This window comes from Lygodium microphyllum, chromosome 29, assembly GCF_053477565.2.
Source record: "Lygodium microphyllum isolate KBCC chromosome 29, Lygodium_microphyllum_v1.1.10, whole genome shotgun sequence".
Lineage (NCBI taxonomy): Eukaryota > Viridiplantae > Streptophyta > Polypodiopsida > Schizaeales > Lygodiaceae > Lygodium > Lygodium microphyllum.
In genome coordinates, this window is record NC_141163.1 from 72374496 (window position 1) to 72446584 (window position 72089).

Genomic DNA, 72089 nt, shown 5'->3' on the forward strand with positions numbered 1-72089 from the left:
ATCCTATCTCCTTATTATTATTATTATTATTATTATTATTATTATTATTCTCTCTCTCTCTCTCTCTCTCTCTCTCTCTCTCTCTCACGCGCGCACACACACACACACACACAAAATTTGATTGCAACAATTGGTGCACTAAAAATTTTTGAGCCCTTAATAAAGGCTTTTATAAGCCTTAGTTCTAAGGCTAATGCTGATGATATTGGGCATCCCCTCCTCAAAATTGTCTCGTTTTTATCCATTGCAAGGTTCATCGCGTGGTGCAGCATGGTGACTTGCAATTTTATCATTGAGCATGGCAATTATGATTTTGAAGGTGAATGCAAGTCGCACAATTGGGGGGAGAGGTGTCAGATCACAATGATGATGAGGCGGTTGGTGGTGATGAGCTCAAGGTCATTTGGTTTGATGGCAGCATGACCAATTGGTAGTTCACTTATTTTCTTTTCCTTTTGTGTTTTTGAAAGGTTAAGGTTAATACCTTTATTGATTTTTCCTTCACTTAAATCCCTTTCACACATAAGGATTATCAAAGGCCAGGACACACCTAGGATATTACATCCTCTTTCCCTAGAGGAATTGAGATGCACTTATCTCGAAGTTAGGGAATAAGTTGGATTGTAGGACTTGTAGTTAGGGCCCATCATGCTTTTGCTGCACTACTCTAACTACATGTAACATTGAAAGTTTAAAGCAATGTAATGATTACAAGGACAAGGTTAAATAGCCATTGCAAGGTAGTTCTTATTACATGTGTAGGGCTTATTATATCTCACGAAGATATTTCTAAGATTTCTAATCATCTTCAAGATTTCACTGGGCTCTAGTCCTTCATCACGAAAGAAACTAGGGATGTTGCTTATATAAGATATCTTCATCTATCCAAGTGGCATCCTCTTCAAGATAGTCTTTCCACTGGTGGATGAGATATTCCCTAAGGGGTGTGTATTCTTTTACATCAAGTATTTTGTCAAGTTTAAGCTCAAGGATTCCTTATAACTTGTTGATCATCAAGAATATGATTAGGATTGGGTAGATGAGTAGGCTAACATGAAATAGATTGTGAACTTTCAAGTATTTAGGAAGGTGTAACTTGTAAGCATTGAGTCCTCGACACTTAAGAATCTTTTATGGCCCACAATATCTTAGGCTTAGCTTTTTTAATTGCCTTAAGGATAGAGAACTCTTTCTAGGACAAACATAAACAAAAACCATGTCTCCTTCCTTGAAGATCTATTCTTGGCTTCCTAGATCAACATATGCTTTTTGCTAATTCTTGGCAACTTGGATATCTTGTGTGATAGCCTTAACTTGTTTATACATCTCTTCCAACATCTTCTTGGAAGCTTCTACATTTAGAGTAGGGTCAGAAAAGTTTAGTGGAGTTAGGCATTCTTATCCATACAAAGCTTAAAATGGGGTCTTCTAGACGCTTTGATGATAACATGCATTGTAGACAAACTCAACCAAAGGTAGGTGTTGTATCCACTGCTTAGGTTCTCGGTAGCAATAGTAAGCTCTAGTGCATCTTTGATGACTTGGCTAAGTCATTTGGTTTACCCATTGTTTTTGTGGATGATAGGCGGTGTTGATGGCTTCAAATAAGCTCTTCCAGAAAGTCCCTGCGCGCCGCCAGTCCCTGCGCGCGCTCTGCACCTGCGCGTGCTGACGCTGCTCTTGCAGGCGCCACCTCCTGAACGTGCAGCTGTCCGCCACCAGGTTCGCCAGTCTGTTCCTGTGCGCAGACATTGCCTCGGGATCCGTGCCCGTCGTCAGTCAGCTGCAATCATTCTGCAGAGGTAAAATTTTGCATTTTTTAATTCAAACACAGGAGTTCGTGCAGAAGCAAAGTCAGTTTTCTGCCTTGGGACACGTGCTTGTGTCTGTGACAGACACATTGAATGCACATTCTGGGGTATTTGTGACAGAAATTTTGGCAGAAATTTTGGGGATTTTGATATAACAGTGTTGCTGAGCACTGTTTGCACCTTGGGAAGCGTGCATTAAAAGACAGTTTTTTGACAGAGTACGCCCTTGCACATTAATTGCAGAAGTGTGTTTGCTGCAATTTTTGGAAATTTGCAGATTTCCAGTCCTTACTGCTTTGACATTGCTCATTTGTCTTTGGAAAATTGTCATCATGGCAAATCAGGGAGGTGATGTCTTTACATATGTATCCAGGAAGACAGATTGGACGGAAAGAGAATCACAATCACTGATGATCCTTTTAGGCGATCCATGTAGTCTCAAGGTCTCCTTCATAGAGATTCTTGCAATATCTAAAGCCTTGTAGTTGGTTTTAATTGGCATAAGATGGGCAACCTTAGTTTGCATATCCACAATCACTAGGATTGAATTGTATCCTCCTTAGACACAAGGTTATCTAACTACAAATCAATGCTAATAAATTCCCACTTCATTTGCGAGATGTCAAGTAGTTGGAGCTTTCTTGGCATCTTAACATGTTCAACCTTTACCCATTAGTAGCTCAAGCATTTAGTGACATATTTAAGTACATCTCCTTTGAGCTTTTCCCAATGGAAGCTTCTTCTTATAGTGTCAAGAGTCTTCACATAACCTCGATGCCCTAAGAAAGGGGAATCATGGGCTTCCCAAAGTATTTTCTTATTGAGAACTTGACTCCTCGGGATGCATAGTCTTCTCTTGAAGTAGGCAACTCCTCCCTATGTAGATAAGTTTAGATACTTGAAATTGTGCTTAGGGTTTATCTCCTTGGATAGGACCTCTTTTATCATATGTTGATACCTTGGATCCTTACCTACTTCTTCTTTGGCCATTCCTATGATTAGATTACTAGGCATTGACATCATTGCCATTAGCAACCTTTCCTTAGAGGATTCCTACGAGATAAGGGCATTGAGAAATACTTTGTAGCTTAGGGCATCCACAATGGCATTCTCCTTACCTGGCTTGTACTTGACCTCAAAGTCATACTCTTGCAAGACTTCTATCCATCGTCATTACCTCATGTTTAGGTCTGGCTAAGTGAAGATCCATTTGAGACTCTTATGGTTGGTGACTAAGATAAACTTGCTGCCAATAAAATAGTGTCTCCATAATTTGAGAGCATGAATTATAACAAGTAGCTCCAGTTCATGGGTAGTGTAATTCTCCTTGTGAGTTTTCAACTTCCTAGAATAATAGGCTATCGGATTTTCCTTCGTGCATGAGTATACATCCTAATGCAAAAAAGCTTATATCAATGACTTTAAATTCTTAGCTCAAGTCACGTAGTTTCAAGATAGGATTTTTGATCAAGCTTTGTTTAAGCTTCTCAAAGTTAGATTATTCAATGGGAGTCTACATGATAGCAACTTGCCTCTTGAGTAAATTAGTGAAGGGTACAAAAATCAAGGCATAGTCCTTAATAAAAATATTGTACCATCGAATTAAGCCCAATAAAGATTCAATAATCAATGTTGGGGATCCCCATTCTTGCACATATTTAACCTTAGCAAGATATACTGCAATCTCTTCGTAAGAGACTATATATCCAAGATACTCAGTCTGCCTCTTGAAGAAGGCACATTTCTTCTTCTCTTAGCATAAAGCTTGTGTGTCCTCATTGTTTCAAGGACAATTTAGAGTTGTCGCTCATGATCCTTAGCTTTGTTTGAGTAGGTCAAGATATCATCGAAGAAGACAAGGACAAAGTCGTCAAGATAAGGCTGAAAGATGTCTTGCATTAGGATATTAAAGATTGCAAGTGCATTGGTTAATCCAAAAGACATCACGATGAATTCGTAATAGTTGTACCTTGTATTAAATGCAATTTTTAGAATGTCTTATTATTTGTTCCTTATCTGATAATAACATGATATTAGATCATTTTTTGAGAATATCTTTGCACCTTGAAGATGGTCAAGTAATTCATCTATCCTTGGAATTGGATACTTGTTGTTGATCGTCACCTAGTTTAGGCCACGGTAGTCGATGCAAAGATGGAGGGTTCTATAATTCTTTTGGAATAGCATCGAGGCTCCCCAAGGGTAATTACTTGGCCTAATATATCATTGGTCTAAAAGTTACTTGAGTTGTTCTTTCAACTCAATGGCTTTAGAAATTGATATACGATAGGGTTGCTTTGCTACTAGAGTAGCTCTTGGTGTTAGCTTAATCTCATGATCAAACTCTCTTGGCGAGGGAAGTTCTATCAGCTTGAGGGAACACATCTGCATATTCCTTTAACCAGGGTGGTTATTCTTTAGCTTCATTTCCTTAAACTTATTAAGTTTGATTAGGTAGATAGACAATCCTTTTCTTAGCCCATTCACTATTTGAGAAGCTTTTGCTAGTTGGATTCTTGGGTTTTTGGCTTCTCCTTGAGTAGTTACTAACTTCCTTTTTTATCTAGAAACGTGATTTGACCTTTCCCACAATGAATATGAGCATCATTGGGGATTAGCCAATATATCCCTAGCAAACACTTGTAAACTCCTAGATTCATAACTCTGAACTACATGTTGGAAAGATTGACCCCTAAGTTAGATTCCACTCTCCTTGTTTATTGAGTAGAAATTACCTCCTTCCCATTTGCTAATTCTACTAATAACTTAAATGCGGGTACATTGTATTTTTCTAGTCTTTTTACACACTTCAAAGACAAATGAGTGGGTGCTTTCGCAATTAATCAAATATTAAAGGCTTTACCTTGATTGGTCGTGGGGATCTAGGTCACTGAGAACTAGTGATCAGGGTCCTTATTGAGAACAGCATGTATTGTTGCATGTTCACTTCTAAAGTGGGATCTTCACCTTTGTCTACTTCTTTGTCCTTTCCCTTGAAGGTTACCTTAGTAACCTTTTTTTTTCTGTTAAACTTGCTCAATCTTGGCTACGAATTGTCCTTGGGGGATTGTTTAGCCTAATTTTGGGCATTGTCTTTTGAAGTGGCCGAGTTCGTTGTAATGGAAATACCTTGGTGCCTCCTTATTTGTCGACCACAAGGTGCAAAGTTTCCAACTGTGCTTATATTGGCATTCTTCCTTTGATTAGTTTGGTATTGTCCTTGGATCCTTTTGACATATCCACATGGTTCTTTGTATGGAGGATTCTATCCCCAAAATCTGACACTCTTGGATGTTGTTTGAAGCTCTTGGACAATGGGCCTTACTCAAATTAATGTGTCTTGTAAGTCAGACGGGGCACATTGCTTTGAGATGAGTATCCAATGGATGGTCTAGTCCATGGGAAAACTTTGATACTGCTAGGTGATGTTCATGGTGGGTGGGGCATACTTCAAAAAGGGATACAAAACTAGAATAGTAAGCTTCCAAGCTCAATCCATATTGCTTCAAATAAGGAATTTATTCATCTTTAATGTGCGGTATGCCGGTGGGAGGTATCATCCGCATATATCTTCCTTTAGCTTTTCGCCAGTGTTGGTTGCTTCCAAAACCCCTTGGTCCTTGCACCATTGCTTCCACCAAAGTCAGACTTCACCTATCAACTTTACCTTAGCTATCATTGCTTGATTAGAAGGAGTAGAGTGTGTGAAGCAATGAAATAATCCTCCATGGATTTTATCCAATTTTCTGCTTCAGACTCAACATCCTTTCCTTTGCCATCAAACTCAATTAGTTTAATTTGCTTGAGAAAGAATTTATTCTCTTGTTTTTTAGCCAGAGTAAGCATAGGTGGTGTAATACCCTGGGTTTATTAACATTTGCAAGATTAGATATACATTTTATGTTTAAATTTACAACATAAGTCTAATATGAAAGTACACGTTCTTGCAAAGAATTCAAGACTCTTTTATTATTTACGATTATAATAGTGCTAACCAAATTTCATTATTACATCAAATAGGGATAATTGAGATCAAGCTAGGAAGATTTTTGAGTTACAATAGTCTAATTGTGAAATTCAAATACATCCATAATTTTTAGGTTGGAGGCTTATCAAATATATGTAAAACTTTGTATTTTTGGGGGATATTTGGAAAAACATCTTTACAATAATTATTGTAGCATGAGCGTCCTAAAATGACATCGTGCTTGGCTAGGAGAATGGGGAGCACTTGCTTGTAAAGGTAATGGTTTTGGTGAATTCGTTCTCCACCTATGTTGAGGATGGGATTTAAGTGTGATTCTTCAAATATGAATAGCTTCACTAACTTAAGATCTTCCATCCACTTGATTCTTTTGAGGTTGTTTTGAAGACGGGTAACTCAATTGGCATTGATGAAGCAATAGACTTTGTTTCACATCCACTAATGCTCCTGATATAATGGTGAAGGGTTATACATATGCTCTAAGATTCTCACAAAGTAATCTTGCCAATCAAAATCAAGGGAATGCATTGCAGAGGTAAACATTGCTCAGAACACCAAGAATGTTTTACCAATCTTCAGTATTTTGAAAGAGATTTCATTGATTTGTTAGAGGGTGAATCATAATTGCATTGAACTGTCCCTTAACCAAGGTTGCAAACAAATCTTTCTAAGAATTCATTCAGTTTTCTTCTTTGATAACATGTGTGATATGCTCACTTAGAGACATCCTCAATGGCATGATTTAGTGGTCCATTGAGATGATTTCCTAGGTGACACTGCTCGATACTCTTCCAAATAACACAAGGTCTATTGCCTAGACTCTCTTGAGTCCACTTTACAATGGAAGATCTTAGCCCTTCCTATGAGAATTGACCTGAATTTTGGGTTTGAAGTACACTAAGGTCACCTATTTAGATTAGGTCTTCAAGCATCTAATTGTGCTAGATTGGTTATTGCACTTGGTTCAAGGAGAGTGAGAAATGAGGGGGAGTATGGTTATGTCGACCCCTCAGCCCATAGGGCAAATTCTCACTCTATTTCCCTAAAATGATATGGAGTCAAGGTTCTAATTGATTATATGTGTCATGTTCCCTATATTATAACATGTCAAAATGTAAAGAAGCTCTCAGCTTACAGAGACCACCCTACCTTAGGGCAGATTTGTCAATAATCTCACCCTCCCACTTCCCTTGGTTGGATAGTTCTAGTTATTTACTTATCTAATATATTTATATTATACAAATAAAATCAACTTCCTTAATTAATCCTTTTAGTCATGGTGTTCACTTACATAACAACCTAAATCACAACTAGAAGCAATAAAAACAATCATTTGAAATACAACTTCTTTATTTAATTATAGAATTTTATACAAGCATTCATATTTCACCCATTTAGAAGAATGATACAAAGGCCTTTATTTTACTAAGATTTTTGTCTCTAATTAGTACCGAGGCCCTCAAGAAGTCCATTCTTAGTCACACAGGGGTTTGGACGATTTTTAGTAGCCTAAGAGTTTACTAGTGAGAGCCCCCATAGCACCCTCAACTCCTTTGCCAAGGATCCCCATATGGAACAACCTCTCACCATCGGGGTCAGTCCGAACAAAAACCAATCCCCCTTAGTGAAGAGATCTATAGCTAGCCTTGGGGGAGGTCTAGTGCACTTTTCTCTTATCCTGTTGTAATATTGGTATATTAGGGTTTTAACCAATTCAATCAAACTTCCTAAGTGCATCAAATAAATTTTATGCACCATTTGCAAGTACAAGCATTTCATTTTCAATCAAATTGTTAACATGATAGGGAGGCAATCACAGTAAGATTTTAACCTAGTGGCGATTCTTTCCAACTCAGTCTTGTCCCCTTCTTGGATTTTTCTTAGGTTCCCTTTGGAATCTCGATTCTAATTAGTCTTCTTCGTTGAATCTTTCTTTAGTTTTTATTAAAAAATTTAATTTATTTTGATATTTGCTCGCAATTTTTTTAAACCTAAACCTTTGTTGAAGGCTGGTCAATTGACCTTATTATGAGTCTTGACTATTTTTCTAGACTTTATGCATTAGGAGATGGTTAAGATTTTTCTTAACTTGTGGAAGCTAGGTTGAAAACCTTAGAATCTTGATTTTTACCTTGGAAGCTACACGAGTCAACAAAACAAGTATTTTCCTTAGGAATTTTAGGCTTTTATTTTCTCGAAAGATAATTATGTCGACTTTTTAGTTGCTTCATGAACTAGGGTTCATACTTCACTTTGTCATGTTGGCGCAGCGAGTCGATTTGAATATCCTAGACTTTTAATGGCTATGTACACAATTCTATAATTTTTAATGGATATGTACACAATTTAATAACTTTGACTTAATTAATAATAGTAAGATTTTCTCTATTAAAGAGGATTCTTCTACTCAACAAATTCAATGATCTCTTTTTAACTATCTTAATTCACTTTTTTCCATATTTATATAATTCATAAATGCTTAAAAAATATTATTGATGCAATTACTTGATTCATAATTCTTACTAAAATTTGATGTGGATTTTTCTAATGATTCTTCTTGAATTTAAAAATTGATTTATTTGATACACTTTATTTATATGTAGCTAGAGTAATAGTTTAATTTAATGCATTGTGATGTCGTGAAATTGATCATACCTTTCAAAAATTAAAATCTAAATTAATAGTTTCAATTTATTCCAACATTCCTTTCTCATTGAATTCTCAAATTTACCTATTTGTTATGCTATATATTTCTCATTGAATATTAGAAGATGCTTTATTTATGTTCCTGATTCTCGTAATAAACAAACATTAACTGACGAAGGGACCTAGGTTCTCATTGCGTGCAATGGTGTGTTGTCCATGCTTGGGACCACATTTGTAATTCTTGCACTCCCTACTTCAGAGTCTCGTATCTTCAGGGCTATTGCAAATAAGGTTCTCATAGCCTTCTGAGTCTTCTTGTTCTTATTCTCTCTCTCTCTCTCTCTCTCTCTCTCAATTTGATTGCAACAACTTGCACACCAAAAAAAAAACCTATTGACCCCTTAGCAAATGCTTTTATAAGCCTTAGTTCCAAGACTAATGATGACGATATTGGCCATCACCTACTCGAAGTTGTCTCCTTCTTGTTAATTACAAGATTTGTCATGTGGTGTATGGTGACTTCCGATATTATCATTGAGCATGGTAGTGATGATTCCGAAGGCAAGTGCTAGTCACACAATCTAGGGGGGGTTGATCGTGAGATGACAACGATGTGGTTGGTGGTGATGAGCTTGAGGTTGTTTGGTTTGGTGGTGAAATGACCAATTGGTAGTTTGTTTATTTTTTTATAGTTTGGAAAAGGTTAAGATTAATACCTTTATTGAATTTTCATTCACTTAAATCTCTTTCACATGCGGGGATTATCGAAGGTCGAGATGCACGTGGGACATTAGATCTTCTCAACCCCAATGATACTCAAATTATCATGAACTAAGAGTTGAGTGCACATTTGATTTCCATCAAGAAGAGGCAACCCCCAAATTATGCCCTATTAGATTTTATGGCCAGACAGTCTAAATACAGGTTCTGCTACCACAACAAATAGTACTAGGGCAAGAGGGCATCGTTGCCTCACTGATCTCTTAAGTTAAAAACCATGGGATGTAAATCCATTGATTCTCATTTGGCAATTGGACTAGTGAATAAAGTGGCCACCATATGGACAAATCCCACCCCAAATTCGAGCTTGGGCATAACTGCTAATAGAAAATCCCAACAGAGCTAGTCATATGCTTTGTCCAGATCCATATTAAGTAGTGCGAATTTACCTTTGCACTCCACCGTCTCTTCCATTGCTACCGCCAAGTTTAGGATTGCATCTTGGATCTTGTGGCACCAGAAAAAGCCATATTGGGATTTGTGAAGCACTCAATTGAGAACAAATTTGATTCTTAGAGCTACAACCTTGGCAATGATCTCGTATATTGAGTTGGGCATAGTTAAGGGCAGAGGCACAAAGAGAGAGAGAGAGAGAGAGAGAGAGAGAGAGAGAGAGAGAGAGAGAGAGAGAGAGAGAGAGAGAGAGAGAGAACACATTCATAGATTATTATATTTTTATTATATTTGTAGTATTTCATATTATATAGTATTATATTTTTATTTTATTAAAAAATGATCAGTATGTACAATATTCATAATATTATTATTACATAATATGTTAATGATAGCATTATCAAGATAGTAATTAAAAATAACAATATGATAATAAAAATGTAATATGATGTATACATTTATAACATACATGTAAATAAATATATTCTTTCTCTCTCTCTCTCTCTCTCTCTTTATACTCACATGTATGTTTGTCTGTATATATGCATGCATGCATACATATATACATTCATAAATACTTATACATGACACAAAAGCTTTAGGGTCTCCCATTACCAACTACACTAACTTGGTATAAAAGATGTAAAAAGACACTTTTTTTCATCATTGTGCTATAATCTTCTTTCTCTTCTCTCTCTTCTTTAGATCCTTTATTTTGATAGTCTCTTGGCACCATACCCTTGGGGTGGGATAACAATTCTCTATTCTAGATGTGTAGCAAAAAGGTAGAGCTAAGAGCATGAGTTGTCAAATTCAAAATTTAGACATTGATATGAAAAAGAAAAGAAAAGAAAAATTACATTGGGAGGAAACATATGAAGAGTTAGAGACTTTGAACAATTTAAAAGACAATAAATATGCAAAACTAGTAAGAGAGGAATATAAAAACACAATTAGATTAGATGACAAATGCATGGAAGGTGAAAAGTGCTTAACAATGTGGAATAACTCCAAAACTATTGGCCATGCATACCACATACGATTGATTTCTTTGTAACTCAAACCCCCCATAAACCCTCTTACCACATGAAACATGCATTAGAACATAAAGTGCGATAACTATTATTGACATCGGTGCTTCAAACCTTGGGAGGACATGCTTAAAGTGTCGGGAAAACATTGATGCAAAATGCAAAAAAAATCTAAGTGCGAATAACCTAGTGCATTGAGAAAGAGAACTCACTTGGATGAAATAGACGCAATGGTAGACCGTTAGAACTTTAGATTTCACTTTAGTGGCCCCTTTACGTGAACTTTGAAGCAGGCCCTTGTGACGACATCACCTCCTAGGTCGTGTACAAATACTACAAATGTTTCATTGCCTTGAACCGAAGAGCGAGGGAAAAACTATAAAAGTTACCGTCGAGTTCGTATATTCTTCTCAACTCAAGCTTCCTCGCGTCTGCCATCAGCAAAATGTAAGTAATTCGCATTCCTCCGCGCCCTCCCTCTTCCATTCATTGTTGCTCTTCTTCTTGCTGGTTTGCCTATTGAGATTACATTTTCTTGTGTGTGTTTAATTTCTCTGTTTGGCTTGATTTGTGGAAGTTTTCAGCTCCAGTTCTTCATGAAATGCATGTGTCCCTTTGAGGATCATTGCATCATTACCACATCATTTGTTTTCAGTTGTATTTGGATCAGTGTTCACGGTTAACCTAGGGGCGTGTCAAGTGAATCGGGGGGGGCGGGGGGGAGAGGAAGTCTAGGAGAAGGTTTTAAAATTCAAACCGATAGTTAATTTCAGTTATGTGATCGTGAAATGCCATTCTGAGCCTTGGAAAAAATTCACATCATTTGAAGCTGAAGGGTTTTTTTGTGGGTTCTTGGAATGTTTGTGGAGAACACTCGGAATGTTTGTGGGAAGTACTCACAGTTTTGCATGCAAAAGCCTAAATTATGTGATTTTCAGGATATATTTTGGATCAGATGCGTCTCACACTAGTTGATGTTGGCAGTTTTATGCACTAGGTGCCCAGCTTAATAACAACATAGGTCACAAATACTATAACGATTGGGAAGCCAATATTAGTTTCCAGCAACATATTATATGATAAATCTGCTTCAACTTCCCCTTTTACCTGCAAAGGTACTTCAAGATAAGTCTGCTTGAGCTGCAAGGATGAATTTTCCTTTCCCTCAACCCGTTTTCTTGTCACAAGGGTTTAACCCTTCTTCACATGTACGTGCGTGCACACACATACACACAGAGGTATGATTGTGGTATGCTGTTTTCTATGTATGTAGACTCTTGTGGCTTTCCAGCATACACAGAACATCTTGGATGGGTTATATTTGAGTGGCTACATAATATTCAGATGTAATCATTATCCAGAATGACAAAAAAATTTCACCCAGGAAGTACTCCAAATAGTACCAATTGATAGCCTGCAATTTCAGCTTGATAACAAACTTTAGTAAAACATATGCATCAGCACATGTTTCTCTGTGCTCTTAATATTTCCAGGTTTTCATAGGAGTATTGTTTTATTATATGCATTGAATTACAAACTGAACATCCATGCAGGGAGGAAACTCAGGATAATACACTGCGGATTTTAGTGGCGACGGACTGCCATCTTGGCTTTATGGAGAAAGATGAAATAAGACAACATGATTCATTTAATGCCTTTGATGAGATTTGCTCAATAGCTGATCAGCATCAGGTTTGTCTAGGTAGATGATCCTTGAGTTTGTCATGAACCTATTGCATACATCAGAATTCTCATGGTTTCTTTTACCCTCCATGTTTGGAGAGCATTCCATGTTTGTACAGGGTGCACATGTAGCTAATACAGGGCATGCAGTAAAGCTCTTTTGATTCTCCCTTTTCTGTTTTCCTTTGTTATGGCTCATTTACTATAATCATGTTACATCCTTACTTTCTTGTTTACACCAATGAGAAAGCTAGAAACACTTTTTATAGATGGATTTCTAGCTAAAAGAAGTTGAAACATTGAATTGAAAAAGTGGGTTTCCCAAAAATTGTGTGGCAAGGGAAATGTCAGGGTATGTTATTTGGAGGCTTTTGTTGCTCCCCCTCTTCTCAAGTGCTAGGGAGATGTTTCTTACACCCACTATCTTTATTGAGGAGGCCCTTGAGCTGGGACTGCATTTCATTTCATTGAATTCGAGGCAGCATGTGCAGCTATTAGAAGTTAAGAGCATTCTGGATAACAGTTGTCTTACAGTGATTTTTTGGGATTTGTCACTTGCTTAATTCTCCTCATAATTTATTAGAAACGAGGCTTGCAGGTCTTGCAATTAACCTTATCTTGGAGAGGGCTAAGTGATGCTGAGCCCAAAATGTGAAATGTGCAAAGGATTTGAGACCAATGACTTTGCTACTAGTTTTGTACAAATTTGTTACTTAGATGACGACATATAGAGGCTTGGCTCTATTTCTCTTTGAGGGACTATAATAATATTGATGTATAAGGACTACGAATCGTGGATAATGTTTGAAATTGACCGTATGCTACATGTAATACTTCTTTTCTAGTTTGATGTGGACTATACATATAACCCATCGGGATCATTTGGAAAAAGTTGTGGAGGTTGTAGGGTTTGTGCTTTAGTGGATGGGGGGGGAGAGATGAAGGAGGGAGGGTTTGAGGAAATGCTAGGGTTTTTGGAGAAAGGATTGCGAGTGACAATTCAGCAACTAACAAAATGATCTCAAACAATAGGGTTGAAAGAGAAAAAAAAGTATACAAGAACTTGAAGAACAAATTGATAGTCTAATTAATCTAGTGCAACCAGTGAGCTCCATGAAGCAAAAGGCTGTTCGACATTGTATCTCAAGGCTGAAGTCTTTAGATTGTACGGTTGTGTTGGCCATTGGGCCTAAATCCATGAATGGTGATCACACAATGAATGTGCACAAGGGGCCTTGAGTCCTATAAATTGGACTTAGGAGCCGTAACCCTAAAGTGCCCCTAGTGGAGCATTAGGTCATTCTATGACCCAAGGCTATGACCAATGTTGCTGGTGCCCACCCAAATATCCAAGGATGTGACAATAGGGAATCCACTATGAGAATCAAAGAGTACAATGGTTGAGTGCCAAGGCTCTTCAACACTGTATCTTAATGTTGAAGCCGTCTGATTGTACAGTTGTGCTGGCCATTGGGCCTAACGTCCAATGGTGATCACACAATGAATATGCACAATGGGCCTCGAGTCTTATAAATAGGACTCAGCAGCTGTAAACCTAAAGTGCCCCTAGTGGAGCACTAGGTCACTTTATGACCCAAGGCTATCACCAATGTTGTTGGTGCCCATTTGAATTTCCAAGGAAGTAACAATAGGGAATCCACTATGAGAATCAAAGAGTACAACGGTTGATTGCCAGTTCATACACTCCATAAGATCCCTCTCTTCACACTAAGAATCTAGAAGTAAAAACATATAAATGGCCACAATGCCCAGACCAAGAATTTGCAAGTACAAGTATGGTTAGATGTTGTGTGCAAGCTTGCAAGGCCTACAAAACCTTGTTGTAGTTGCATTTTGATGTTTTGGACTTGGTGCGATTGTTGGCTAGTCTTCTTCATTGTAGCACGGTGTGTGACTCTCTGATGATCAAAAGGAGTAAACCCTATTAGTAATTACAACATAAACAATAAAGTTAGCAATTTAAATAATCACAAATGGGAACTAGGGTGCTCCTACTAAGTAGAAAGACATCAAGTGGCTCCAAAGATTGGTGCCTCTTTTGTTATTTGTTTAGATTGCTGAGAATGGCTTAAAATGGGTACAACTTACTGAAAGTTCAATGGTTTCTCACATTGTGGTTGATCATTGTAGGCTTCATGGCTTTGGCACCTTGAGAGAAGGTCTTGATCAAACTCTAGATCAATTAGAAACTCATTTGATGACTTCGGCCTACTAAACTTAAGAAAAGGGCCTCAACACTTTGCACCCCAATCCAATGCGCATTCGTTCCTTTGGCTGCCTTGATGTGACCTGTTGACTCCTTGGTCAGTCTCTCTTGCAAACAAGGTTGGTGCTTATGACAGATATACCGTGATTGACTTTTTGTGTTAAAAGCATTGTAATGTTGAGATCTAAGAGAAACAAGGGTGATCTCAGCCCCTTGGAGTTGGAATAATCGATCCAGGAGAGAAAAACATGAAAATCGACAGTGGAGAAGGCTAGTTTCATTGCTCCAAAACTGCCATATTGATTCCCAATGGCACAAGAATGTGAAACGTGAATGAACTCTTAACATTTTCATTAAACTTCACATAAAATTTCCAATTAAATTACTTTAACTTAGGTAACCCTAGCTTTGGGCATGGTGAGAATTGCATTGGTAGTGAAAGATATGGGCGCTAGGCATGCAATAGACGAAGTCTAGACCATGTGGCACAAGTACAAACCAAGAAATGAGTCTAGAACTTACAAGATATTGGTTTTCTAAGGTTAAATGTAAACTTTCAAATATTATTTTTAAAACCTAATTTGCAAGCAGTAGGACCTCAAAACTTAAGTTTGGGCAGTCATTTAAGTTTTTTTAAGTTTTTAAGTGTGGATGAGCGTATTGGAAAGTTAGGGGCAATTTCAACTTTTGAATAGTAAGTAAAGATGTGAGAACAAGTTTAGAAAGACTTTTCTTGCCACCATTGCTCAACATTGTAGACTAGTACCTCCTTTAGCAGACTTACCATCTTGGATCACCCCAGGATAGATATCCTTGCCTTGAGGAGAGTACAACATTTCTAGTGATGCCTATTGATCAGGTTGGGATCATATAGATCAATTAGAGGGTCATTGAGAGATCACTTCGTACATGATAGCGGTCTATACTTGTAGTTCTTATGATTGTAAGCATTATGTTGTTTTCATTGTTGTTCTCAAGTCAAGACAACATGGGTCATCTTCCTTTCTTCTCCTATCTTGGCATTCCATCTCTATCTTGCCAAAAGTGGTCTACCATGATCTTGGAGTGGTAACTCCCCAAGATCCAATTGCCAGCACTGTCAAAGAAGCTTGCACAAAAGCATCACTCCAACACCATCCCAAATATGAGTATAGAAACATACCTTGCCAGACTTGTCACCTACAAAAGATGTCCCTTGTGTACACCCTTCTCACTAGTAGCGTCCCATACTACCCTATATCAGATTAGAGTGTACTTGTTTTAAGTGTGGACCATCACAATTGTGTGAGTAAATCTTAACTTTGTGCATATCATTGTATCCTACACCACAAAGTAGGTTGATACTTTAATACTAATGAAATGTCCCCCTAGGATCCAACCCACACACGAGATGTGACACTGATGTACATTGACAGAACAGCCTGATTTCAGCAGTTCCTTCAGTTGAAAGTGTGAGAAAGGTGAGAATAAGCACCAAAGGCTGAGAGGACAACTTGCCATGGCTGATACACAAGGTCCAATGGCTACTCCACTCTTCATCAAGGCTGAATTGAAGAAAAACGAGTCAAAAACCAGTAGGGAATCTTTTTGGGAGGACATCAATAACAAACATGAATGAGTTTTGATTACCTTATAGCGTTACCAGGAGTAAATATGAACAATAATTCAATTGAGCCCTAAGAGAGAAGATTGGTTTGTGCAATTGTAAGTGCGCATGCAAGCAATTGATCAACAGGCTGAATGCAGATTTTGAAACGACCTTCATCAGAACAATACAAACAGATACAATAAGTTCAATAAAAGAACAAAGGCAGCTAGAGCTCTCTTGCACAAATACTTAAGTAGATCACAGGATTGGCCCAAAATCTTTGTGCCTTTTGCATTATTTCTTCTTTATTCCATGAGTCCAAGGTATATAAAAGCACAATTACACGGCACTTCCACCACTCATGAGTGATCCAAGATCTCCCTCGAGTACAAGGTTTGGTACATGATCGCAGTTGCAAATTCATATGCACTGAATCAATTCAGCCAATCTAACACAACCTTGGATCTCTTTCCTCATATGCCGGGTCAGCCTCCACAAAGTCAGAACAATAGCTTGACAGCCAATTAGCCTCCACAACAAAGAACCCAGCCAAAAACAGCTTTGTACAGCTTTGTCTGAATATTGCTAGGGCAGCCATCAACTTCTTTGGGCAGAATCAGCAATAGATTTGTTGTAATCTTGCTGTAAACAGCAGTGTGAGCATCTAGAGCAACAATGCTACTGTCAAAGCATGTTGTATTGATCACTAGATGCCCTGCTTTGCCTGGAAAAGGCAGCATTTAGCCCTTTTTATGTTGCTTTGTACTCCTAAATTGGTAATTGGGGTTTTTCCCTGCTAGAGATGCAAAGCAAAGAACAAAAGTCCAGCTTTAGAAAGCATAACACAGCCACAGAATCTGAAAAAGAAGAAATGAGCTAGTTGCGACATCAATAGGCCTGTTGAGACACATGTCATGTTTGTAGTCAAATTAATTGTCTCTAGTCATACTTTTGATCTTCACGATTTCTTTCTCTAGATGATATTAATACAAAAAGTTAGAGACTTGTTCCTAAGCAATTTTTTACACATCCATGGACTTCTTGACCAGAATTTCAGTCAAGGTTCCATACATACACCACCACATCCCCTTGTCTCCCCTTGGTGAAGATATGCTAGGGTTTGCACTAAGAAAACACAAAATGTACGGACATAACTAAAACATAGTAACTCATACAAAAACACAACAATGCAAAATAGAAATGAAGAGAAATTGATGAAGTTGAACAAATGCTGAATGTAAATGACTACATGGACACAATTCTCAAAGGTAGGAACTGTCCAACAGCCAATGGCTCTTGTGGGAGCAGGTTGAGGGAGGTGTTGGAGTATGATGTCCACTAGAGATGGATCCCAAGTGTTGCAACCACTAGTTGGAGCTAAGAGAAGTGGGCAAGCAACAAAAATGTAGCAGTAGCAATGTGTTGAAGTAGTATGTGACCTCTAGAAGCTGTATAGCAGCAGGGTGGCTGATCAGACTGAAAATGCAGCTGTCCATAAAGATTGGATGAACAGGGCAGTCCTTGAGAACACCTTGATAGGAGCTAGAGCAGTCGAGGAAGCTTTCCAACATGCAGTAGACAAGGACCAGCAGGCAGGCAGCTGTAGAAAACAGCAAAATGCAGTTGGCCTGAGGTCATGGAGTTGTAGAAGATGATGACACTAGCAGTTGGGAAAAAGCGCAGCCTGTAGGAGCCTCTAAAAGGCCAGGAGGTAGTTTAGGATGACCATGGCAACAACTGGAATAAGGTGGTGGCAGCAAGCGATGGGGTTAACATCCATGAGGAGATATAGACTAAGTGGGGCAGATTGTAACTGAAGACAAGGGATGCTAATGATCATGCACACCATCTATTTATAGATAAGGAACTGACCGAAGTATGGAGGTTTGCTCATAGGACACCAGAAACAATTCTAGCATTAAAGTTTGAGTTTTGGGGCTGGTTGAATGAGTTAATTAAGGTTTAATGTGTAATGCATCTTCTTTAGCTTAATACCCCCTCTCAAGTCCAAAATGAGATCTAGAAGGGATTGTCAACATAGCTCACCCCATTTTATCTCGAGATGTTTGACCCCAAAGTAGCCAGCACATCAATCAATTGGTGCACGTTGGTTGCCCAAGAACTTGCCAAGACTATAGGCCATGGTGATCTTCCCTTGGGTATCCAAAGGGCCACCTTAGAGAGGCCAAGGGATTGGACAGAGGTTGCTTCTTGGTTGTCTAGTGGCCTACCAGGACCTAGAAAGGTGATGTGAAACCACACACACACACACACACACACACACACTCTCTCTCTCTCTCTCTCTCTCTCTCTCTCTCTCTTTCTTGGGGGGGGGGGGATGATATATGTGCCCATCCATCTGGAAGAGCTAGGGAGAAGCTACCACCATGGTAGTTGTTGGAAATGGAGAGAGAGAGAGAGAGAGAGAGAGAGAGAGAGAGTGGGCAGCTGTTAGACGCTCAAAAGGGATTGGACAGAGGATGCTTCTTGGTTGCCTAGTGGCCTACCAGGACCTAGAAAGGTGATGTGAAACCACACACACACACACACACACACACACTCTCTCTCTCTCTCTCTCTCTCTCTCTCTCTCTCTCTCTCTCTTTTTCTTGGGGGGGGGGATGATGAATATGTGCCCATCCATCTGGAAGAACTAGGGAGAAGCTACCACCATGGTAGTTGTTGGAAATGGAGAGAGAGAGAGAGAGAGAGAGAGAGAGAGAGAGAGAGAGAGGGCAGCATTTACGAAAAAAAAAAGAGAGTGGGCAGCAGTCAGACGCTCAAAAGATGTAAAAACTAGAATGATAGAATGAAAGTACAATAGACCTTAAGTTCTGCTTCAGACGCTCAAAAGATGTAAAAACTAGAATGATAGAATGAAAGTACAATAGACCTTAAGTTAGTTATCCCTAACTCAACTGGAGTCAAATTAACTCTCAAAGTAGTGACACAACTTATTAACTTGATTGTGTCCACACCACACACTAAAACATTGGGCATTGACCATAATTGATCAATTCTAGCACCCCTACAGTGCTAATGTGATGATGTACAAGGAGTGAATCAATCGACAAAAGGTAGTGAGTTCAAGGATTTTCAAAATTCCTCAAACTTTTCATATGATAGTTCCTTGTGTAAATATCTGTAACATTCTTTTGTGTGGGGATGTAGATCATGCCAATGTCCCTTGCATGTGATCTCTCTTTGACATAGTGATAATGTATCTCAATGTGTTTCGTATGAGTATGAAACACTGGATTCTGGCTATTGCAATAGCACTCTGACCATCAAAAAGTATATGAGTGGGTCTCTCCAAATGAACATGAAGATCGACCAAGACATGGCGCAACCAAAGTTCAAACACATTCGAATGTTGTTGTGAAAGCTACCTTGTACTTAGCTTTAGCTTTCATAAGATGAGGTAGCCACAATAGGTTGCCTCTTGCTTAGCCAAGAAATGCATGACTAGCCTATGAAGAAACAATGTCCACTAATAGATTGCCTTGTATCATTATCACCAACCCAATCCGAATCACTTGTAAGCATGCATTTGCAAGTTTCCCCCTCCCCCTTGGAAAATAGCAAACCATACGACCATGTTTCTTGCAAATAACGAAAAATGCACTTAACAACTTGCCAATGTAATGTCCTTGGATTGTGCATGTATTTGCTTACCTGTGATACTACATATTGCATGTCAGAATAGGTGTTACACAAATAGATGAGACAAGCAACAACTTGGCTGTAAATAGCAACATGTGATAGATTACTACCATCATGCATTGAAACTTAAAAGCTTCAACTCTATTTCCATAGGTGTGCTCATAGGTTCACAATCTTGTATGTCAAACCTTACTAGCAACTTCTGAACATATTGTGACTAAGACATAACAATACCTTTCTGATTTTGGGTGATTTGAATCCCAAAAAAGTAGTGAATCAGCCGTTGTGTATTTGACATATCAAAAGTAGACTGCAATTCAGCCTTGAAATCTAAATTTTTTCTCTTATTTGGTCCAATGAGTAGCATATCATGTACAAAAAGAATGACGATGATTAAATCTGTTTTGGAACCCTTGTGCGGTCAAGAATGCATCTATCTTGGAGTACTAAGCACATGGAGGCCTGTTTTAAGCTATACAAGGCTTTATTCAGCTTGCAAACCTTGTGTTCTTGGCCTTGCGCAACAAAGACTGGAGGTTGTGCAACATATACATTCCCTTCTGAATCTCCATTTAGAAATTTTGTCTCTATATCCAATTGATGTACATCCCAAGTGAAATGTGCAGCCATAGCAATCACACATCTAATGGTGGTCATCTTGGATGTAGGAGCAAACTCTTCTCATAGTCAGTGTCAATTGGCAAGCTGAAAAGGAAATCTGATGGGTCTATTGACAAATACAAGGCAATGTTGGTTGCGAAGAAATATGCCTTTGGACATGAAAGAGGTAGCTCATGCGGTAGAAGCAACAATGAATTGGACCTAGGTGATTTCCTGAGGCCATCCAATAGTTAGTAAACAAACAGGATGCTCAAATGCGACTAGAACACCGAGGTAGACCTATAGAGGACATCATAGCAGATCTTGAGGAGGCCTAGCCATGTACAATCAGGATCAACAAACTAGGAGCTTGTGCCAAAGAATGGAAATGTGAGTGATCTAGAGAGTGCTAGCCCTAGCAGGCAGAAATCGATCGGAGAGAAAAAGAGCGCTAGAGGGAGACCTCACACTGAGCGAGCTTTTGATGAAGTGACTGCTAGATAACACGGCAGCAGAGAAAAGTGTTGTAGCATTGGCAGCATCACTGCTAACAGGGTTAGGGGTTAACTAAACCTCTAAGTGCCAATCAAAAATTCCTATGGTGGTGAAGCAATTGGACAAATACCAAGCAAACGACGACCCTTACAGCTTTATGGAATAGTTCGAGCAGGTCTACAAGGCCAACAGCCTTACGGATCCTACTCAATGCTCCCAAGCTTTTGGATTGTGCTTAGGTGACAAGGGTCGGGGACTTGGTACACGATTTTGGATGTTGCAAAGCATGCCAATTTCAATAGCTTGAAAAATCTATTCATTAAGAGATTTTCCAAACTTGGGTACTCTGATAACTTGCTAGTATGACTCATGAATGTCAAGCAAAGTGAGAAAGAGGATATTCGAGATTATGTGACCCAACGCCACCCTAGATTGATTGTGCCTATTTATGGGCCACTCTCTCATTCATTCCTTATGGCTGATTCATTCAGTCTGTCACCTCTTCTCTCTAGCCTCTCCACTGCCTTCACACCCCATCAGGAGGACATTGCGGTTCGTGGTTCGTGGCTGTCTTCATCATCTTCCTTGTGCTACGACACCCTTGTTCCCTTGTTTTACATTCATTCCATTCATCAGAGTTTCTTTTCTCTTCTCTTCTCCATGTTTGTCGAGTTCACTCCGTGTTCCTCCCCGCAAACCCTATTGTCTCGCTGGTTTATCATATTTTGACATGGTATCAGAGTTGGATTTGCTCAAACAACGGCAAAGATTCTCCACTCCAGTGATGGCAAAGACTAGTGGCGGGTTTGGCATCCACTTCTCATCTTCTTCCACTGCATCAAAATCTTGTTTTTGCAAGTTTCAGGTGTTTTCGGCTTGCTGCCCACATCCCTTTCGCGGAGGACATCGCAATCTCAGCTGTCCCTTGCTGTCATCTACAGTATGGCGTTTGTTTCTAGCCTTCCACCCACAGTTTGCAGCTATTTACAGCAGAGCGACTGTTGCTGATCACTCTCCATTCAGAAAACGCGTCTTCCACTAGACACTCCTTGTGCCACCTCTCCTTTCTGGGCCACAGAGATCGCTCTGCATCGGCTATCGGAGTATTATGCTCAAGGCAATAAGCTGCACCCAACGCACACTAAGACCTTTCGAGGATACGGAGGCTCTAAGACCTCACGAGGCGATAAGCCCTCATGGAGACCACCCCACAGCGCAGAGGTTTCCTTCACTTACTTTCAAGTACAGTGGCTTCCATGGCCCACATCTCCTCCATAGTTCACTCTCCTGAGAGCTTGTGATTGTTCCCCAGCCTTGGCTCATCCTGAGCCTTCTTTTTTCCACCCTCTTTCACTCAGGTTCGAGAGGCCACTTTTGGGTGCTTTTTGGCTTCTTCTTTCGAGCCCCAAATACCTTCTTCGGCACAACCGGGGAGACTTTCTTTGTCATCAGATGCTTCGCAGTCCGTGAGCCATGAGTGGTTGGATTTCCTTTCTCTCTCAGACTAGGATTCAGTGGGGGATTTTCTTACTTCGCCCTTAGAGGGGGCTTCCAATTCTTTGGCTTCAGAGGGGGCTCCTACTTCTATTGCTTCCGATTCAGAGAGGAACCCTATTTGCCATGAAGTTTTTTACACACCACCACCTTTCACTTTCAAGGAGTGGCTCTCCATAGGGCAATCATTTTCTCTACTCATACCTAGGATCTAGAGGATCTACCTAGATTGGGGCCCTTGGGTCTTCAATAGCGACTTGGTGCCTAGGCCTTCCAGCATGGAGTCACGGAGCTAGTGGCTTCTCTCCCAAGGTCATAGCAGCTAGAAACGTCAGAAACATGTTTTGTAAGTTTCTTTCAAGAGGGGGTAAAATAAGAAACGCGGGTTTTTTTATATAGGGATTTTTAATAGTTTTGACGGGGGAAAGAGGTTCTAAACCTCTATGGAACTCTCTCTTAAACAAAGAATGGCTAATTGAGTTTGAGTGATAATAGAGTCAATTGAGAATAATACATTATACGTTACGTATCCATGATCCATTATTGACTTGTCACTTATGTCAAAGTTAGTCTTTGGACAAGCTATACTATGGTTTAGAACTCAAAAATTATGATTCATACATATCATACAAAGAAAATTGAAATTAACATGTAAATACCCTATCTATAATATGGATTGGGTCAAGTTGCAACATCATGATTCTCATTTTAAAACAAACTGACAAAATGGCAAAATCAAGAATGATTTGTGATATATCATAAATAACTTATAAATGAGACTAAAGTCGTATAATATTCAAATCTCAAGACAAGAATAGATACTAGATTGACAAAGTCCAATAACTAAGCAAAATCATAAAAAAATCTGTCTCTCATCCAAAATCTTGAGTCCTCACGAGTCATTACACATCATCATCATCATGTTTAACATTGCCCATTAGTTTTTGTCAAAAAAACCATGTTTTGGATTTCAACTCACCAAAAAAATTTAAAAAAAGTTAAAAACGTCCACATTCTTTACTCTAAAAACGTTTCGTACTTTAAGAAACGTTTTGTAAGTTTCAAATTCAAAGAAACGTGTTTTTTAGCTGCTATGCCCGAGGTTGAGTTTCGGGTTCTATAGCTCATCCTGTCTCTTGACTATCTTCAAAGGTCTCCTTTCAGGTGGTATTCTCAGATTACAGCGTGGATCTTCTTCGTCCCTTGGTTAGCATGGAGCCAACTCTCGAAATCGAGTACGGGCATATCCTTGTGGTTCTTGGCACCACACAAAGTCTAACATTCCTTCTATGCATTGCATGTTTTCATCATCTTTGTACTAGGGGTACTTGGGTAAGTGAACAATATCCCCACGAGGGACACTGTCCAAGTGGCACTTGTTGCATGAGCATTCTTCAGCATGTAGAAATGCATCTCCACCTCACTCTTCTCTTGTTCCCCTTTTTGGGCCTAAGAGGGGGTGTTGAGAAACCCTTCACCCGCAGTTTGTATTTTTGCGTTTTTGTATTTTGCGTTTAGGGTTTGCAGCCCCAAAAAGGGGTGCCACCGTAGACTGATTGTGCCTATTTATAGGCCACTCTCTCATTCATTCCTTATGGCTAATTCATTTAGTCCATCACCTCTTCTCTCTAGCCTCTCCACTGTCCTCACATCCCTTCAAGAGAACATTGTGGTTTGTGGTTCGTGGCTGTCTTCATCATCTTCCTTGTGCTACGGCACCCTTGTTTCCTTATATTACGTTCATTTCATTCATTAGAGTTTCTTCTCTCTTCTCTTCTCCATGTAACATGTTTGTCGAGTTCACTCTGTGTTCCTCCCCGCAAACCCTACTGTCTCGTTGGTATGTCATCTTTGGCATCAATGGCCTTTTTACTAGAAGGCAAGTCAACAAGACTGTAGGTGTTTACTCAATAGAGTGCATCTCATCATTTCATGGCTTGCGCCCAATACACATCTTATTGTGCATTCTTAAAACATGTTGGCTCATCTTCTTCCAAAAGAGTACTAGTAAAAGCATATGCTTCCTCATCATCAATAAGATGGCCTATATTGAAAAAACGTGTCCCCCTTGCATTTCTAGCACTGGAATGTGTACATTGAGGCAAAGGAGCATCCATACTACTCGCTTTAAGAGTTTGTAATAGTCACCTAGGGATTGTTTTACCTGTATGTATAGCAACCCTTTCTTGCATAACTGTGTCATTCACTTCCCAGTGAGAAACTAGATTAGGTGGAGGCTGATTTTGGGCAAGTGGGGCAGGTTTAACATCCTTTAATGGCTGATTTTTAGCATCAAAATCAACCCCTGAACCAATAGCATATGGAAAGAGACCCTTCAATACATCCAAAGAGTCCGAGAGTCTAATGTGGCTGGCATTTCAAATTCAGCATGTATATGTGTTGAATTTTCAAAGGATATGACATCTCTACTCACAAAACCCTTGTGTGTGGAAGGGTTGTATACCCTATACCCTTTGCTTTCTATGCTATACTCAACAAAAATGCATTTTATTGCCTTGTCATCGAGCTTTCCACAAAGCTCTTTGGGTACATGTGCATATGCAACACAACCAGAAACATGAAAGTAATCCACACAAGGCATCTTGCCATACCATGCCATTACATAGTGTAATGGTCTTCAATTCTTTTGTAGGAGCACGATTCAAAACATGATTTCTACACATAAGGCCTTCAAGCCAAAATCTATGAGGTAGCCCTTTGCTCTTCAAGATGCATTTAGTAATTTTCATAATAGTACAGTTTTTGCGTTCCAGCACTCCATTATGTTGAGGAGTCATCCTTACTATAGACTAATGTGCAATGCCATGGTCTAGCATATAAGCCTCAAAGGCTTTAGACATGTACTCTCCCCAACTATTTGTTCGTAGAGTCTACACTTTCAAACCAATTTTAGTTTCCAATTTGACAACCAAATGTTTGAAGTATATAAATACATCCAATTTGGCCTTCAAACCATACATCCAAGTGTACCTAGAGTAGTCATCGATAAATGTGACAAAATAAAGATGACCTATGTATAAGTTGTAATTTTTGGACTCATGTGTCCATATTGAGCATGCCATAGCTTCGGCTTTTGCATAGCAGGACTAAGTGTATTGACTGCTAGAGCATGATGAGGTCTCTTATCATAAGTATCCAACAGAAAGAGACCTTTGTACAAAGCACTTGACAAACAAAGAGTATAATCAAGCTCTCTATCTCTGACAATGGATTTATCATCTTCAAAGATGATCTGAAAGTGTCATGAGGACATATATTTTTGAAACCTCACTTAACATGTTGATTAATTTTTAATCACATGGTTAAGTAAATGTTGCACATGTGAGGTGTAGTTGGGGTTAGAGTAAATTTATGAGCTCAGGACCTGAGGAAATCACGGGATGTCAAAGGCAAAAGCTGCTATAAGTTATACCGCACAAGTACTTAGTGGTATTTGATGCCAGTTGTTGGCCTAGGTCATTCATTTGGCCATAAGTGTCAGTTGGTGACACTAGAGAAGTGGCGTTTAATGGTACCTAACTCTAATCTAATGGTCGAAGATGATGTAGAGACACTTGGGATTGGAAGTTGCCTAGCCAATTTAATTATTGGCCAATCAGATGATTTTTCAAGGCCCCAAAATAATTATTAGATTAATTTTCAGTATTTAAAGATTAAAAATTAATATTTAACTATGGATAATGCTGGAAAAATCATTTGGGAAGGTTGTCACTTGTCAAAAATGCCCATGCAAGGCTGAAAAACGTCTTTAAAGGTAGGTTGGAAAGAGACATTTTAGTGTATTCATCCTGCAAGAGAGAGGGAGGAGACGTGTAGCGTTCCGCATGGGAACCACCTTCCCCCCCTCCCCCCACCCAATAATTAACAATAGTACAATTTTTTTTCCTTTCTTCCTCCCTGTCATCGCCGATAGGTGGCGGGCGGGAAAAACAACGAAGAGGAGGAAGTCCAAGACGGCAGGAGATGTCGATGTGGAGGAGGAGGTTGAGGATGATGAACGATATTTACGAGGGAGATGTGACCGCGTTGATGATGGAGAAGGGAGGCCATGGGTCTACTACTCCTCCCTTCCTAAAGCTCTTCGATCAGTCCGCTATGCGATGCAACAGGTGGTGGGTGGGGAGACCACCACTACTCCATGTCTCTCCTAATAATACCCCACCCGTCCCCTATATAACCCCTCCCCCATTGTAAGGGAAGAAGGGGTATGCCTCCAGACTGTCGACTACTAAGAGAGGGAGAGAGAGGGTAAGAGAGAGACCTCCCCTTTTGCTACCGTGGGATAGAGAGAGAGAGACCCCCCCTTGCTGCCGGCTTGAGGTAAAAGAGAGAGAGAGAGAGAGAGAGAGAGAGAGAGAGAGAGAGAGGATTTACGAAAAAAAGAGAGAGAGAGAGGAGAGAAAGGGAGAAGTGTCAAGAATCACGCGGTGGGGGACTTTGCTTGAGCTGCTGCGCCAAACACATACTGTACACGCAAGAGGAAGCTCACTCAAGAACACAAGAAGAGAGATGGAGGCCAAAACGTTTTCTTGCTGATTTTTCTTCTTGTTCCACACACTATACAATGTACACAAAGTATAGATAAGATACAATATAAAGAAAAGTGACCTTCTAAGTCAAACAGTGTATAACCGACTACACTAATCGACTGGCACTATATCTTTGCCAGCTGTAGGTAGATGTAATAAACTAAATATAATAAGTGATAAGTCAGTGGCCATGTGAGTATCATAATGACCACCAACGTGCTAAGTGTAGACGTGTGGACTCATCTAGCCAGGCGGTACATCATCAATATCCGCACGTGTTGAGCTTGTCTCAACACTCCCTCTCAAGCTTAACTCTATCTCTGCAACTCCAAGTAAGCTTCGGAACTTTCGAAGCTTCTCTGCACCCAATGCCTTTGTGAAAATGTCAGCTATCTGATCCTGTGTGCTGACATATACCAAGTCAATCTCTCTTGCAAGTACCTTCTCTCTTTCAAAGTGGTAGTGCACCTCAATGTGTTTTGTCCTAGCATGGAACATTGGATTCCTAGCTAACTGTATGTTGCTCATGTTGTCACAATGAATGACAACTGGACCATCTCCCTACACGTCCAAATCACCTAATAACTTTTGCACCCATACCACCTCACATGCTGCCATAGTAGCACCTCTATACTCAGTCTCTGTACTCGATAAAGCAACTGTAGGTTGCCTTTTTGTTGCTCCATGTAATTGCTGCACTACCAAGGGAAAACATGAATTCACTTGTAGATCTTCTGTCTGACATGCTACCAACCCAATCTGCATCTGTGTATCCAAAGACCTGTACGTCCTTACCTGCCTCATAAAAAAGTCCATAATGTAAAGTGGATTTCACATACCTCAATATACGTCTAACTGCATCCAAATGATGCTTTCTAGGCATCTGCACAAACTGACTAACAAGGCCAACAGCATAGCTCAAGTCTGGCCTTGTGATAGTCATGTAAATCAAACTCCCTACTATTCTCCTAAACATAGTAGGGTCTTCTATCTCATCCCCAATGTCGGCACTCAACTTCACATTTTGCTCCAATGATATTGAAAGAGACTTACATGCTGTCATACCATACTTGGATAACATATCCAACTGCTGGATAGCCATATACCATCATCACATCTGATCACCTCAATACCAAGAAAGTGTCTTAGCTCACCCAAATCTTTCATCTCAAACTTCTTCTTTAAGAAGTCCTTAACTTCAGCAATCCCATTGTCATTGTCACTTGTAATAATCAAGTCATCCACATAGATGACTATGATTATCAAACCTGCATCTTCCTTTCTCACATAAAGTGAGTGATCAGCATCAGAAATACAAAATTCAATATTGACAAGATACTCTTCAATCTTGTCAAACCATGCTTTAGGTGTTTGCTTCAGCCCATAGAGCGCATTCTTTAATCTGCACACATATGTGGGATGCTCTAAATCCTCATAACTTGCTGGTTGCTCCATATACACTTCTTCTTGCAATTCACCATGCAAGAAGGCATTCTTAACATCCATTTGTTGCAAACTCCAACCTTTGGCTGCTGCCAAGGCAATCACACACCTAACAGTTGCCACCATAGCAATTGGATGTCTCTTCATAATCTATGCCATATGTTTGAGCATAGCCTTTTGCAACTAGCCTAGCCTTATACCTACTAACTGAACTGTTTGCATTATGCTTGACTTTGTAAACCCACTTACAGCCAATAGCTTTCTTATCCTTAGGTAAGGGTATGAAATCCCAAGTCTTATTGGCTTCTAATGCAGCCATCTCCTCATCCATTGCTGCATCCCAATGAGCATGACCAACAGCATGCTCAAAACAAGTGGGCTCAATATCCTTAACTAGTTTCACCATATAAGCATAATGGTGAGCTGCATAACCTTCAAAACCAAATCTTTTAATAGGGTATGTGACCTTGCGAGATCTGCGTATCACCGGATTACTCAATGGAGCCTTTACATTACTATGAGCTCTCTGACACCTGGTGTCTTGACCGAAGGAATGCCAAGCTCATCATCCAAACTCTCCGAACCACTAGAATCTCCATCAAATCCCAAATGACTAGTAGATGCATCATTACCATCCAGCACTTTCTTCTTTCCTTTGTCTATTCCTGTAACACTTATAGATCCACCTGAAGATGTAGGGCTACTCAGTCTCCCAGACCAAGGGCTCACTGTAGATGTAGTACCAGATGATGTTTCTGGTTCACTAAGACTCCATGATTCTTGTTTATCTTTCTGCACATAGCTGTTCTGATCATTATCGTCATCCAAAATATCACCAACAGGTGTATACCAACTTCCCATCTCATCAAAGATAACATCCTTGCTCACTCTGAACTCACCTGTGACAGGGTTATAACAGCGATACCTTTTTTGCTCTAAAGAGTATCCAATAAGAACACATTTTTCTGCCTTTGGATCAAGCTTCTTTCGTAGCTCATTTGGCATATGAACGTATGCAACACAGCTAAATACCTTCAAGTGCAATACATCAGGCTTCTTGCCAGTAAAGCATTCTTCAGGAGTCATCCCATGAACTGTAGCTGTGGGAGTTCTGTTCATAATGTAGACAGTAGTAGGGACAGGGTTATAACAGCGGTACCTTTTCTGCTCTAAAGAGTATCCAATAAAAACACATTTTTCTGCCTTTGGATCAAGCTTCTTCCGTAGCTCATTTGACACATAAACGTATGCAACACAGCCAAATACCTTCAAGTGCGATACATCAGGCTTCTTGCATGTAAATCATTCTTCAGGAGTCATCCCATGAACTGCAGCTGTGAGAGTTTTGTTCATAATGTAGACAATAGTAGGGACAGCCTCAGCTGTCTTAAAAGATTTGAAGTGCTTAAACACATCACTTTTTTTCTTCATGAAGTATACTCATAGCTTCCTTGAACAGTCATCAATAAATGTGACAAAGTATTTACTGCCACCAAGAGATACATTCTGTGTAGGCTCCCAAATATCTGTATGTACTATATCAAGTATATTTTTGCTCACTTCTCTATCATGCATGAAGGATTGTCTCGCCTGCTTACCAAACTGGCACGCTTCACAGACTTTATGTAATTCTACAACTCAAAAAGAAGGCAATTCTGTAACCAATCCTCTGGACTGCATTAATTTCAGCCTTTGTACATTTGCATGTCCAATACGTTTATGCCATATTTCAATATCTGCAACTACTTATTTTCCTTTAGCATATATAGCAGCATCCATTGCAGGAATTCCAGCATCTAAAGTGAACATTTGGCCAACTCTAATTCCTTTTGCGACCAACTTGCACTTATCATTAAAGTCTTCTACAAAACAACCTTTAGCATTGAATCAGATATGCAACCCTTGCTCTACCATTGCCCAACAGACACTAGATTCTTTGTAATTGATGGCACATGTAATACATCTGTCAAACTCTTTGTCTGGCCATCATACAAGGACAAGGGAATCTTTCCAACGTGTGAAATTGGGTGGCATGAATCATCACCCGTCTGCACATAACGTGGGTTTTGTAAGTCTTGCATCTCTCCAAACCATTCAACATGACTGGTCATATGATTAGATGCATTTGAATCGACATACTATACATCATCATGTGTCCCCTTTCCTGTAACTACATTCATCATATGCTGCATAACAAACAAACGCTCATTTTTGTCTTCATTCTGTCGTGAAGATGATGCATAGTTTTCTTGCTGCAATTTACTACTGCGAATATAATCCTTCTTAGCATAACAATTGATTGCAGTATGTCATGTTTTGCCACAATAATGACAAACAATAGCAGAATTTCCAGAGCCTCTCTTCTGCCATCTACCTCTTTCTCTAGAGCTCCCCCTGCCTCTAAAGTTTTCTCTACCTCCAGAAACCTACATTTCACCAAACTGTTGATTGAACATGTTTTGCTGGTTATCGCTAGCACGTTCCATATCACAGTCTCTTGAAGAGGATCTACCACGTCCCCTTCTTGAACTCGAGTAAAATACTTAGACCTGTTCACCATCTCTTTCAGACAAATCACCCAGCATATTGATCTCTTCAGTAATCATGAGAGAGATCAACTCATCAAAATCTGAAAATGGCTTCCATATATATACTGAAGTAACAAATGATTTCCATGCCTTCTCATTGTTAAGGCCACTCAGAGTGGATGAAACCCAATCATCATCATCCGGCATTGCATCAATCGCTGCTAAAGCATCTACAATGCTCCTCACCTTCAACATATACTCATTGACAGACATTTTCCCTTTCTTCAAGGTATTCAACTCTTGCTTGAGTTGAATCTTTCGCATATTTGTATTTACTGAAAACATGCTCTCAAAAATTGTCCAAGTTGCATATGAAGCTTCTGCATTCTTGATATGTCCCAGTATAGTATTATCAATGACTGCAGATAGCCAGTACATCACCTTTTTGTCTTTCGCATTCCACTCTTTCTATGCTTTTAACTCATATGTAGTCGGAGGGATACCCAGCTTTGGCTTCTTTTTTTCACCTGAAACAAACTCATAAAGGCTCTTTCCAATGAGGAAGTTCGTCACACGAAACTTCCATGAAGGGTAGTTGTTTTTGTCGAGCTTCTCAATAATGGGATTTCCACTGTTCTCTGCCATTATCGCAAACAAGGATACAACACAGCAAGCTAGCCTTCAACAATCTTTCACAATACGTGCACATCAACACACCAAGCAACCTTTTTCACTGATTGCTCAATAGTACATGTAATCTGCAACCTATTTGTAGATAAACCTTATGTTTGCTTTTTGCAAATACCTCAAAATTTACAGATTCGCAATATGTAACTGGTACACCCAATTTCGGTCAATATAGCCGAAATCACAGTGTACCTTGAAACTGCTGTCCGCAACCTTGCGGCTCTAAAACGGGGCTTGAAACGGCCTCAGACGCCCAAAATAACTGCGGACAAGTGTAAAGGGCTTATCTACAAAATATACAATGATCTGCTCGCATACCAAATCTCACAGGAATTTGAGATTTTTGCTCGACTCTGCTTCCGGTGTCTCCACAGGCACTATCCAAGAGAGAGAGTGGAAGAATGGGAGAGCTTCTTACCTGTTGCTTGCTTGCTCGAACCTTGCTTCTTCTCCTTCACTTCAGCCTTCAAAATTAGCCTCTCTCAATGGTGCAACTCTGATACCATGTCAAGAATCACATGGTGGGGGACTTTGCTTGAGCTGCTGCGCCAAACACACACTGTACACGCAAACACAAGAAGAGAGATGGAGGCCAAAACGTTTTCTTGCTGATTTTTCTTCTTTTTCTACACACTATACAATGTACACAAAGTATAGATAAGATACAATATAAATGAAAGTGACCTTCTAAGTCAAATAGTGCATAACCGACTACACTAATCGACTATCACTATATCTTTGCCAGCTGTAGGTAGGTGTAACAAACTAAATATAATAAGTGATGAGTCAGTGGCCACGTGAGTATCATAATGACCACCAACGTGCTAAGTGTAGACGTGTGGACTCATCTAGCCAGGTGGTCCATCATCAATGTCTGCACGTGTTGAGATTGCCATCTCAACAAGAGGTGACAGAGAAGGAAAGAGAGAACGGAGGATGACGCACACGAATAGTAAACCCACAACGAGCAACGACCAATCCAATTGTAATACCTGTCATGAGTAATGAATTCTCAAATTAATAAGAAGCTTGTTTTGATTTCCGCATAAGGTATGTTAGATGCCACATGAGAATAGGTCAGGGAAAGGGATAGGTTTCATCTCAAATATTTGAAAGATAAAGTTGCAAAGCCCGGGTATCAAGAGAAGTAAATTAGATCTTGTGCGATAAACTCGCACATAGCATAATAGTATTCCAAAGTATTGTCGACTCTCCTTTCTGTGAAAATAAATAGATGGGTATTTTTCCACACTGAAAGTATGTTGTAGCTTGCACGCTTGACGGATTGCATGATAAGTAATCTAGCCTAGGGAAAATTCAATCTTGAATCTATTGGTTCATTGGGATCTTGATGATGTGCTTAGTTAACACAAACAACGACCATAAGGACTAAGACTAAGAATGCCTTGAGACCGTCCAATAGCGACTATGTTTATCAATCCTATTCGGGGTTGGGCTAGATGCAACAACAACTCTAGGGCAAGCAAAGAGCTTAAGGATTAGGAAATTCTAAGTCAAAGGAAAGATCGATGCTTTTTTACTTATTGGGAATAAAAAGGTTAGGTTATTGACCAACGTAAGTGACTACTAGATCTTATGTCTTGTACAATGTTCGAAACCCTAACATATGCCGTAGCCAAAATAAGAGAATGTTAAGTAAATTTTACTCTTTGGTCCCAAGGGGAGAGAGCAAATGTGCAATGGAAATGCTATCACGTCAATTTTTGCAATGATTGGAAAAGAATACCATTGTTTTGTTGGTTAATTGAACAACACGCTAAATGCTTTTACAATCAACTGATTGTTGGATTGTGGTTTGGATGATTATTCCAAGTACTTGTGTTTGATGGTAAATGCATGGCAGGGGTCTGTGATGACAAGTTGCCATAGGAATAAAGGAATGTTTTATTGGACAATGATATTAGGGCAAAATGTCTTGATTGTGCTTGATTCTTAATTGGATTAATTAAGGAAGGATATTTTGCGCGGGTGGATCATCTCTAAGGTTACGTCACGCTTCAACCTCTGAGGACACTGCTCGATTTATGCACTCCTAGGTCGCTTGGGGTCAGTGGAACCCTGGACACCCCTTGTCGAGTTCGGAACGGAGTTGTAGATTGCTGTGAGCCCAATGTCTGGGGGGTTGGAAGATCCTATTCTAGATACTGGATGGAAATTATGGTGCCATGTGATTTGGACCAGGTACTTTTGTTGGACAGAAGGGATACACAATTCTCTTGTATGGGCAGGAGAGAAAGATTAATTGGAAAATAAGTTAAGAAACTTGTTTGTCAAAAGGATTGCTTGCTCTGTATTCATGTTGGTGCTATAAATTACGCAAACCCACCCTGTTCCCTAAAAGGCTTAATTAAGGAAGTTGATTTCAAATGCCACCATAAATGCGATAGGATCTAATTAGAAAATTAAAGCTATCAAGGGAAGCGGATGGGCAGAACTCTCGACGGGTCTATCCTATAGCAAGGTGGTCTCGGGAAACTGGGAGGCTTCTCACAAATAGGCTCATGATGGTAGCCTTAGTACTTTATATCGATGATATGTTGATTGCTCGAAGAGTTGGTGATGATGAGTTAAATACTTTGAAGACTCAGCTCAAGAAAAGCTTTGAGATAGCAACTAGATACTTTCAGCAATATAGCCACAAAATAAAGGTGGTCTCTGGAAACTGGGAGGCTTCTCACAAATAGGCTCATGATGGTAGCCTTAGTACTTTATATCGATGATATGTTGATTGCTCGAAGAGTTGGTGATGATGAGCTAAATACTTTGAAGACTCAGCTCAAGAAAAGCTTTGAGATAGCAACTAGATACTTTCAGCAATATAGCCACAAAATAAAGGTGGTCTCGGGAAACTGGGAGGCTTCTTACAAATAGGCTCATGATGGTAGCCTTAGTACTTTATATCGATGATATGTTGATTGCTCGAAGAGTTGGTGATGATGAGCTAAATACTTTGAAGACTCAGCTCAAGAAAAGCTTTGAGATAGCAACTAGATACTTTCAGCAAAATAGCCACAAAATAACAGCTAAATAAGTATCCAATTCTGGGCAACAATCGCATATTCTCTCAACAGTATCTGGTTAAAATAACTCTCAACAATATCTTGGTTGAGCTCATAAAACTAATATATACAATGCACTTGGTCGAATTACACACACATAAATCCATTTCTTCAGCAAAGCAGGTGAGAAGTAAAGAAGCTCTTAGAGTGATTTTGCGTGATGCACATACTAAGAATATGCAAGGCTTGTCCCTTTAGCTATTGTTAGGTTAGAACCTGATTTCATGCTGTTTTAGGGGACCGAAATGGGACTATGCCCTACGGGTAGAGAGGTTGAGCGACGCATCCGTCTCGTTTCCCATTCTCTTTGAACTAAGTGCGCTATGGATTTGCTTCGGATTGGGTATCTCTGCGTAAAGTAGGATGTCCAAAACCCGATGCTAGAATGCTGTCAGGAGACCTTGACCTTAGGAACCCAGATTTCAGGTTGATTCTAGTGGGTTCAGCCGCGAATGTTTCGTTGCGAGGCGGACTCAAGAAACCTTGGGCGATAAACCTTGGAACATTCTATGGGAGTGCCAGGCGGCGACGCTTAGATTTGTTTCTTGATGGACCGCTAAAACATGCTTGGGCAGCAGATAGAGATGGGCACGTTACAAGATGCTGCTGGTCTGATTTGCAGCCATTGGAGGACCTTCTGAGGCAACTAGGGGTAGGAGAAAACCAATCAACAGCAGGTGATAGCATCTACAAGGTGTTGAGATAGGGCAGCAGTAGTAAATGACTGATTTTTTTCAGTTCTTTGCATCTACAAGCTGTTGAGACAGTGCAATAATAGTAAATGATAGATTTTCTTCAGTTCTTCGCAAAGAAAGTTTGAATTTTCTCTCTCCTTAGCATTCTCTCTTATCTCCCAGCCTTTCTATAGCCTTGCTCCAGAGATTACAGCATTGAGATCACTAGAGGTTGAGAAATTTCAGATTTCTCTATTGTAAACCCTAATCTGTAGAGCAGAAATTAGGGTTTAGCAGCAACCTTGGGAAGCATGCTGAAACCAGCCTTCCTTCTGTGGATGGGTGGTAATCCCTGATTACAACTTAATTATAGCAGCAAACAATAAATGCAAATCTGAAAATACAAATTTACCTATTGATCTTGAACAATGTACACCTGATTGGTCCCAAAATCGGCGCCCCTTTCGGTATTTCTTTAGCTTTATTGAAGAAGAAGTTGATTTACAATGGGATTCTCCCGATCCCCTTCGAAATCCAAACTCCCCTTGCTGTCCAAAGTGACCAGCAAGTCTTCAATCTATTTTGCCTCTTGATTTGGGCTCTTAATTGGCCTTCACCCACTTCATAGACGATGGAGATGCCCCAAATTCAATGGCCGGCAATTCACCTTCAGCCTTTAAAATTCCAAGTCTTGGAGCTTCCAATTTTTGGCACGCTTCTCGAGGTTGCTGGTAAATTCTAATTTTTGCTGTAAATTAGGGTTTACAACAGAGAAATTTGCAATTTCTTAGTCTCCAAGGGTCCAAATGTTGAGACCTTCGAAGCAATGCTGTGAAATGGATGGGGGATGAGAAAGCTGTAGAGAGAGATAATTCAGAGTTTTGTTGTGAAGAATGACTGAAAATCAGTCAAATGCAGTTGTTGCCTCAACTAACACTTATGGCCAAATGAATGACCTGGGCCAACAATTGACACCAGATACCACCAAGTACTTGTGCAACATAACTTATAGCAACTTTTACCTTTGACATCTTGTGATTTTCTCTGGTCTTGGGCTCGTAAATTTATGCTAACCCCAATTGCACCTCACATGTGCAACATTTACTTAATCATGTGATTAAAGATTTATCCACATGTTAAGTGAGGTTTTAAAAAAACATGTTCTCATGACAGCCCTCCCCCTTGAAATCCTTGCAAATCGTCCTCAATTGCATTGCCAAATGCATTAAAAGCAAAGTGCTACACTGGAATTTCCATAGGGCATCATAGTCAACACAACATTGTGGACTATTGTTCAACCATTGCATATACCGAACATATGCTGAAAATTACCAGCCAACATAACATAACATAAGACGCACAAAGAATCGCAAAAACATTGCTAGATTATCATGTGACATGTCCATTTCTCATGAGCTCAACTCATCTGGCAAAACCAAACCATAGTATAGCGAAAACCAAGCATAAACCATGGCTGAAACATCAATGGCATTATAAGACATGTTGTCCACAAAACCAGCTGAATACCACTGAATATTAATGATCATACGCTAAAAACAAACATTCAATAATCATCCCGTGATGATCATTAATTGATGCTACACCAAGCATAACCAATGCCATACCAAGCGTAACTGATTACACACCGAGCATAACGGATGCAAATGTATACCAAACATAGTGACTAGTACACTGAATAGTGATCTCCTGGCAAACATATTGTTCAGCTACAGTACCGTGAATGTATGCTAAATACATTTGAGGTCCACTACTTCTAGAGCCGTCCATTATTGAGGAGCGGAGGTGCTAGCTCCCTCATAAGCATCAGGTAATACTTTGGACCTTTACTTTGCTGAACCTGATTGAGTCCAAACTAGAGTTGACTCTAACTGGAAAGCATCAAGGTAAAGCTGCAACAACTAAGGATGGTCTGCCAAGCCATCCTTCTCCATCCATTTGGCATCCATTGGTGAATAATTTTGAAACTTCACCAAGTACCTTCTGGAACCCTTACCCTTGATCTTCCTCTCTTTGTGTGCCAAAGTTTGCTCTGGTACTAGTATTTCATCAAGCTTTTCAACCTCCGGCTGAATTTCAGCAGATACATTCTCTGGTACATCTCCATGAAAAGTTCTAAGTAAGCTCACATGAAAGGCATTGTGTATCTGCCAGAGTGGAGGCAATTTCAACATATAGCATGCATCATTGATCCTCTCCAACACTTGAAATGGCCCATAGTATCTCATAGAAAGCTTTGGATACAATTGCTCTTTGCCCTTCATCTTTTAGTAAAAGTTGGAAGTGAAAGTAGGTTTTTAGTAATCCTAGGTACAAATAATACATCCATAAGCTGAAAATCCGATCCATTTGTAGGAGTGATCACAACTATACCAGTGCCACAAACATCATAGCTAGAGCTATTCGCACAAGAAACTCCCTTCTCCATAGGGGTTGATTGCATGAATGTGAACAAACACTTTCAAGAAGTGATGTGCTTGGATGACCCACTATCAAAATACCATGTATGCTGCATTTTAGCAGCATTAAATAGCCATAGATATGCCAAAATTGCAAGTGAGAAATGCATAATCCTTGTCAACCAAGTTGGTTGTAGCATCACCATTTGAAGACCAAGTGGTTGATGTTTCATGCATAGCCCAAGCTGGAGTCCTCCTTTTTCTCATTTGCCAACCTTTTTTTGCATTTGTGTATGTAATGGCTGGGCTTCTTGCAGTAGTGGCATTTATCCTTCTTTTTCCCTTCGTTTGAGTCTTGGGCAGCCTTGCTAGATGGTTGTCCCACACCAGCCTTGGGCTGATTTTTCACTTGTTGCTTGTCTTTGGCTTTGTTTTATACCTAGAAAGTGGCATTTATCCTTCTTTTTCCCTTTGTTTGAGTCTTGGGCAGCCTTGCTAGATGGTTGTCCCACACCAGCCTTGGGCTGATTTTTCACTTGTTGCTTGTCTTTGGCTTTGTTTAATACCTAGAAAGCATAGGTACATCACGTGATCTCATAGCCATGTTCTTTTGAGTCTATTCCTCTTGCAATAAGAGGCTGGTTACGCCATGAATGTGAGGGGCTGGTGTGCCCAAGGACAAATTTATTGAAGTATGAAACCGAAATAAGACTTTGGAAGAGAGTTAAGTGTGATGTTAACCATCTCTTCATCAGGTATCACCTCATCAATATTCAGCAGTTGCTCTCTAATGTTGATAAGGTGATCTGTCATGCCATCGCCCTCATCCATGTGTGTATGCCAATTCTCTTCTCAAGTAAGAGATTATAGCCTCATTTCCAGCTGCAAACATCGGCTTAAAGATATCCTATGTCGCCTTCGAGGTCTTACAAGACTGAATATGAGGTATTATTGCTCTCTTGATTGGTAGAGCAATTAAAGACAAGGCTTGTGTATCTTTGGAGTCCCATTTCCTTTGTTCTTCTGAGGAGGAATGTGGGTAGCAGCAGCAAGGCAGCTTGTTGTCCTCTAGCCGTTTGAGGCATTTGAGGAGCAAACCCTCTTGGTCTAGCCGAACTAGCGGTTAGAAACTCCCAAAGACCCTTAGCAACTAGTAGATTGTGCACCGTGAAATTCCACAAGCAGTAATTGGCGCCATCCAATTTTGTCCTCTTGAGTAAGAACCCCCAAAATGTTGCGATGATCATTGTGACCTTGTTGAGCCATTGCTGCAATGAAATGCATAAACTACAACCAAACACTTTCCGGCTGAAGTGCAAAATGTACTCACACGAGTATTGAAATCCCAACACACGATTGGTAATGTAATCATAAAACTATCCCAAAATTGTCTCAAATCAAAATCTGCCTTAAATGCTTCATAAAGCGTGTCGATATTACTCAAAACAGCAATACACTACTGTACATTGAAATGTGTGCAAAAAGAGAGCTAATTTCAGTAATTTATTGCTGCAAATCCCCAAGTTTGCATAAATTTATGTTCCCATTGTGTATCAATTAGCAAATAAATGTTGTATGTGCACCTGTTTGCTGCCTTGGGATGCATGAAATGCAAAAGCATTATCCTCGAAGAAACTTGAAGAAATTGAAGAAATTTTATACTTATAGCCTTACAATTCGAAGAAATGCCACCTTGGGATGCAAATTGACTACAATCAGCAACTTCATTGCACCTTGGGATACGTGCTGGACTCAAAGACCACAAAGTCTCAAATTTCTCGTGAAAATTTCAAAAATTGGGAAAATTGGTCAAAAACCCCTAAATTTCTTAGCACCAAGTGTAAGCAATTGAAAATTTCTTTTGAAATTGGAGATGTGATGAGCAAGGTGGATGAGAAATTGCACAAATGTTCAAAAAGTCCCAAATTCTAAAATTAGGGTTTTTGAGTATTTTTGCACAAATGAAAATGGTAGACATGGACAAGATGGATAGAAAATTGCACAAATTCAAAAACCCCAAAATTTAGAAATTAATATTTTTTACATTTCTACCCCCCGCGGGCCCCTCCAAGATTTGTAGAAAATAGTAGGCAAGGTTGAGAAAAGGGTGAGTAGAGAATGGCTAAGAATATCACGAGCAGGGTCGATATAGGCTTTGTGTGCAAGGTTGCGTACAAGACTGCGTATGGGATTACATGCAAGCTGAAAACTACAACTCCTCTTGCTTAAAAACAATAGCTTCCATTCCAAAATAACTTCTCCCTTCAAAACAACAGCTCCTTTTCCTTTGTTAGCTGAGTGGACTTTGCATGGGTGGTGGCACTAGCTGAGTGGTGGTGAGTTGGAATCCATGTGTCTAGCTCTAATACCAATTGTTGGAGAGAGAGAGAGAGAGAGAGAGAGAGAGAGAGAGAGAGAGAGTGTGTGTGTGTGTGAACACAAGATAGTGGGTAATGAAAGTACACTAGGTCTTAAGTACATTAGACCTATCTTTAACTCAATTGGAGTTAAAGTAACTCTAGAAGTAGTGACACAACTTATTAACTAGGTGTGTCCACACTGCATACTAAAACATTGGGCATTGCCCATAATTAATAGTAGCAACAAGGATACTTGGTGATCTACTTCAGGAGATGAAGCCTCCATGTGGATAGAAAAACAAGGCTCGAAGAAAATTGAAACTACAAAGGAACAATAAAGAACCCATGTCTTCAGTTTAGGAGTGCAAACTTGGCATGTTAGTCCTTAATTGGAATACAAAACCCAACATGTAAATATAAAAAAGAACTAGAATTTGCACATTAGTGCTTCATATTTAGGTGCTATGGTGCTAGGGAAAGAAAGCACTACAAAGCCAATGGAATAATAAGATTAAAGGAATGAGTTACAAAATTAAAGGATGTGTGCAATGGAAGACAAATAAGAAGTCCTAAAGCTAAGTAGCCTAAAGGACAGGCTAGCATGTGCGCTTGACTGCTTAGCATAATGAGGCAAGAGTAAAAGTAAATACTAGACTAGCCTAAGGATGTACTAGCCTATGGTACCAGAGGAACCTAGAAGGTATGAGAATTTGGATAGGTTGCAGCCTTTGGTAAGACGTGACTACCATCATGCATATCTATTAGTATTTCTCTACCAAAGAAACTTGTAACAAGGTGGAGAAATGGATTTAAGTAAGGGTGCATTAGGATTCCTTGAAAGAGTGTCTAGAAGAGCATGTGGTGTAAAGTCTAATGGATTGAGTGTGGTAGACTAATTAGCCAACCTTTAGTGGTTTTGAAAGGTGGGGATGGAGGAAGTTGTCCATTTGCCACATGTCCAGTTGAAACTAGCCTTCCTCCTCGGATAGGGTGGTAAATAACCAGATTAAGCACTAATTACAACAAGTATAAAAATTCACATAAATTGAGAATGCACAATTTACCACTTTAATCTTGGACAATGGACAATCTATTGGCCTCAAAACTAGCTTCCCTTGTAGAATTTCTTTAGCTTTTGTTGCAAATGGATAGAGTACAACTAAGATTCTTTGATCTCCTCTGCTCATCCAAGTGTCTCTTGCTGTCAAAATTGACCAGAAAGCCTTCAAACCAATTTGTCCCTTGGTTTGTCTGGGACTGGTTTGCACTGTACTACTTGAAAGACAAATTAAGCCCCAAATTTGATATGGATTGCTTGAAATTCTTTAATTTCTGTTGTTGGAATTCAAGTCCTAGGCCCTCAATTTTGAGCACGTATCTTGAGATGGTTATCAAACTCTAATTTCTGCTGCAAATTAGGGTTTATAGTAGAGATTAATGAAAATCTTCACCTCTGATGAATCAAATGGCAGATTTAGTTGAGATTGCTGCTCTGTCCAAACAGCCATGGAAGCTGTCACCTTCATCTTATGACCATTGGAAAGGTTGTTGCCCCCCTTCTATATGCTATCACTTGCACAAAAAGGCCTTGAGTTGCTTTTGCATGTACTTGGGGGGACTCCAAATTGTTGTTGTTGGCTGTAGGAGTGGTCTTTGGTGGTTGGAAATCACATCAATAGTATCTCCTTGCTCTCTAACAGCCTATTTCTCTCTCTCACAATGGTTGGAATAGACTTCTAGCAGTCCCCAAAAACGTTTTTTCCATGTGTATGGGCAAGTTTTGCCAAGTGGCAATCTTTTAATCCCATTTTCTATTATTATTCAACTTATTAAATTGATTTTCAGAATATTAATCTGAGAATCAATTTAATAATTATTCTAGTTCTTAGAAAAATAATTTCACTAGTGAATAATTAAATTGGCTAGTCCAATTTGTCTCCAAGTGTCCTTGAGCAATCATTGACCCCTAGATTAGCATTAATTAATTAATTAATTAATGCCTAGTGTCTAATGTCACCACCCCATTGACATCAGTGGCCAATAAATTGGTCTAGATTCCAAATTTGACACCGCGTACCACCTAGTATGTGTTAGACATAACTTATTACAACTTTTGCCTTTGGCATCAACTGATATTTCAAGGCCTAGGTTCCACACTATAAAATAATTCACTGCATCTCACGTGCAAGTCACATTAACACATTTGATTAACTTTTAATCAAATGCTAAGAAAAGCAATGAAATTTCACATCCTCGTGACAAACCACCGCCTTGAAATCCTTGCAATTGTTCTCAATTGCATTGCAATGTGCCAAAATAGCCATTTCTACTATTGGAAATACATGTTGGTATTGTATTCAAACAATATGTGCACATTGTATATTGGATGCAAACCAAGTACTTTGAGATCCTCTACATAAATGAGCTATCTATCTCTAGGGGAGTAGAGGTCACAGAAATGTGAAACAAGGGATGGGAACGAAGACGGGGTTGGGGACAGTGGACGGGGGTGTTGAGAAACCCTTCACCCTTCACCTGCAGTTTGCGTTTTTTGTGTTTTTGCGTTTTGCGTTTAGGGTTTGCGGCCCCAAAAAGGGGCGCCACCCTAGACTGACTGTGCCTATTTATAGGCCACTTTCTCATTCATTCCTTACGGCTGATTTATTCAGTCCGTTACCTCTTCTCTCTAGCCTCTCCAATGTCCTCACACCCCTTCAGGAGGACATTGTGGTTTGTAGTCCGTGGCTGTCTTTATCATCTTCCTTATGGTACGGCACCCTTATTCCCTTGTATCACATTTACTCCATGATTCAGAACTTCATCATTCCATTCATCAGAGCTTCTTTTATCCTCTCTTCTCTTCTCCATGTTTGTCAAGTTTACTCTGTGTTCCTCCCCACAAACCCTACTGTCTCACTGGTACGTCATCTTTTGATATGGTATCAGAGTTGGATTTGCTCAAATAGTGGCAAAGATCCTCCACTCCAGTGACGGCAAAGTCTGGTTGCGGGTTCGGCATCCACTTCTCTTCTTCTTCCGTTGCATCAAAATCTCGTTTTTGCAGGTTTCAGGTGTTTTCAACTTGCTGCCCACACCCCTTTCGCGGAGGACATCGCAGTCTCAGCTATCCCTTGCTGTCATCTACAGTCTGGCGCTTGTTTCTAGCCTTCCACCCACAATTTGCAGTTGATACAGTAGAGCGACTGTTGCTGATCACTCTCCATTCAGTAAATAATCTCGTTTTTGCAGATTTTAGGTATTTCAACTTGCTGGCTACACCCGGGACATGGAGGACATCGCGGTCCAAGCTGGCCATTGCTGTCTATAACAGTTTGGTGCCTGTTTCCAACCTACAACACACAACACACTGTTCGGAGCTGATTTCAGCATATTAATTGCCACTGTTGGTTTTTCCTGCGTTTTTAGTCTTTCTCTCTTCTCACCTGCGTTTGCCCACAAAGATCCTCCTCATTAGAGAAGACAAAGACCAGTGGTGGGTTTGGCATCCACATTTGATTTCTCTATCATTTCCACTAAGCATTGGGAGATATCATTTTTCTCCCTTCCACCCTCCCTTCTTCAGTTTGCCACACCAGTACTATGACGTCTCCACCGACAGATTGTCCTTCTATTGGGTGCTACTACTGTGGCATGAATGGTCATCCCACCGAAGACTGTCAACATTGACCTTTGCTCTCGACCCCTCCGGAGTATATGCATCTTCCACCAAGCACTCCTTGTGCCACCTCTCCTTTCTGGGCCATAGAGATCGTTCTGCATTGGCTATCGGAGTATTATACTTAAGGCAATAAGCCACACCTGACGCGCACTAAGTCCTTTCGAGCACACAGAGGCTCTTAAGACTTTACGAGTCGATAAGCCCTCTTGGAGACCACTCTCCTGCACGGAGGTCTCCGCCACCTACTTTTGCGAACAATGGCTTCCACGGCCCACATCTCCTCCATAATCCACTCTTCTGAGAGCCCACGATTGTTTCTCACCCTCGGCTCATCCTGAGCCTCCTCCTTTTCCACCCTCTTCCACTCAAGTTCGAGAGGCCATTTCTGGGTGCTTTCCGGCTTCTTTAGAGCCCCAGATACCTTCTTTGGCACGGCTGGTGGCGCTTCCTTCATCATCAGATGCTTCGTAGTCTGTGAGCCATGAGTGGTTGGATTCCCTTTCTCTCTCAGATTGGGATTCAAAGAGAGATTTTCTTACTTCGCCCTTAGAGGGGGCTTCCAGTTCTTCTTCAGTTTCAGAGAGGGCTCCTATTCTTCCGCTCTTATTGCATCAGGGTGGGAGCCGACTCTTCGATGGAAAGAGTTGGTTCTTATGTTCTTGGACCAGGAGGAATAATTGAAGGGACAGAAGGCTTCCAAATCGGAGTCATTGGTTGGTCAAGCCTCTTAGAAGAAGGGGAGGGACCAAAAGAAGAAGGATAACAAATCCAAGAAGGACAAGGAGAAGGAATTGACTTGCTATGTTTGTGGAAAGACCGGTGATTGGAAGAAGGATTGCCGCGACAAAGACAAGAAGGATACCAAGAAGAAGGATACGAAGGATTCTAGAGCGGTGGCTGCACCCTCATCAGTTGCTTTTCTACACTTAGCAGTCATTGAGGACTCTATACCGAAGATTGATGTTGCGATGACAGCTCCCCAGGCTCGAGAGTGGATTGTGGATAGTGGTGCCTCATGGCACATGACTCCTTTTGTTGGTGTTGCCCATTTGCGACCTTCACGTGGGCAGATTCTCATTGGAGACAGCTCTTCTGTGTCTGTTGCTGTGCGGGGTGAGATGCAGCTTATTCCAGATGGATGTGGTGGTACCCACACCTCTGAGGTGTTGCATGTGCCAGGTTTGGGGTATCATTTACTTTCGGTCCATAAGATTTGTGCTCTTGGCCTCTTGGTGGAGTTTGACAATGATACTGTTCGAGTCCTTGATCGTGGATCGAGGAAGGTTCTCTCTGCAGGGTATGAGGAGAATGGCGTCTACAAATTGAAGTCTTTTTTAGCTCTTACTTCTCTTCTTCTTACTTCTCAGACACAATCCGAGTTATGGCATGCTCAGTTTGGCCACCTGAACTACGAGTATCTTCGGAAGGCGTTGCGAGGGTCGTTTTTCCGAGGAATGCCAGACATAGTGGTGAGCCATCAGCCATGTGTCTCTTGCATTCGTGGGAAATTGCATCGGGTTGTGATTCCCAACAAAGCTTCTAGGCAGTCTACTTCACCCATGGAGCTTGTATCTACTGATCTTTGTGGCCTGATGATGACCGAGCCCCTGAAGGGGAGCTTTGTATTTCATGTTGATCGTAGATGACTACAGCAGGATGACTTGGGCCTATTTCTTGACTTTGAAGTCGGAGGCTTTCTCTCACTTCAAGGATTGGCTTCTCTTTGAAGAGAACCGTTCTAGCCGGCAACAACTGAAGACCTTGTGTTCAGACAAGGAAGGTGAATTTATGTCTAATGAGTTTACTCATTTTTGTGTAGATAGGGGCATTCACCAAGAGTTTGCTAACACCAACACTCCCCAAGAGAATGGCATTTTGGAGCGGAAGAACCAAAGTGTGATCGAGATGGCGCACACCATGATGGAGCACCGACAGACACCTCAGTTTCTGTGGGCCGAGGCAGTGGCTACCGCAAATCAAATTCTCAATCGATCTCCCACTTCGGCCATTGATAGGATGACACCTTTTGAGACTTACTTCGGGATTAAGTCCTAATGTCTTTTATTTCAGGATCTTTGGGTGTGACGCTTATGTGCACATTCGAAGACGCAGCGTGATAAGTTCGAGGCGGCTTCCCGACGACAGGTTTTTGTTGGCTATAGCCCCCAGTTCCAAGGTTATCGTTTGTTTGATCCCGTCAAGAGGGATGTCTACACGAGCCGAGATGCTCGGTTCGTGGAAGTTGTGGCCACAGACGGGGGTGAGGAGCACCCCACCCTTGGAGATCCAAGGCAGAGTTGGGCTCTCGAGACAATTCCTTTGGAGCCAGAGTCTCTTGATGGAGATTATTCTTTTGATTCAGAGTCTTCTCTTCCACCAGCCACCCCGAGGAGTTTCCGCTGGTGGATGTTCCTGAGTCTTCAGCAGATGGAGAGCGATGGGGAGAGGTTCGTCCTTCTCCTCGTTAGGCCCGTGACACACTTTGAGATTCAGGGATCGAGGGGGTCCTCGAGGAGTGGAAACTGTAGGATGGACCGTGGAGGTCACGGAGGAACCAGGCACATTCTTCGGAGCTTGTTTGCTCCAACTATTGTTTACTGACCCGTGTTATGCAGGATCGAGAGCCCACTTCAGTGAAGGAGGCTTTGCAGTCTGATCATTGGCGGAAGGCCATGGAAGCTGAGTTGGAGGCTATTGAGAGGAATGGCACTTGGTCTCTTGTGCCTCGTTCCTCTCACAAGAAGGTGATTGGTGTCAAGTGGGTCTTCAAGACCAAGTACCTTAGCAATGGTTCTTTGGACAAGCAGAAGGCTCGCCTTGTTGCTAAAGGTTTTGCTCAACGCCCAGGCATTGATTTCTATGATACTTTTGCCCCCACTGCTCGTATGGTGACTATTCGCGCTGTTCTTGCCTTGGCTGGCCATAGGAGATGGCTTGTTTATTAGTTGGATATGAAGTCGGCCTTTCTTGATGGTGACTTGCAGGAGGAGATCCATATTGAGCAGCCTCTTGGCTTTGGATCCTCAGATGGGAGAGTTTACAGGTTGAAGAAGATCGACTCGTTTCTTCAGTTGAAGTTGGGATATCGGCGCTCTACGGCCGATCCGCAGCTTTATGTTCACACTTTCGAGGTTGGTCGTGTGTTGTTTGTGTTACATGTTGATGATTTGATTTTGACAGGGGATCATGCACAGAAGGTTCGAGAGACCAAGACAGCTTTACATCAGGCATTCGAGATGACGGATTTGGGGCTTTTTCATTTCTTCTTGGGTCACGAGATTTATCAGTCTCAGAGGGGGATTTGGATTTTCATCTCTCAACAAAGGTACATTCAAGAGCTCTTGGTAACTTTTGAGATGGAGACTTGGCGGCTCATTACTACTCCTATGGATCTGAATTGGAAAGCCACTTCACACTTAGAGTCTCCCGTGAAGTCGGCCTTTCTTAATGGTGACTTGCAGGAGGAGATCTATGTTGAGCAGCCTCCTGGCTTTGGATTCTCGGATGGGAGAGTTTACAAGTTGAAGAAGGCCTTGTATGGCCTCAAGCAGGCTCCGCGTGCATGGAACGAGAAGATTGACTTGTTTCTTCAGTCGAAGTTGGGATATCGGTGCTCTACGGCCGATCCGCAGCTTTATGTTCACACTTCCGAGGTTGGTTGTGTGTTGTTTGTGTTATATGTTGATGATTTGATTTTGACAGGGGATCATGCACAGAAGGCCCGAGAGACCAAGACAGCTTTACATCAGGCATTTGAGATGACGGATTTGGGGCTTCTTCATTTCTTCTTGGGTCACGAGATTTATCAGTCTCAGAGTGGGATTTTCATCTCTCAGCAGAGGTACATTCAAGAGCTCTTGGTGACTTTTGAGATGGAGACTTGTCGGCCCGTTACTACTCCTATGGATCCGAATTGGAAGGCCACTTCACACTCAGATTCTCCTATGATGGATGCTTCATGCTACCGTTAGTTGATTGGATCCTTGATTTGGCTTCTCAACACTCGTGTTGATCTTTGTTTTGTTGTGGGTCTTTTGGCAGGGTTCATGATTGAACCGAAACAGGTGCATTGGCAGGTTGCCGTGAGGATTCTTCGGTATTTGAGGGGCACTTCTGACTTAGGGATTTCTTATCCTGCAGGTACAGATGCTTCTGATCTGGTTCTTGTAGGTTGGAGTGACTCGGATTGGGCTGACGATGTGGATCACCGACGGTCTACTACAGGCTTCTGTTTTATCTTGGGTACAGGTGTTATCTCTTGGAGTAGCAAGAAGCAGCCCACGGTAGCCCTTTCTTCTATTGAGGCGGAGTATCGGGCTGCGTCTTCCACCACATGTGAGGTTGTGTGGCTTCGAAGATTGTTGGAGGAGCTTGGCGGTTTGAAATTAGAGTACAGCTCAATCTATGTATCAACAAGGAAACATTTGACGAGTGAGAGACAATGGGAGCAAAAAGTAGAGTGCAAGAATGATAAATTATTAATGAGTTGAGGCCTCTTTTATAGGCAAATACAAAGTGTTGAGAGCCAAACCAACTACCTAGATATCACCATCTAAAATACCACTAGCCACCTAACTAATTACGCCAAACTTGGGTCCCCTTTTCACCATAATGGAGATAGTTCCTATGTTGTTAGATTTCCACTAATTGTAACTAGGATAATTTCAACAAGGAGCAATAGAGGGTTTTCCCTCTTACGTCTCAAAAGGGGCTTATGGATGTGCCGGTAGGCTTGGCTAAGATGATGTTGGATGGCCTGCTGAATGCTGTTGCAAACCTAGCTCTCACAAGAGTCATGTAGTATACACTTCTGAAGAGTACCAGCTTTGATACTATGTGAGGATACACCATGGTTTGCAAAGAAAGCACAAAGAATGTAGGAAATGTGTAACACAATGAACCCAGACAAAATGTAGAAGAAGAAGAAGAAGAAGAAGAAGATGAACGAGTAGCGAAGAGATACAACTGTGTGCTCAAGGAGTGGAGGCTGTCCAACATCCAATGTCCTCCTGGGAGTAGGCTTAGGGGGAGTGTTGTCCTGCAAGAATAGACGCCAAGTGCAGCAGTCCATTGAGGTTGATGCAGAAATCTGTCATAGGCAGCAGTGTCAGCCAGTGGGACAGCAAACACAGCATTTCTTGATTAATGTAGGGTGTCCAGGGCAGGAACAGCAGCATGATGTCACCACCAGCAAGGTGGTGCATTCTAATGATGGAACACACCCATAACAGATGGGCAGTATTCAAACATAACCTTATGGATATAAAAGCAGCCTCTTGGAGAAGACCAACAGGTGACAGCTATAGGAATAAAATGTAGCCTCCAGAAGTGGTGCGCCACAGGCAACAACAGTAATATGATGGCAAAAGGGTGGGAGTGCCAAATGCATGCAGGAGCAGCACTTGAAGATTAGTGGATAGCAAGGTGGCAGCTTGGCGAGGGAAAATATGATGATGATGATGGAGGAAAGCTGGCACTGAAGGGTATGTGAGATGAAGGGATGAAACTGGTAGTGCACACACTGTCTCTTTCTTATAGAACTTTATGATCCAATTATCCCACTAAATATTTTGGAGCTTCATATTAATTGATTTAATGCATTTTGGAACTATTATAAGAGCCAAAAAATGCTAGAAAAGTATGAAAAATGAAGTGGTAATATCTTGTGGCTTAATACAAGGGGCAGGACCAATTACCTATCTGTGGGATGCACATGTGAACAGTGGCAATGACTAAACACTTTACAGGCCTAGGCCAATTAATATTGTGGACATAGACTTACACCACCATGTGAGTGGGTGATGTGGTAGGCATGTTGTGCAAAGCTTGGGGGGTGATTCTTCATAATTACGTATATGTAAGATATATGTATGAACATGGGCTAAGGCCAAAGAGTTTAGGGGCTTAGGCTAATTAATGTGTGAATGGGGACTAAAGCCAAGTAAGTGGGTGATGTGATAGGCATGCATTTCAAGTATTGAGGATTAATTTGCATTAGACGTATTGAGGATTAATTTGATAATCAATAAAGTAGTTGTGCAAAGGCTGGCAAAGCTTTTGAAGCCTTAATACTCTTGGCAAATCTTTCTTCTCTTTTGTAAACCCAAGATTCAACGATGAAGGACAGATAGAAGAGGTGATGAATAATTGTTCAGAGGTTGTGACCATGATTTCCTCTCATTTCTCTTGCGAAGATCGATGATAACTAATCTTTCTAGCAAACTGTAGTTTGTTGGGTTGAGTTTTGAGGACCATATTAACAGATCGTGCAAATGATCCTATTTAGCCTACAGTATTGCCACAAGCATTTCCTGTTAACAAATGGGTAAGAGCCATTGAATTCAAACATGTCCTTGAAGATCATGTTCTTGGAGGGCTTGCTGTCATTTTGGCAGGTTTGAGACAAGAAATTGAGTTGGGAAACCTCAAGCCAAGCTAAACAAAAAAGGAAAATCATGTTCTTGAAGATCATGTTCTTGGAGGGCTTGCTGTGATTTTGGCAGGTTTGAGACAAGAAATTGAGTTGGGAAACCTCAAGCCAAGCTAAACCTCAAACATGTCCTTGAAGATCATGTTCTTGGAGGGCTTGCTGTCATTTTGGCAGGTTTGAGACAAGAAATTGAGTTGGGAAACCTCAAGCCAAGCTAAACACAAAAGGAAAATTCATAAGGATGGTGGCTTTTGAATATTTCTAAGACTGAATATTTGAGATCCTTGATTTGTGTTTTTCAGCTATGACCTTCTCAACGGTTGAAGTAATTTCAACAAGCAGCTGGAACGAATAACGAGTTTCACTACTGGGTCTTGGGTCTGCTAAGATGAACGGTCTTGTACAATGTAGTTTCAAGACCAAAAGTAAAATACAATATAAAACACAAAGAACAACATAATTCCCTAGAAGCTAATCACAAGGAGATTCTAATATAAGAGTTGCATGAATAACTGTTCTGGTGTCTGTCATGCTAGATTGTATATAATTTCAGCTGAAAGAAGGTGCTAAATAACATTATCAAGAAAAGCTTCTCTTGCTCCTCGTGCTTGGAGTTATTTTGTAGTCTCTACCACACCTGATAAAGAGTGTGAATGATCTCTATCCATGAGTGCGCATCATGCCACGTAGTTATTCCGAGCAATGGTACAAGCAATCAAACCTCATATATGACAATGTCCCAAAGCTCACAGTTTGTGATATGTCTGGTGTAGGAATAATGCCGTGCAAGCTTCACATTTACTAACACATTTAGTGACATTTGAATTGAGTTCCTTGAATTGACGGATTGCTATTGCCAGTTCTCGTATGGTTAAAGATTTTGAAGTATGTTTTTTGCAATCGCCTACTTTTCTTTGTTTTGAGCATTGAGTGCATCAGGCTTCTATACAATGAGTTAAAAGGAGTTCCATATCAAAAGCATTGGGAGCAGTGTAGTTCCGTTTACGCTGTGTTATTCATGACATGAACTACTTTCACATATGGCCTTTCTATATGATGAAAATGCACGATTTAACTCAAATGGAAAAACACAAAGAAGCAAAGGAGCGATGAACATTGCCTTTTCCCAAATGCTGACCAGTGATTTGTGCTTTCAGGTCGACTTTCTACTATTAGGGGGAGACCTTTTCCATGAAAACAAACCCTCACGGACAACTCTAGTCCGAACATTGGAGATTCTACGACATTATTGCCTCAATGATCGACCAGTGCAGTTTCAAGTTGTTAGTGACCAGACAATAAACTTTCCTAACAGGTTAGGTGAACCTCAAAAGGTTATGAAGCTTGAATTCAAAGTGTTTACTTGTACAAAGACGCTCTAGCTCAATTGAGCAACTGTATTATGAAGTCAGATATACGCTAAATGAGGAGCACAATCTTCTTTGCTTTCCAATATCCAGTTTGGGACCTATGTCGGTCTTATTTCTTTCACTGATATTGCCTGGTTAATTCTTGAAATCCAAGAGATGTGTCTGCCAGCAGCACCAGTTTTGTAAGTGGAATTTGGCAGTTCAAGATTCATTAGGGGTGAGCTGTGGAGGTTAAGCAAAACTGTACCTTAGATACTCTTTCTTAATTATTTTTCTCCATTATGTTTTAGATGATGGTTGGGATTGTTATCATGCAATGATTGTGTGGGCTAGAGATAAATGATGTGCGTGTCAACAAGCCTTGATGGATGGGAAACATGAACCCTATGTCCAGGTTTAGTCTTGTCGGCAGAAAAGGTGGAGTGCTGGCTTGTTAATGCAACTTGGGCAGCTTACTGACTTAGGTGATTGACTATGCTGTCTTCTATCATCCAACACGGTCTCTAGTGTTGCTTGACTTGAGTGCTTAATGCTTCTCTTGTTGCTCTTTATTGCTCTCTGATGGCCATGTTTCCTTTCTGGGATCCTATAACTTGTGTACTGTTTCGGAGAAAAAGAACATCAGCTCGTAATTGAGTGTGATTTGTCCATTGACCTTCCTTGTGATTCATGCCATATCTAGCAGCCCCACTGCTTCGTTGTATTTGTTACTGCTGTCTTTTTTTTGATTGACTCATTAGTTTGCTGAGGTGCTGCCACCCCTGTGCTGTTTCATGCTTTGCCATCTACATGCTTTCTGCATGGCCATACCTGCTTGCAATCCTTTTTTTTCTGAGAAAGGACTCAAATTTTTTCGGGGGGGATCCCCTCCAAATATTAGCTGAGAGAACGGACAAGAGCCATGCTAGCAGTTTTTCCTATATGCAGATAGGATAGCTCGCAAGCTGAATGAACAATGGAGCTTGGTTGCACCGGGACCCCCCCTTCTCAGTAAACCTCCCAAGGCGGTGGAGGACCGACCAAGTGTTCGAGTGGGCAAGAGCCTACCTAGACTTACATGAATAGCATGTCTCTCAAGATGAGAGCGATTGTTTGCAAAACTATCCAAGTGTAAATTTTTTCGCATGGAGCTTTCATATCTTGAACATGTCATCTTGATTGATGGCATATGTCTTGATCTTGAAAAGGTTCAAGTAGTGCTCGATTGGCCTAAGCATGTTAGTTTGCTAGTTGTTTGGACCAATCAACACGATCAACGTTTTCGAACATTGAAACGATTGGTTACTAGGGTGTCTTTATCAAGATGGCTGACGTGTTGCATTTGCGAGCCATAAGCTCATGGATGCCCAAACATGTTATGCCACTCAAGAAAAGGAATTGTTGGTGGTCATCCATGCATGATGTCCGGTTCATTATCTGGATTGACTACCATTCATTGAAGTACCTCTGTGCTTGGCCTGATCTCCATAGGTAGAAGGCGAGATAGATAGAGGTTATATAGGAGTTTGACTTTGTAGTTGTTACTGAAAGGGTGCAACTAATATGGTTGCCGATACCCTTCGTGAGACCCATGAGGATAATGCCTTGTTGTTCTCTGAAATTTTGATTGATTTCTATCTTTCGCTCAAAGGGTATTGCCAAATGATCCTTACTTTGTTATATGATTTGTTGATTAGTTCAAGATGGATCTAGTAGCTCAAGAAGCTTTGGTGGTTTAGATTTCCAAAAGCTAGCTATTGAGTGAAATATGGTGGAAAAGTATTTCTTTCATAATGGATTACTTTTTAAACAAGGTAAAGTGTGCGTGCTTGACGATTGGGATATCCACAAAAAAATTCTGTACGAGTGACATGACATTTTGAGCGTAGAACATCTTGACATACACTAGACTTTGGCCTTGGTTACTTGCTACTTTTATTGGTTGCACATGAAGTCTTTGGGTGAGTAATATGTGCTTGAGTGTCCATAGTGTTAGCTTAATAATGTTGAGTATCGCACACAAGTGGAGATCTTACATCCTTTACAAATTCCCAATAAGAGGTGGAGTAGTATTTCTATGGATTTTGTAGTAAGATTAACCTGTATGAATTGAGTGGTCAACCGATTAATCAAAATGGCTTGATTCATTCTCACAAAGATGACCGTCAGAATCCATGAGTTGGCTGGTCTCTTTATTGTTATCTTTACAGGATTTATGGTTTACCCAATGAAGTAGTTAGTGATCAAGACCGTAAGTTCATTGGTTGTTTTTTATAGATGATTTTTCAAAAATTGGAAACTCCATTGTTCATGTTGTCCTTTGAGTATTTTTAGATTGAGTTTGCTTCTAACAATGTTAAGCACTTGGCTATTGGTTATAGCCTATTTATGCTTATGCACAGTTATGAGTCGAAGAAACCACCGATTGCCATTGAGCTCAGGGGGTAAAATTGGATTTCGTGTTGGACTTTTTGTAGAATACGTAGGAGACGTTGATGATTGTGAGGGAAAGTATTAAAATGGCCCAAAATTGTGCCTTTTTTATGTTAATCAACATCACTTCTCTCGAAAGCTGCAAGAGGATATGTGGGTTTACCCTAAAGTCCCAAAGGACTTTGATTCAATGATTATTGGCAAGTGCCATAAGTTATCTTTGATGCATTGCAGTGCTGTCTAGATTATCAAGAGCCTGGAGGGTAAGTATCATATCTTATGAGCTTGATTTACCTCTAGAGATCCAAGTTCACCCTATGTTCCATGTGAATCGTTTAAAAAAATGACTTGGGCAAGATGAGTTGATAGTTCCGATTGAGGAAGTCCCATGGCTTGAGGGCGCATCTCGATATATTCCACTCGAACCGGAATTGGTTCTTGACCATAGGACTAAACAATTGTGCTAGATTGTTTGTCTTGAGTATTTGATTAAGTGGAAGAATCACCTAGGAGCTGGAAGGGGGAAAGTTTTACATCCTTGGACATTTGGATGAATGTTAGTAGCATTGGTCACAGTGACTTAGTGTGAATGCACAAAGGACACTTCAGGGTTAGGGCATTCGAGTCCTATTTGTAGGACTCAAGAATGTGAAGATATGCTAGGGCTTGCACAGAGAAAACACAAAATGTATGAACATAGTTAAAATACAATAACTTAGACTATAATGCAATAAACACGAACCCTAAACACATAATGCAAAACACAAAAATGCAAAACGCAAACACAAAGACAAATAGAGAAGAAATATAACTTTGAAGTGAATGAATAAATAATGTAAATGCATGAGAGAATGTACAGAATGCTTAAGGGCAGAGGTGTTGAACAACCAATGGCTCTCATCATTCATGGGAGTGGGGTTGAGGGAGGTGTTGATGTGTGTCGTCCATCAAAGTCGGATCGCGAGTGTAGTAACCGCTAGTCAGAGCAAAGGTTGATGAAGCGAATTGCTGAAAATATAAAAGTGACTTGCAATAGAGCTAAATGTAAATCAGTCCGATACAAGAAATGGAAGGGCAACATGTTGAAAACTGGAATGCAACAATTTAAAATGCAACAATGTAACTACCCGAAGATGATGGTAGTTGTGTCAAAAATGACAGAGATTAGAGAGAGAGTAGGGTTTGCGGGAAGAAACACCGAGTGTGTACGGCAAACACTGAGAGAGAAGAGAAACTCAAAAACATAAGAACACGGTGATGATATTTGGGGTTATTAGTGCGAAACCTTAAATGAAGTGTGTAAACTGAACAAGCAGTTTCTCAACAAGTTGATCATCGATAGCAATGGGGGGCTAGGTGATAGCTGTAGACCACATAGCAATAGTTATCGGGGGGTGGATAGCCAGTCGAAGAGGGCTGATAGTTGAGACTTGCAAGACAAGGATGGGTTGCAGGGTGGGCAGCCTCTCTATTTATAGATACAAAAGGATTCTCCCAAATTAGGGTTTTGCATAGAAGCTCTCTAGGACCGTGCACTATTTAATGAAACTTTTGGTAATTTACATGTTTTGGGGCTGTTTTAAAAGAGCTAATAAGTTTGTAATGCATTTTTAGCTCAACAACCCCTCTCAGGCCCAAAACTATGTTTTACCCTAAGGCATCCTATCCCAAAGGAGCTAGGGTATCATACAAAGGGTGCATGTCGGTTGCATAGTGGCCTACCAAGACTATTGAGGTGATGGTTATCTTACCAAGGGAGCCCAAGTGATCACCCTAGAGAGGCCAAGGCATTAGATAGAGGATGCTTGTCGGTTGTCTAGTGGCCTACTAGGACCTACAAAGGCAGATGAAACCACATTGAACTTTTTTTTTGGGGAGAAGATATGGCTTGCGACTTGTGAAGTAATTGTGCCTTGGAGGGAGAATAAAAAGGGATGGTTAGATCCACCACATCACAAAATAAACAAGCTATCCTGACCACTTGTGAAGTAATTGTGCCTTGGGGGGAGAATAAAAAGGGATGGTTAGATCCACCACATCACAAAATAGGCAAGCTATCTTGATCACTTGAGAGTGTCAATGATGAGGAAAAAAGGAGAAGATTTATATAGGTGTGGTGGTAAGATGGTGAAAGAACCGCCGGTGGAAACTGCACATGGATCAAGGTGCCACTTGGACATTGTTCCTTGTGGGAAATTGTTCACTTGCCCAAGTGCCCTACTAGAAGTGTAGAAAATGGTGGTTAAATGATAAAAACACCTCAACTAAAAGGAAAGAAAGATAGTCCACCAGGATTAAAAGGAACATGCCCACCGGGGTCAAATGGGAATCTATTAGCAACCTCATAAGATTGGTCTGGATTAAGATCCTCATCATACTCTTCAAATTCAGCTTGTGCACACATAGTTGGTTCTTGAACAACCCCTTAATCCTTATCCTCAAGTACTATCATGTTGTATTTCTTGGCTTTAGCATTTTTGTAAGTGCACTTAGGTTCATGATCAATCATATATTTTTCACCACATTTAAAACATAGGCCATTCTCTTTGCACTTTCTTAAAAGGTCCATAGGTATAAACTTGCCATTATTTGCTAAATTATTTCTAAGTGTATTATCATAGTTGGTTCTTGAATAACCCCTTAATCCTTATCCTCAAGTACTATCATATTGTATTTCTTGGCTTTAACATTCTTGTAAGTGCACTTAGGTGCATGATTAGTCATATATTTTTCACCACATTTAAAACATAGGCCATTCTCTTTGCACTCTCTTAAAAGGTCCATAGGTATAAACTTGCCATTATTTGCTAAATTATTTCTAAGTCTATTATCACCTTGTTTTGACTCAACTTTGTGGCTGATTGCTGACTTTGAAGCACTTTGCTGTCTTGAAGCATTGAATGTGGGCAGAGCAGTCCAATAGTTGGTGGCTCTCACAGCAGTGGGTTGAGGGAGGTGTCAATGTGTGTCATCCAGTGGAGATGGATGCCGAGTGCAATAACTGCCAGTTAGAGCACAGGCTAATGAAGAAAAGTGCTGAAAACACAAAAACAACACGTTGTAGATGCAAATGCAAATCAAGCCAATGCTGGAACTGGAAGGGCAGCAGGGTGGAAATGTGAATGCAGCAGTTTTTGGGGCTGGAACTAGTAAATGCAGCAATGTAACTGCTTGAAGATGATGGTAGTTGATCATTGGCAGTAGTGGTGTGGTGGGTGATTGGGTGACAGTTGTAGACCACATAGCAGCAGTTGTTCGGGGGTGGGCAGCTAGTGAAAAAGGGCTGATGGCTGAAACCTACAAGACAAGGATGGGCTGAACAGTGGGCAGTGTCTCTCTTTATTGATGTAGAAGGATCCTCCCAAATTAGGGTTTTGCTTATGGAACATAGAAATTCTCTAGGACCGCACACCGTTTAATGAAACCGTTGGTAATCTACATGTTTTGGGGCTGTTTTAAAAGAGCTGGTTAGTATGTAATGTATTTTTAGTTCAATAGAGGCTCTGTTGTGCACATCTTGTGTGATTACCACTCTTGGACTCTTGGCCCACATGCAGACATGTTTGTATTTTGGGATGTTGTGGACTAGTGGTATGGAACGCCAACCCTTGGAACATGGTTGTGACCCGGAGTGTGTTGCTAGCTCCTAGGCTTGAGGTAAGCTTGTTTGGCTCTATGGCTGGGAGGTGAGTTTGATGTCCAATCCCTTTATATTTGTGGATACAGCTTGTGTCGCATCTTGTGTGCAGGTTGGATATTAGGTGGACATTTGAGGTGGGCTGGAGCAAGTCAACATAGAGGGGCATGGGCTGGAGTGGGGTAACACAAAGGGTAGGTAGTGCCGAGGGTGGGCCAGCAGCGCAAGGGGGATAGGACCGGCAACAAAGAGTGGGGCAGCATTGAGGGCGAGGCAGTGCATAGGGTGGGGCAATGCGAGGTTAAGGGATGGTGGTTGCAGGCAAGTAGGGTCATCAGGTATGTGATGGTAGCTCATGGGGGAGGGGGTGACTGCTTGCTTGCAGGGATATATCTAAGATATTGATCTATGCTCTAACACAAACATACCTGCTAGAGAGGGCTACATCATATTTTTGCATCAATATTGGTGGTGGTTTGCTGAACTTCAGATTTGTTCTTGGAGGATGACTCTCCCTCACACTCTCCCTTGGCATGCTCCCAAGAGACAGTGGCTGTTGGACAGCTTCCACTTCTTGAGCCTAAGTTGTATCTCTTCCTCACTCATTCATTATTGATTTATACTGAATTTATATTTCAAGGCTTTCTTTATTTCACACTGAATTCATATTCCAACTGTGTTACCCTTTAAAGACCTGGGGAATGCTAGAATCTTTTCTGATCCTAATGTTGTGGGGTAAATGTGTATTCTGATAGTCTTGTCATTTAGAATGGGGTGTTCTTAAGAAAAATTACAGCATAAATGCCTTCATGAAAAAGTCTGTTGCATTTCCTTTAAAAAAATCTGAGGGTGCAGGCTTTATAGGCTGATTGAATATGTTGTTTTCTCTTTCTGGACTTTCTCATTGATGGGAAAAGGTTTTACTTCAAGATAGCTGCTATATTGTTTGTCTGTAGATTTGGACATGTCAATTATGAGGATCCACATTTCAATGTAGGCTTACCAGTGTTTACTATCCATGGCAACCATGATGATCCAGCAGGAGTGGTATGGTTTAAATTATTTGGTTTAGAAATTGACATTGTCAACTTTTGTTTTGCCATGGTGAAGTGTAAAATTGTTTGGGCGTGCTTTCTGCAGGACAATCTTTCTGCTATAGACATCCTCTCTGCATGCAATCTTGTCAATTATTTTGGTAAAATGGTGTTAGGAGGTTCAGGTGTGGGCCAGATTACTCTGCATCCCATCCTTATTCAGAAAGTGAGATATCCCCTAATAGTTACAGGCATTGAAAGCTTTATGGTCACATAATCAGAGTTATAGTGATGAAAACAAAAGTAAGGGCTTTTTTTTTGGCAGGGAACAACGAAGGTGGCTCTATATGGTTTTGGAAACATACGTGATGAGCGCCTGAATCGTATGTTTCAGGTCAGCAAGTGTGAAATATATTCTCCTGGAGCCCATACACTACTCTGAATGCTGAAAAATTCAACAACACTTCTTATCCTCAACTTTTGAAGATATTCATTTCTTATTAGTGTTTACTACTTTTTACAGACTCCCCATGCAGTCCGGTGGATCCGCCCAGAAGTTCAGGATGATAACGCTGTCTCTGATTGGTTCAACATACTTGTTCTCCATCAGAATCGGTAATAAATTGTGCTGCAGATTTTTGACATATCCACTTGTTGATTTGACTACACCTTCGTTTGGCTCATATGCAATTACAGGGTCAAAACAAATCCCAAAAATGCAATCAATGAGCAGTTCTTACCACGCTTTTTGGATTTTGTAATATGGGGACATGAGCATGAGTGTTTGATAGATCCAGAGGTCAAATTCATGCTCACTGTATACCTTCTTATCGTCCTCAAAGCACTGAAACGACTATGAACATCTGCTTTTTGGCATGCAGGAAGTAGCTGGTATGGGTTTCCACTTGTCTCAGCCAGGATCATCTGTAGCTACTTCTCTCATTGATGGTGAAGCGAAGCCAAAGCATGTGCTTCTGCTAGAAATCAAGGCATGTCTTTAGTCAAATATAAGCTTTTTGGCATTTAATAGTTAAACGTGTGTTCACACCGATGTGGAAACTCGGGTTACCTCAGTTTGTAATATTTTTCATTCCTCTCTAGAACTTGTAAAAAGAGATTTGCCAGATTTAGAAAGCAGTATAACTGTGATATGGACATTGCTATGCTGGAGAGTTTCATATTTGGACAGTTATCTTATTCAGATACATATTTTTAAAAATTCCTCTTGATATTTAATTGGGCAGAAGTGGTTGGGTGAGCTTAGAATGGTTGTTTGCAAACATCAGCCATTTGGGAGTGCAAATTTACTAGTCTATCTTGAGTAGGCTGAGCTGATGTTACCTGAAGTGAAGAGGTAATGCATCTCAACTGGTTGTAAGTCTCACCAACTTGCAGCTCAGCAGCAGTTCATACTGTTCTAGTTGAGCAAATTTCTCTGAGAAGATGGACCCAGATCAAATTATCAAGCTTTCGCTTGAGGTTTGAACACTTCATATATAGGATAATATGATTATGTCCCTTGCTTTAGCAGCCTCTCAAATATTTTTACTCTTGACAGAAAGACACAATGGGTTGCCTCCATATAGGCTGCACTGACATGGTAGAAAGTTTGCAAACCTTGGAACATACATTTGTAAATCTGGCGGGGACCCTACAACACCATGTTAGAAAAATGTGCTGATAATGTGCATTATCTTGTTTAGACAAGATTGTGGACTGTTTGACAGTTCGGACTGGCTTTAACAACTGGTTTGAAAAGTATCTCAGATTGTCAGCTAATTTTGCTTCCCTCATCTCAGTATCACTGCTGTATATCTGCATATCCACTCCACACCACAGATCTTTACAAACTGCAACTTAATTTGTTTTTTCACATATGATTGAGAAATCACAAGAGGATCCCTGGTGTCGATTTCTGTAATAAAGTGATGCAAACACTGGTTTTAGAGTCCCCTTGTGTTCAAAGGGTGTGCTCATAACCAAGATTGCGAGTCCAAGTCTCTCTAACACAATAACACCATTGACAGGGATGCGTATGCTCTTTCAGTGTTTCTGGTATGCTATCCATATTCAAACCTTGTTTACATGCTTTAAAGAGCAGTCATTTATCCATAAGTCTATCCTGAGGGGGCAGTCTGTGATTGGGATTCGAGCAGCTGAGAACTAGGTTCTGAAGTCATGCCTAAAGGCCGACCTAATCCATGTGATGGAAAATATACCACCCGACCTTCAGGTTAAAACCATGTCTTGAAGAATCATAAATTATTTCATGGATAGCAATATGTTCTCAAGGATTCAAGACTAACATTGGAGCAATGATATTGTGATAGGCATTGCATAGGGCAAAGCAATGGACTTATTTTGGGAAGATTTTGGAGGAGGATATCATAATCATGTGGTCACATTGAACTTTGGATGATCTATTCTTTAATAAAATGGATATTTGCATCATTTAATAAACTTCAAATTATCTTGGTTTTCTATTTAGCTCGAAAATGTGGATGGATGTAGGGGCATAAATCAAGGAAGTACAACTTTTGGTAGACAACGAACTAACATCGAATAATGGGCCACCATTCAGGAAGATTTTTGAAGCACTTACTTTTGAAGTACCAATCAGTTTTTGCAGGATATGTATCTGAGGAATAGTCCAAGCTGGAGCTGCATTGAGAACTTAATGCATAATGTTTGGGTTGTTTACAAGAAAATTGTAAGATATGATGCTAGTGGTAGAGGAAATAGTTGTCATTGCAAATACCATGATTTTTCACAGAAGTTACATGAAGGGGATACAAAGTGCCAACTTTGGCTCCTTTAGCAACAACAAATGATTCCTTGTGAACTTTTCTTGACTGACTCCCAAAAGTAGTAAGAGTATAGACTAGTAGATGTCAAGCTCTTAGTAAGCTTGGGTATATAGCACACATTCCGAAGAGTAAAGGTAGATCCATTCTAAAAAGCAAACTGCACATCACTTTCACCAACTATGTCACATACATGTTCATTACTGAGATGGATTGATCCATGTCTGTTGTTGTGTGTGATTGTGCCACGGGGTGAACCATGGATTAGATTTTGTGGGAATTAGGGAAAGAATTTGTTTGGACATTTGGATTGTGGGGGGAGCAATACAAAAGAGAGGGGAAATCTTGGGGTGCATGGTGGGGTTATGCTTATTTAGCAGCCCTATAAGCTGATAACAATGTGAAACATGATGAACTATGAGTAATGGTCACAATTTAAAAGTCATATCAAGTTTCAAACATCCAATTGTCAAGGGTGTTACACAAACATGGATGGCAGGAGTTATTGAAAATGGGAAATGGAAATAGGTTCCAAAGTTGCGAGATAGATTTTAGATTATACACAAAAGGTAAGCTTGTGTATGTATTTGAACTTCTAACTAAGACTATTCAATATTTGAAACTCAAGAGTGTACAATACACACGATGTCATATAAGCTCAAAAAAGAGAGTTTTTTCCAGTCAAGACTCAGGACACAAACACAATCTACAAAACAAACTTCCAATAATCATCATGTTCACAATCCATGAAATGATCAACTATATAATACTAGTAAAATATATGTCTAGTCTTGGACATGATCGCTTTGCATAATCCATTATCTTGTGTGATGCATGGGTTTTCTTTGCCTCCTTGTCCTCTTAGTTGCTATCAGTACTACTATATACCACTAGTAGAGGAAGACGGGATATCCTCATTTGAGTGAGACTCCAATGAAAGCTGGTGTTGACACAGCAATGTTGGCTGAGCTTGGTGGAGATGATTGTGAGGTGGAAGTAGCACATTGACCTCAAGCTTCTCTCATAATTGTGACTTAGTGGTCTGATTTGCAGTTGTAGATATCTTCTCTTAAAGCATCTTATAGATAGTAAGATCACCCATCTTCTTTATGTTGATTTTATCCACATTCACTTGCTTCGACTCTAGAGCAAAGAAGGATCTCTCAATCAAATAGAGGTTGCCATGACAAAATGTAACTCTCTCCAATTGTGATTGCCTCAATATTTTTGCAATAGGGCCCCATCTATTATATTTCCTCTTAGTAGAAGGTGAATCACAATGTTGTGAGAAAACATGTTTTCTTCATATACAAAATAGGAAAATATGAGCTAAAAGCCATGAAGATGATGAATTTCTACTATTTATACATGTCCATTGTTTACTTATCAATATTAGAGCGTTCAGATACTTCTTCCACAAGAAGTTGGCTGAAGTTCTCTCTTGCAACTTGCTAGTGGGATGATAAAAGAGATTGTTATGTGGAATCAAGAGATCATCCTCAAGACAGGTAGTAACATCTCCATCAACCACTTTTTAAATTACTTCGTAACCCCGCTTCTAGCTTGTCATTTGAGAATTGCTCTTCATTACACCACAAGTGATATATGGAATGTGCAATTGTATGATTGGCTTGTGAAACCAATCCCATCTGTTGTTCCATATTGCACGAATGTCATACATCATATAGTAATTGTACTAGTTGCAATCACATGTATAAATAACTCGTAGTAATTGCTAATAGAAAATTAACTAATCTACGAGGTAATGTAGGAGAAAAATGAGCAATTTACTTTTCTTGAGATTAGTGCATGCTTCTCTTTAACACTTTTTAATCTTTTCCATGTACTTACAGATCTAAAGTGTTCTCCATATTTGTGATCCGCAACATCATATATATGGGACTGATAGATGCCTTGCATCCTACCAGTAAGCTTTATCCATGTCATTTTGGCAAAGGCTTTTGCTTGAAACCTCTTTCCCCAAGCAACCCATTCCCTCGAGAGTATTGTTATTAGAAGTCCATGATGGACTTTCCAACCATAAATATATAACCAAAATGGATGACTGATGGGTTTAACTAATCCAAGTCATTGTTAGCCATGTAAATAGGATGCACTCCAGGCGTGTAAGTGGCAAACTTAACAATGCTCTTTTCTCTTTTGAATATTGAATCTTTCCAAGATTCTTCATAATTAAGTTCAATCAATGAGATGCACATTGAGTCCACCCTATCTTGGAAAACTCTTTCTTGCTACAACTTGTACTGCAATTTTTGTCAGATGGGAGAGGATCGAGGTGCAGCTGAAGTGCAGTAGACAGTGTGAGAGTGAGAGACAGAGTTGAGCACGATACCCAATGCAATAGTACTGAATAGAGTATTAGCTGAAAGTACAAATGATAACCCTTATACCTTAGGGTTATAAGGGGCTGTTCACACCCAAACACAGTAAGTGCCCGTAAGTGTGCACCACAAGCACATACAAAATAGTACACATAATCTGGGGGAAAAAACCTCTCCTACCGAGAGTAAAAAGTGCCCCAGTGTCCTAGTGATCACCCGCACACTCCCATATGAGCGTAGGCGTAAGTAAGGCGTGTGAGATACCCAACAATTTTCACACAAATATCCAAAATGGCAATTCGATGTGTCTTTTTCACTCATTTAATAAATTAGTACTAGTCCTTCCTGCAAATACACAAGGACATGATGCCTTCCCACAACAATATTATATTGTAAATAGTGCTGCCTACCTGGAGCAGTGGGAACAAGTCACTGACTATTTGGAGTATTTACTGTGGAAACATGTCATAACCTATCTGGAGCATTTATAGTGGGAACAGGTCACTGACCATAGAACGAGCTTAACAGTGTAGCAAGAATGGTGGGAAGAGGTCACTGACCATAGAACAAGCTTAATAGGGTAGCAAGAATGTTCCACCAATAAGGAACACGTTCCCTATTGTTGTACGACATCCCCATTCCTAGCTGTCATTCTATTGATTTCATTTTGGGTCACATATTGGCTGGAGTCTCTTACCAGCAATCTGCCCTTGCACCGGCTCTTCACAGATCATCCCAACACTGTGCTTACTAAGTCACTAGTTGGTCAGCAACCATGGCTAATAGACTCTAGAACTAACTAGCTCTGCCTTGAAACATCAATTTCTGTAAAACCACCTCAAAAAGTGCTTACATGAAGATCAAGACCATTGACAGCAGCAATTCCAATGCCCTCAAGTGAGAGAAATTGCTGTACACAGCCTGCACACAATCCTGGAAAACAAGTCTAAATTGAATAGAGAAGTCAGAGCTGTTACTAGCACAAAACACTTCAGCCCATCCCTGCACGATGCTCTATGCACACTGGAGGGAGAAAACATGGTGAACTGCAGAAGAGAGGAGAGAGACTGTTAGTGATGCATGCAAACGGCCACAACTGGCTGCCTAGATTGCTATGATTGTTGCAAAAGTTGTGGCACTACCCCCAACTTGCCATGATTAGTCCAAATCAGTCCCAATAACTGCACTCTCAGCTCATGTTTTTCCAGCTTTTTCCTTGATGTTTTTGCATAGAAATGTATTTTATCCATAATTATTACGTTGGGTGTCTAGACCCAAACTTTGGCCTTATGCCCAAATGTAATAATTCAAATCAAACTTTTGCATTGAGGTTTTAAAAGCCCCAGTTATTACGATGTGCGCTTTGCAGTTTCATATTAAATAATCAATACATCTTTGGCTCTCAACTATTGATTCCCTACTAGTGATGGACTTGCCCATGTCTTGGACAACTTATGCAATGTCTTGCTTGCCCAAAGAGTTAGGATTCAATCACATGTTTATCTTAAATTCAGAAAACATCCTGGTGACATACCCGTCTTTTGTACAATACTGCATGTGATACAGTCTGGACTCTAGATAAACATTCACGTACAACTATTGAATTGAAGTATCTAGATTACTCATTGTCAAAGTCCCAAAGAAGATATACTATCAGCAAATAGTACCTTGGACAAACATTTAGTATCATCAAGCGACTTTTAGTTCTCCAAGCCCATTCGTATTGAGGCAGTGGAGGTGCTATCCCTATCTTGAGCATTGGCCTTCATGCAATGCTCTTGATCTTTGTGGCTCTGTTGAAACCAAGGAGCTTCTCAACCAAAGTCAACCCTAACTCAAAAGCCTCTAGGTAAAGTTGCAACAACTAAGGTGAATTTGCTAAGTCACCTTGTGTTGAGAATCAAGCTCTAGCACTAACATCGGATACTTGTAGGACAACTATACACTATGTGTGCTATAATGAATGAGTTGGTATGACTTGATTACGGTTAGTCTGTGTGGTCAGTTAGTGACCTATCTCTTTAGTTGTATGTGTGACTTAGCAGTGAGTGTGTGTGTTACACTGAATGAATTGAATAAGGAAGAAGATGAGGGTTCTTTGCCCTTTGACTTGATAGCTCCATCTTGTGTCTGTCTCTTTCCCTCTCTTTGGACATGGTATCAGAGCAGGCCTTGCGGGAGCTGGAGTTGAGGAGCTGGACTTGGTCTTCCGCTTGTGAACTTTTAGATCATCAAGGCATGTGGAGCTGGGTTTGATCTTCAAGTTTGTGGATCTTTAGGTCATCATGGCCTGCCAAGACATCATCTTTAGGTTTATTGGAGCATCATTAAGCGGTTCTCGACCTTTGGACTGATCTTATGTGGCATAGCAAGCCTTTAGGCTGCTCACGCTAATTGCACCTGATCTCTGCTGCTCAAAGTCTGGCTTAAGACAGCTCATACGTGCTGAGTTTGCACACTTGGATGTTGAAGGGATACTTTGGCACTGAGATTGGCATCATATTCAAGTATTTGGGCACTCCAAGGAGGCACTAATCTTCAGCTATTGTTTGTATACAGCAGACAGAGTGCTCTAATGCACATTTAGCATGCATGTATGTCATTGCTTGAAGCTCACTGTAGCTCATATGGATGCCTACTGATGCCCAAATGATACTTGGCTAGTCTAGGATGCCTTTGAGATGTTTTGAGCATTGTTTGCTCAGCTTACAGTTGATACACTGTTGGTTATAACAGGCTGCTTGCTGGTCAATTGGCTGTGGGAAGACTTCTCTTCATGTTGGCATAAGATTTATGCACCTATTGATACTTATATGGACATGTTTTGAAGCTGGGATGCTATGTGATATCTTAAGATGTTCTTGGACTGATTTAGGCTCACATTGTGCTCAGTTTAATTGTCATTTTGCTGCTGTAATACAGTTTACAGCCAACACTTATCTGGACAGGTTATGCCTCAAGGGATTTGATGCTATTTGGGTACTCTCAGTGAATGTATTGATCCTTTGGTTGTCATGTACACATATGGGGGAGCTGTATTTGATATTTTTAGAACTTGGCTACATTACTATTGGCTGTGACAAATACACTTTGTTTATGTCATTTTGAGCAATAAATGCATACTCATAATGGGCTGAACATGAACTACAGCCAGCTTAGTTGATCATATATGTCTTAGGTAATTGACATTTGCTGAAATCTTCCTTGGTAGTTATTTGCAGCTACTGTTAGCAAACTGTGACAGAGTTTTGTAACTATTTGAAGGCATTGCTATTGCCTAGTAAAAAGGCATTGCATTGTCTTGAACAAGTGATTATAGCATTATTGCAAATGCAACAAGTATCGATAACATTACACAGATTGTGAGGGAGAAACTCGACAATAAGAACTTTGCTCTATGGAAGTTCAGAATGCAAAACTTTCTAAGTGGAAGAGGTATTGGAATTTATATATATAAGAGATGAAGCTGAACTCAAAATGCCAGAGAGGAATCCCATTGTTGAGTGGCTGAGGGCTCATAAACAGTGGATGAAAGTAAAGTCTTATATTGATTCTCATTATGCATATCAGATGTTATGGCCATGCTGATCACTGATTGTTGATCTCCAAAAAATGCATGGGAGATTCTTTAAAAATTATAAAAATGTAACATATGCAAGGAAAATTCAGCTCAAGCAGTAGTTTAATAACATGACTAGAAATGGTAGAAGCATACAAGCATACACCACTGAAATTAAAACCATTGTTGATTAGCTTGCTTTATTGGTTCGAAGTTTGAGGATGATGATATGGTTGCAATTACCTTGAATGGTTTGAGTAAAGAGTACAAAGCCTTTGACACATCTATTTTTGTAAGACTGGAACCCTGTGATCGAGATGAGTTGCTTTCATTATTGTTGTATGAAGAAGTCAAACTTGGGTTGAATACAGGCTCAAGTTCCTCTCAAAGCAGAGGTATTGTCTTTTACTCTAGTTAGAGAGAGAGAGGTGGCAAGGCTTGAGGAGCCTCTCGAGGTCGTGATAACACTAAATAACTATGGGTAGTAGCAACAAAATGCTTGGAACAATCAAAATGCATGAGTTCAAAGAGGATCAAGATCTTTTAGAGGCAGATAGAGATCACCTAGAGATAGAGGCGGTTCTTGGCAGTTCAATGATTAGTCAAATAGAGACAAAGATTGTCATTATTCTGGTAGGTATGGAGATATAGCAAAAAATTGTCATAAAAAGCAAGCTGATATGAAAGCTAAGAGTAGACAACATGGTAACTATACGCCCTCTAGTAATGCTGTTGATGATTAGACTGTTTGCCATGACATATGTATCGAAGAATATGCCTAAGCAAGGCAAGGTTGATGAAAAGTAGTATATTGACTTAGGTGCCTCAAATCATATGACTCCGTATGGAGAGTCATTTTATGAGATGACTACAGATTCTCATGGTTATGTATGTACGAGTGATGATATGCAGCATGACATCAAGCATATAGGTGTTGTACCATTAGTCATGCATAATGAGAAGAAAAATATTATTTACGATGTTTTACATGTACTGTCTATCACTAAAAAGTTGCTATCTATTGGACAAATGACTAAGCAAAATTTATAAGTTAGATTCAATAGAGATGGTTGTTTTATTGAAGAATATGCAAATGGCTGCAAGCTGATTACAAAAGGTAAATAGGATGGCAAGATGTTTACCTTGGATGCTACTATTCTTGAACTAAAGGCAGCCATATTTGCCCATGATAGTGGAGTAGTTTGAGATGTGAAAATATAATATAAGTACATAAGACATGTTAACGTACAATGGCTAAAAACTATGCACCATAAAGAGATTATACTTGGTCTTTCTAGATTTAAGTACATGGACTTAGGATATGTATGTTTAGCTTGTTAGTTTGGAAAGCAAGCAAGATTTCCGTTTGTTAGACATGTCAAGAACAGCACTAGACCATTACAGTTTGTGCATTAAGATGTTTGGGGTCCAACACACAATGCATCATTTAGTGGTGCAAGATATTATATCTCCTTTTTTTATGATTTCAGCAGATACACTTGGCTGTATATATTGTGTTGGGTATTTCACTCACGCCTCACCTACGCCTACGCTCACATCGGAGTGTCGGTGATCAATAGGACACTGGGGCACTTTTTACTCTCGGTAGGAGAGGTTTTTTCCCCCAGACTTATGGTATTATTTTGTATGTGCTTATGACACACACTTACGGGCACTTACTGTGTTCGGGTGTGAACACCCCTCTACAACCCTAAGGTTTAAGGGTTGTACCTTGTACTTTTAGTTTACACTCTTTCAGTTTCTAAAAACGTGTTTGTCAGAAGCGATGTACTATTTGATGCAAAATCAGAATTGTCCCTGGCTGGTTTAGATACATATCAGGCTGCCCGTAATGTATTTGAAGGGCTGTTGCCCATTACATTTGGTGATTCAGCTGGAGTTTCAGCAAGTGAACTCAATGTTCAGCCAGCTACTCCTTTGGAAAATGCAGAAAATCAGCCATTGGCTGATCTGAATATTCAGCAAAGTGCTGAAACTGAAATTCAGCAAGAGCTTATGCACAATCAGGAGGCAAGACAAATGCCTAGATGGTATTTACAGACTATAAAATGTAGTCATCTGGATGCACCCATGGCTGGGCATACTAGAAGGCAAGCTCATATGCATGATACTGCACATACCATGGAGTTTGTTATGGCAGCAAGCACCCTTGATGAAGAAGAGCCTAAATGTTTTGAAGATGCACAACAGAGTGTGCATTGGATGGTAGCGATGAAAGCTGAATTGGATTCTATCACTAAGAATCAAACATGGGATTTGGTGTCTTTACCATTTGGGAAGAAAGCCATTGAAACAAAATGGGTCTACAAGCTGAAACGGAATGCAGATGGATCCATTGATAAACACAAGGCAAGGCTTGTAGCCAAAGGCTATTCACAGAAGAAAGGCATAGACTATGAGCAGACATTTGCTCCTACTTCCCGTATGATGACCATCAGGTCTATGGTTGCTTTGGCTGCTCATTATGGATGGACTGTGCATCAGTTGAATATTAAAACTGCATTTTTACATGGGGAACTTCATGAGGAAGTATATGTACAACAGTCCATTGGTTTTGCAGTTGAGGGCTTGGAACACTTGGTCTACAAGTTGAAAAAATCTTTGTATGGTTTGAAACAAGCTCCTAGAGCTTGGTATGCAAAGATAGATGCTTTCTTGCTTAGCCAAGGGTTCATAAACAGCTCATCTGAGTCTACCCTTTACGTATGTAAAGAGGGGGAATCCATGCTGATCATTTGTCTTTATGTTGATGATCTCTTGCTTATAGGAATACATGCTGATCAGATTTCAGCATTTAAACAAAATTTGTAGCAAACTTTTGACATGTCAGACTTGGAGTCTTTGCATTATTACTTGGGCATTCAATTCATACATGATGCTAGAGATATTGGGTTATCACAGTCAAGATACATTGGTAAACTTCTTGAGAAGTTTGGTTTACAGGATTACAAGCCAGTTTGTACACCAATGGAATCTGGACTTAAACTGTCATTACATGATGACAATGATTTATTTGATATACACACATATGCTCCAACAGTTGGATGTCTTATTTACTTATGCAACACTAGGCCAGACATACAGTTTGCAGTTTCAGCCCTGAGCAGATATATGTATCAGCCACGCATGTCACATTGGCAAGCTGTTAAGCGTGTCTTCCGCTACTTGCAGGGTACTAGATCTCTTGGATTGCTTTATGCCAAAGGGAGACCACTGCAGTTACATGCTTACAGTGATTCTGATTGGGTTGGTGATTATGATTCACGTCACTCTACTAGTGGCAATTGTTTCTTTCTTGGCTCGTCTTGCATATCTTGGCTTAGCATGAAACAGTCCACTGTTGCCACATTGTCATGTGAAGTTGAATACAAGGCAGCTTTCACTACCACAGTTGAATGCATATGGATTAGAGACTTGCTTGCTGATCTGGATGTATTTGTTACAGAGCCTACTCCTTTGTTCACTGACAGTTAGAGTGCCATTGTAGTGGCACAGAACCTAGTGTTTCATGTACGCACGAAACACATTGAGATACATTATCACTTTGTCAGAGAGAAGTTACATGCAGGTGATATCAGCCTTGTCTATTATCCTACCACCAGTAATGTGGCAGATATCTTCACCAAAGCTCTTCCTCGTGACAAATTTGAAGTATTTCGCCATGCTTTAAATTTAATCTCCTTTGGTGACGGATGATCCTTGTACTCTTGATCACTCTTCACCCTGTTAAGAAGACTGCTAGGGTTTGCACTGAGGACACACAAAGTGTACGACCATGACAGAAACACAAAGACATAGACACAGACACAGAGGGAAAAACTCAAACCCTAAACGCAAAAATCAAAACTCAAACACAAACAGAAGAAGGAAGAGAGAGAATACAAATCTGAAGTGAATGAATGCTGTAAATGAATGTAAGAGTGTACAATGTGCTCAAGGGCAGAGCAATGTCGGAGTGTGACGTCCACTGAAGACAGATCCCAAGTCTGTGACCACCAGTCGGAGTGTAGGAGTGTTGAATAGTGAATGGCAGCAGGCTGGTCACCAAAACGCAGCAGTCTGGAGGCTGGAAACTGGTAAACGCAGCAGTGTACCACTGATCGAGGGCTGGAAACTGTGAGTCTGCTGTAAACAGCAGGTTGAAACAGTGTCTGAGAGTGTTAGGGCCTGCAATGCTGAAAACGTAGGTTGGCTGACCCTGGAGATGATGGACAGCAGTCTGGGACAGTAGCAGTTGCCAGTAGCTGAGACCTGTCGCCTAGAGCAATGGACAGGCTGAAGATGATGTGGCTGCAGTTGATGATGGCTGGACAACAGATGGAGGCTGGCTGCAGGCTAGAAACTGGGCGCCAACAGCAACAGAGGATGTGTGGGTTGGTGTAACCTACAAACAAGGATGATTGCTGAATGGGGGCAGCCTGTCTATTTATAGATGTGGAAGGGCGCCCCAAATATTACGATTTCCACTAAACTTCCTTGAACCGCTCCCTATTTTAGGGTTTTACTCTAAAAGAGCATTTTTAGTGTGTTTTGGGGCTGTTTAAGAGGCTAATCAGCAAGTAATGTATATTTTAGCTCAACAACTCCAATGGGGTTTGTTGGGTATTTCACTCACGCCTCACTTACGCCCACGCTCACATTGGAGTATCGGTGATCAGTAGGACACT

The 72089-nt window shown here is 40.4% G+C and overlaps 1 protein-coding gene across 3 annotated transcripts; it reads left to right on the top strand.

Moving 5' to 3' along the window:
• The first annotated feature begins 10896 nt into the window (after positions 1–10896).
• LOC148010785 (double-strand break repair protein MRE11-like) lies at positions 10897–60513 on the top strand. 3 transcript variants are annotated; one of them, XM_087671664.1, is made up of 10 exons: positions 10897–11093; positions 11631–11761; positions 12200–12338; positions 51401–51558; positions 58619–58709; positions 58803–58922; positions 59022–59090; positions 59220–59311; positions 59393–59495; positions 59578–60513. In XM_087671664.1, exons 3-10 carry the CDS (start codon positions 12261–12263, stop codon positions 59695–59697), a joined length of 831 nt encoding a protein of 276 aa, XP_087527790.1. In that variant the 5' UTR covers positions 10897–11093; positions 11631–11761; positions 12200–12260; the 3' UTR covers positions 59698–60513. The 3 variants fall into 3 exon arrangements, with proteins under 3 accessions (XP_087527790.1, XP_087527789.1, XP_087527792.1); XM_087671663.1 differs by lacking the exon at positions 11631–11761 and having other exon boundaries at positions 10898–11093; positions 59578–60510; XM_087671666.1 differs by lacking the exons at positions 11631–11761; positions 59393–59495 and having other exon boundaries at positions 10899–11093; positions 59578–59634.
• Positions 60514–72089: the final 11576 nt, after the last annotated feature.

Coding starts and splice junctions, on each gene's coding strand:
- LOC148010785 (XM_087671663.1), top strand. Junction 12,339..51,400: donor CAATAGCTGATCAGCATCAG/GTTTGTCTAGGT, acceptor TTGTGCTTTCAG/GTCGACTTTCTACTATTAGG. Junction 59,312..59,392: donor CTTGTTCTCCATCAGAATCG/GTAATAAATTGT, acceptor ATGCAATTACAG/GGTCAAAACAAATCCCAAAA.